We start from the raw sequence: 72,089 nt of genomic DNA, 5'->3' as shown, positions 1-72,089 counted from the left end.
GGCAGCGGAAGACACTCAATGTTGAAGCCGGTTCTTCTTAACTTTCACTATTTCCTACATTGTAGAATAACAGTGACGACGTCAAAACTATGAAATAACACATATGGAATCATGTAGTAACCAAAAAAGTTTTAAACAAATAAAATAATATTATTCAAAGTAGCCACCTTTTGCCTTGATGACAGCTTAGCACACTCTTGGTATTCTCTCAACCAGCTTCATGAGATAGTCACCTGGAATGCATTTCAATTAACAAGTGTGCCTTGATAAAAGTTCATTTGTGGAATTACTTTCCTGTTTAATTTGAGCCAATCAGACATGTTGTGACAAGGTAGGGTTGGTATACAAAAGATAGCCCTATTTGGTAAAAGACAAAGTACATATTATGGCAAGAACAGCTCAAATAAGCGAAGAGAATCGACAGTCCATCATTACTTTAAGACATGAAGGTCAGTCAATACGGAACATTTAAAGAACTTTGAAAGTTTCTTCAAGTGCAGTCGCAAAAACCATTAAGCTCTATGATGAAACTGGCTCTCACGAGGACCGCTACAGGAAAGGAAGACCCAGAGTTACCAATTAAAATACATTTCAATATCAACTATTGACTACACATAATAGTTACAGGAGGAACACGTCGCTCTACCTAAAGCCTGCCTTAGTTAACAGAGAGACAAGGTGCCCCAGTAAACAAAGCTTTCTCTGAGATAGGAAAATCTGACGTCCTCCCAGGTTGCAGTCTCTATTCTCCCTCAGCTCCTCTCCTGGCAAACCTATATAGAGGAAGACACAAAGCAATTAGTGGGCCTAGGTGTTTACTAATTTGCTTTACACCGAGCATCTATCCCCGGAGGAGGGTGCTGTCGTGTCTTCTTCCTACGGCTGGTCACTGAACTCTCACATGCCTTCCCTCCCAAGATCAACACAGAGGGGCGTGCGTCAGACGAGACCTCAGGGTCTCGACGGGATAGCGCGACTGCATTTCTGTGTGCTCTCCCCAATCGGTGAACCACCTAGGAAATTAAAATGGTTGGAGCGACAGGAAACATCTTGTTAATCGTCTGTTCATGTCTCGCCAACCACTGGAGGGGTGCATGATCCGTGACCAGCCAGAATCGCCTCCCAAGGAGGAACTACCTCAAGTATTCTAGGGCCCACTTAATTACCAGTGCCTCCCTCTCTATCGTCACGTACTTCCGCTCCCGGTCGGACAGCTTGCGGCTTACGTATAGGACGGGACGTTCCTCCACCCCGTCCCCTTGGGACAGTACAGCCCCCAAGCCGGTGCTGGAGACGTCGGTGTGAACAGTGAAGGGCTGCTGAAAATCGGGGGCTCTCAACACCGGTTCTGAGCAGTGTGTCTATGAGGTGGAGGAACGCCCCATTGGCTTCAGATGTCCATACCAAACTCACCGGGTTTCTCTTCTTTGTCATGTTGGTCAGTGGGGTGGCAATGGTGTTGTAGTATGGGATGAACCGTCTGTAGTAACCCGTTAGGCCCAGGGAGGAGCAGACTCCCTTCTTGTCCCAGGGCAGCAGCCACTCCCAGATGGCCCGGGTCCTCTCCACTTATGGTTTGATCAGACCACTGCCAATGGTGTAACCAAGGTATTCAGCCTCGTTCAGTCCCAGGTGACAATTCTTTGGGTTAGCGGTCAGGCCGTCCACCTCCAGGCTGGCCAGCACAGAGCGCAGTCGGCGGAGGTGGTCTTCCCAGTCCTCACTGTGTATTACAATGTCATCAGCAGCGAATGCCTGGTGAGCATGTAACTGCGTGTCTAATAAGCCTCTGGAAGTTGGCGGCCGCTCCATGAAAGCCGAAGAGGAGGCGAACGCACTGAAATAGCCCATATGGGGTGGCAAAGGAGGTTTCGTGGCGGTCTTCGGGGACCAGAGGCATCTGCCAGTACCTCTTTGTGAGGTCGAGGGTTGATATATAACGGGCTTTCCCAAGCAGCTCATCGATCCTCTGGAATGGGGTGGCATCGAACCTGGAGATGGAGTTGAGGGCTCGGAAATCGTTGCAGAAGTGAATAGACCCATTGGGTTTCGGCACCAGCCCGATAGGGCTGGACCATTCGCAGGTGGACGGCTTAATGACCTCATCTTCCTCCCTTCTTTCCGTACCAGCTCCCGGCGTGATTCTGGTACCCTGTAGGGTTGGAGATGAACCTTCTTCCCTGGCTCTGTGGCTATGCGGTGGCAGAGCAAGGTCTGCCCCGATGGTTCTAGTGGACAACCCTTCCAAGGTCTTGTGTCTGTTGAGCCAAATGAGTGGGGCCAAAACCTTTTCTGTTGGTCGTTCCTCTCCGTCTGCCTTAAGTTCCATCAGCACCTGCACCTCTCATTCCACATAGGCTTTCAACAGGCTTATGTGGTATATCTGCTGAGGGCGCTGTCATCCTGAACTACTCACCCTGTAGTTTACCAGGGAGACTTGCTCTGTCACCACATATTGGCCATGCCACCGAGCCTGAAGCCGGTGTTCCGGAATGGGGACGAGGACCTTATCTCCAGGGCGGAACTGTCGCAGCTGGGCCGTTTTATTGTACACCCAGGCTTGGGTTTCCTACACTTTGGCCATGTGTTCCCTCACCCCCGGCCATATCGCTGCCATTTTGTCCTTCATGAATGTGATGTGTTCAATGAAGGTACGGTACTGGCAGGGTTGGTTTTCCCAGGCCTTCCTGGCCAAATCAAGGATGCCGTGCCAGGGCCGCGCATAGAGCAGCTCAAAAGGCGAGAAGCCAGTGAACATCTGGAGGACCTCCCAGAGCATGGGACAACATATCCCAATTCTTCCCTTCCTAGTCCACCAACCGGCATAGCATGCTCTTGATGGTTTATTAATCCGTTCACACAGCCTGTCCAACATGAGATACAGTTCCTTTGCTATGGCTTTCGTTTCCATCGACCTCAGAGGAATAGCCTCTGGGAACTTCATCGCATAGTCCACCACCACCAAGATGTACTCATGTCTGCATGCCGAATGCGGAAAGGGTCCCACCAGGTCCATGGCTATGCGCTCTAACGGGGTCTGTATAATTGGGAGAGGGTTACAGTATGTTCGCTTGGGAGCAGGGAGTTGGCAGGTGTCACAAGATTTGCAATACTTAGCGACATCTTGGGTAAACCCATGCCAATAGAAATGCCCCAGCAACCGTTCGTGGTCATCTCCTGGCGTGGTGGCCCCCTAGTGTATGGGCCATGTGTATGAACGGGGCACCAGTAGCAGTTTCTGTTCTACCCCTCTACATTTGGCCACCCTATTCTGCCCTTGAGTTGCGTTCCCATGCAAAACTAGACAGATAGCTAACTACTAAGTATCCAATAAAACTCCCAAGGCGTGACTTTTCTTGAATGACTATATTGAAAACGTTTATGTTGTGAAACTGCAAAATACAGAAAAGAATATACTTTAGTATTCAATTCACACCGACACACTGTAGCTGCACATTATACATTTGAAGTTGCATAAATACAAAGCACGTGCTAAGGTACCATGCATCTGGCATGATGCCAAACCATATAGCTAATTGTTACTCATATGGTAATTGGCTAACTCCTTTCATTACTCTAATAATGTACAACCATCTATGTATAATAACAAAGCATATTACACTAGAAACAGTAACAAAACTACAGCATTGTATATTTTACAATTCGTTTGCATGACGCACGAGCAAAGTAATACAGCTAACGACATACATGAAAGGCATTGCAATTTGTGTGAGTAAATGCAACCAACCAACATTGATATGTAAGCAACTCTATCAATAACAAGACTATCATCATTAGCTAAATGCTTGAATCGAACTTACAAACAAATATTTTCCAAGGCTGAAGCGAGACAAGAAATAACTACACTGAAAGACCTGCACCGTAGCGTTGTTTTTAGCTGCTTCTCTGCGTGCAGAACAAATTCTCTACTTCCTGTTTGCGTAGTCTTTCTAAGTACCAGAAAGCTCCATTAGGGGGCGAATAACACCATGGAACACAATGAAAATACATTTTAACCATTGTAATAAAATAATCTGTTACCTTCTAACAGGATGGCAGCACACACCCAGTACAAGAGACCCCACTTGATGGCGTAATAAGGAGTAGTTAACTCATCTTCCGAGACGATATTCTTCCCATCTATCCTCTTCACCTTCCGCATCGCCTTGTGAAGGTCAGGTTCCTGGTGTTGGGCGGTTCCGACTTGGGCCAATAGCTCTTCCGACAGGGGGAAGTTGTGCGTGTTGGGGTGAGGGAGGGGGTGCTCCTGGTCAGGTTGGATGACTTTGTGCCAAACCCCCTCAGGGTGCTCTCCCTCGATGACTCCTTAAACACCTGGCGTAACTGCTCCCTCTGGAGCTCGTGGACTTGTCGCTCTCAATCCCCCTCCAAGGTGTCTTCCTCCATGGTCTCCCGGAACACGGAGTGCGCCAGTGCCTGGCGATTAGAGTTGTTCAGTCTCTGTGCTCGATCGGGGCCACTCCCTCACCCTGCCTTCCTCCACAGAAGCTTGAACACGGGGCAGTTCCTCCCCAGTAGCACGAGTGCCTTCATTTGGGGAACAACCCCAACGCCCAGGGTGGTCTTACCGGCAGGGGTATGGAAGCTGACTCGGGCTGTGGGGTAGCGTTTGCTGTCCCCGTGGATGCAGGCTACAGAGGTCTCTGCCTCGAGACCGGGCGCGTTGGCCAGGATCTCCTCCCGTACCAGAGAAACCATGCTTCCCGAATCTAGGAAGGCCCATCCTCTGCATGGTGACGGGTAAGTCCCTCAAACACTTGTCTATGACCAGGGTTTCTAACATTTCAGCCGTGGTTTTTGTGGGGCATAACCACCCCCTTACCAGACTGATAAGTTGGTAGTGCTGGCCCTTTGGTGACTTCGGCGTTCTTCCAGTCATGAAATCTTTGAGTCCGGTCTCTGGGATTCAGGCGGGAGGCACAACATGAACAGACCCGAGGCAGTGGTTGAGATTCCTTTTCTTGTGAAAGTTTACTAAACAGGTTTTCTTTCGGCCGACAAAATAACTATTTTATTTTACCTTTATTTTACTAGGCAAGTCAGTTAAGAACAAATTCTTAGTTTCAATGACGGGGCCTAGGAACAGTGGGTTAACTGCCTGTTCAGGGGCAGAACGACAGATTTGTACCTTGTCAGCCCGGGGGTTTGAACTTGCAACCTTCCGGTTATTAGTCCAACGCTCTAACCACTAGGCTACCCTGCCGCCTGCCGCCCTGCCGTGTAACATATAAACATAAACTAAACCTTTGACCAAAAGGCAGTGGCCAAAAAGGGGAAGCAAAAAACAACTACTCCTGCCTTTAGACTGTTGACTACACATAATAGTTCCAGGAGGAACACTTCTCTCTACCTAAAGCCAGCCTTGGTCAACAGAGAGACAAGGTGCCCCAGTAAACAAAGCTTTCTCTGAGATCGGAAAATCTGACGTCCTCCCAGGTCCCCGTCTCTATTCCCCATTCTCCCTCAGCTCCTCTCTTGGCACATCTATATAGAGGAAGACACAAAGCAATTAGTGGGCCCAGGTGTGTACTAATTGGTTTTACACTGAGTACCTATCCCCTGAGGAGGGTGCTGTCGTCTTCCTCCGGCTGGTCACTGAACTCTCACAATACATCTATTCTTTTGTTGTAGCCTGTTTTGCATGGTATGTTGGCATTAATATGTGTCACATATCAGTTTGCAAACAACGTTAAAAAAATATATATATATAGATATTTGAAATAATAAAGTTGCATACAACATGGTCTCTTTTTTGCTCGCTTGAGTAAGGCAGCTTAAAAAGCCAGGAGTTTCGTCGTAGATCAGTGCTTTCTGTGGTCAATAGCTCTTCCGACAGGGGGAAGTTGTGCGTGTTGGGGTGAGGGAGGGGGTGCTCCTGGTCAGGTTGGATGGCAGCCAGCGATTCATTTTACTGAGATGGAAATCCTCTGCACCCCCGTCTCATGCTGTTTGGATTAAATATGTTTTGAATTGTGTAACAGTATAACTTTAGACCGTCCCCTCGCCCATACCCGGGCGCGAAACAGGGACCCTCTGCACACATCAACAACATTCACCCACGAAGCATCGCTTCCCATCGCTCCACAAAAGCCGCGGCCCTTGCAGAGCAAGGGGAACTACTACTTCAAGGTCTCAGAGCAAGTGACGTCACCGATTGAACCGCTATTTAGCGTGCACCACCGCTAACTAAGCTAGCCGTTTCACATCCGTTACATCAGCACCACCGCTAACTAAGCTAGCCGTTTCACATCCGTTACATCAGCACCACCGCTAACTAAGCTAGCCGTTTCACATCCGTTACATCAGCACCACCGCTAACTAGCTAGCCATTTCACATCCGCTACATCAGCACCACCGCTAACTAGCTAGCCGTTTCACATCCGTTACATCAGCACCACCGCTAACTAAGCTAGCCGTTTAACATCCGTTACATCAGCACCACCGCTAACTAGCTAGCCGTTTCACATCCGTTACATCAGCACCACCGCTAACTAGCTAGCCGTTTCACATCCGTTACATCAGCACCACCGCTAACTAAGCTAGCCGTTTCACATCCGTTACATCAGCACCACCGCTAATTAAGCTAGCCGTTTCACATCCGTTACATCAGCACCACCGCTAACTAGCTAGCCGTTTCACATCCGTTACATCAGCACCACCGCTAACTAGCTAGCCGTTTCACATCCGCTACATCAGCACCACCGCTAACTAGCTAGCCGTTTCACATCCGTTACAATTGCATAAAGTTGGAAGAAATGAACACACACACTCAATGGGTCTATAGACAAATTCTGTGCAATGTGGGCTCCCCTTCTTTTCTTATGTTAAATGACTTAAATTTCCCTGCGGTCCCAGAGTGATGTATATTTATAGATTGGTGAAGTAAGAGACCTGATATGCATATTCACAGCATCTCGGATGTTTAGGAGGACTGTAATTATCTGTGCTAGTTGACCTGTAACAAAATATAGATATTTTTTGTCTTTGTTTTTTTTTTGTTATATTTCTGTCTCACTCTTTGTTTTGCTGTATTGTTGTCTTTGATGTGTTTTATGTTACTACCAAATAACTTAGAAGTGCAATTATCTTGTAAATGCTGGCGTTGAAAATCCAATAATCAAATTAAATATATATATATATATATATATATATATATATATATATATATATATATATATATATATATATAAAAAAAAAAAGAAGTGCCCATCCAAGAACGCTCAAGGTCATTGGCCACAGACAAAAATTACATCAAATCACGTTCTATCTACAGTTGCTTTGATTGGACTGATCATGTAAATATCATACTTTCAAATTCTTACTTTCAAAATCAGTCATCATAATGAATCAAGTCAACAATTATTAAACTAGGCAAGTCAGTTATGAACAAATTACAGCCTACCGGGGAACAGTGAACTGCCTTGTTCAGGAGTAAAACAACAGATTTTTCCCTTGTTAGCTAGGGGATTCAATCCAGCAACCTTTCGGTTACTGGCCCAACACTTTAGCCAGTAGGCAACCTGCCGCCATTTCTCTTCATATGAAGAGAAATGTAGAGAAACTACAAGTAAAACGTATCGGTGCTCATCGGCCATTGGACATAAACATTACACAAGTTCGAAATCGCAAATTCAACAACGAGTGGTTTGGTAGGAATCAGTGGCTAACTGCAAGCATTGCCAAGCAACCACTAGCCTGCTATTCAGTGGAGTGGATGTGTGGTCCAAGTCTGGGTTTAAGGGTCTCTTTTCCAAGCTTTAAAGGATAAACATTCAACATTGGCCATGCTGTAAATCCAACATGACTTCTGCACCTTTCAAAACAACTGGAAAATCAGAATTGGGAAATCTCAGACTTTCAGTGAGCTCAAGGCAACTGGGAACTTGGGAAAATACATTTTGGAAGGTCATCTAACTCGGAATTCCAAGTCAGGAACTCGGGCCTCTTTCTAAAGCTCCGACCTGAAGATCACTAACATCATGATTCAACCTTGTTTTTTTTCCTCTCGAGTTTCCAGTTGTCTTGAGAGCACCATAAATCCAGAGAATGCCAGACTTATGACAAAGTATGACAATAAAAGCGTCCCCTTCCTGTTCAATTGAGCAAATTGAATAAATTATGTAAAATGCCGGGGAAAAAGTATACTGTAGATTGCCAAAGCGTATATTGTGTAGTAAGCTGTTAGTGGCCCCTCATCATTTTGCCTACTGTTCTGACTTGGTGGTGCACATGTAGCCTATAGCCCGTTTTAGAGAAATGTCATCATCAAATATTGTACAGGAAGAATAGCCCATGTTCTGAATTCTGTCGCTGTACATTTCAAAAGTGCTGAAAATAGTTACATTGACTACGTCTGTCCTAGCTCGCTCATTAATGTCTTAATCAAAATTACAGATTGCCTCTTATCTGCTTGTCATCCCCTTATGCCATAGATTGTACATCTCAATTGTCAGTAGAAACCACTTTTGGTTAACATAGCATACCAGCTATGCTTTTTTTTTTTTAAAGGCACTAAATTAGACCCAATGAACTGTTTCACATCCAGACAAGGCTCCAGTGATAGCCAGGTGTAGCAGTGGTAAGGTGTTGGGACAGCTTTACGTAGGTCCTAACAGTTTTTGGACACCGTTTGTCACCATTCAAGTTCAGTTAATGTATTGTTTAGTGTTGTGTTGAGTAGTGGCTTTGCTGCCACATATTTATTTTTTGCCCCACCAAGATTTACATGCTAAACTGCACAACAGCAGAATGGGAAGGTCCTAATGGACCTATTCACCTCTGAATTTACACTACATGACCAAAAGTATTATCACAAGTCATCCAATATTATCACAAGTCATCCAATATTATCACAACAATGCTAATCGCGGCACACTACATGTACACTACATGACCAAACAGTGTGGACACCTGCTCGTCAAAAAATCATGGGCATCAATATGGAGTTGGTCCCCCCTTTGCTGCTATAACAGCCTCCCCTCTTCTGGGAAGGCTTTCCACTAGATGTTGGAACATTGCTGCAGGGACTGGCTTCCATTCAGCCACAAGAGCATTAGTGAGGTTGGGCACTGATGTTGGGTGATTAGGCCTGGCTCGCAGTCAGCGTTCCAATTCATCCCAAAAGTGGTCAATGGGGTTGAGGTCAGGGCTCTGTGCAGGCCAGTCAAGTTCTTCCACACCGATCTCGACAAGCCATTTCTGTATGGACATCACTTTGTGCACAGGGGCATTGTCATGCTGTAACAGGAAAGGCCGTTTCCCAAACTGTTGCCACAACGTTGGAAACACAGAATCATCTAGAATATCATTGTATGCTGTAGTGTTCAGATTTCCCTTCACTGTTACTAAGGGGCCTAGCCCGAACCAATGGCGGTGAGCTGTACACTACTCCAACAAACATGTGGCATTGCGCATGGTGATCTTATGCTTGTGTGCTCGGCCATGGAAACCCACTTCACAAAGATCCCAACAAACAGTTATTGTGCGGACGCTGTTTCCAGAGACAGTTTGGAACTCGGTAGTGAGTGTTGCAACCGAGGACAGATGATTTTTACGCACTACGGGCTTCAAATAACGGCGGTCCTGTTCTATGAGCTTGTGTGGACTACCACTTCGTGGCTGAGCCGTTGTTGCGCCTAGACGTTTCCACTTCACTATAACAGCACTTACAGCTGACCCGGGGCAGCTCTAGCAGGACAGAAATTTGATGAACTGACTTGTTGGAAAGGTGCCATCCTGTGACAGTGCCACGTTGAAAGTCACTGAGCTCTTCAGTAAGGTCATTCTATTGCCAATGTTTGTCATTGGAGATTGCATGGCTGTGTGCTCGATTGTATACACCTCTCAGTAATGGGTGTGGCTGAAATAGTCAATCCCCTAATTTGAAGAGGTGTCCACATACGTTTGTATATATAGTGTATTATAGTAAGTTCCAGACCCTTTGCAGGAATAGTGGTTTGAAGTTGAGCTTGGAGGTATTTGATGCATAGCGCAAAAATACCATTAAAATAGCCATTTTAGATATTCATTTTAGGTTTATTTGGGTTGCATGTGACTGACCAATCAGGTGAAAGGTGAAGGTGAGAATAGAGTTAACATGAGGTTCAGAGAGTATTAATACATCACATAGAAATAATGTAAACATGTTGTAAACATGTCCTCTTCTCCATGGTTTTATTCAGGCAGACGTTATAAAACTCTATGAAAATACCAGAATTACATTTATCAGACTCAAAACTGGCATTGCTGCTGAAATGTATCCTGCAGTCAAGATTATTGTGGAAAGGTTCAGGTGTTTACTTTATCTAGCAGGTTTCCTGACCGGCACTGTGAAACTACTTAATGAACATGGGATGTCAGTTGATAACAAATTATATTGATCAACGGCATTGCAATATTACTTCAGTTTCTTCGAGCGGCAAAAAAAAAAAAGACCCACTAAAATAGATAATCTGTTGCATCATTCTTACATACTTTGCTGGAACCAAATTTTGTGTTCCAACTTTGGAGAGAGAGTCCAGGACTAGTCTTAATCTAGAAGTGGGAAACCAGTCCTTAAAGAGGGCTGCCCGAACACAGATTAGGACTAGTACTGGACCAAAATACTATTTTAATTCCAAAGTGATTGTTAGTCCAGGACTAGTCTTAATCAATGTCTGGGAAACCAACCCTTAAGGTTAAATGGCTGCAAATTCACCAGGTACGAGGAGCAAGAACTGAACAAATGAAACCACAGAGAGCGAATGGCAAACTGACCTAATCTGAGGATAAATCTATCAGACAGAGCATAGCAGAAGACTGCTCCCTACTGTACATATTTTCCCCTCTGCAGAGCGGTGGCCATTCAGTCAATGAGCATTACGTGCCTTTGTTGGTGTATTAAAAAGGTGCTGCGCTTCAAAGGCTTACCTCTAAGAAATGGTTCAACAACATGCTTTGGGCATTCTAAGGTTTTGGGATACCCCACCGTGACATCCCAATATGTCCTCACAACTCCGTATACAAAACAAAGCAATATAAATCTGCTCATAAGAGGACCTTGGCCTACGAGGCCTGGGAGGCTAGGAGATGGTGTCTGTCAGGTAAGCAAGTATAATCAATGTGTTTAATGATAAGGATAATAGGTACATATTGTAGTAAAACAATACAGTCTAGCGATGTGGATCCATGCTTAAAATCCAATATGGAATCTGAAGAGATATAATGCTCATCTGTTTCTCATTAAAAGCCCTATAGCGCCCTCTAAAGGACACAGTGGTACATCATATTAAGAAACAAAAGTCTTGCTGTTCAACAATCATTAGACTAACATGGCCCTTTGAGTTTAGTATTACTGTTTAAACCCCATCATGACTGAAGTGTTTAGAATAACTGTTTAACCCTATCATGTTTAAACCCTATCATGACTGAAGAGGAAGATAAAAAAGTAAATAAACAACTTTGTTTAAATATACATTAAAACAAGCATGTCGACGTCATGGACTCTTTGAATTTGAGAGTGGTTGTATTTACCCAACAGCATTTCTAAGAAAATTATGCGTCTTCATGCACTGAGGAACTGTACATTTCCTGTTTCCTGTCCACTATTACTGAGGATGACTCTTGACTCAGAACTAGAGCTGAAGTAACAGTTGAAGTTAACTGTATTTGAGCAGAAGTGTGTCAAGATGGAGAATGATGAAAATACATATGCCAATTCAAGTTCCTTCAGGGCCAGCCCAAGAGAAGGAGCAATATATTTCCAGAGGTGGAAGAGACCCTCCAGAGCTGCTGCAGTGTGTCTGGGGTTGCTGTGTGTTCTCCTACTGGCTGGGATCATTAGCCTGTCTGTCTACCAGAGAAACCAATCGACCAGTTACAACAACCTGACTAAAGAGAGAGACCAGCTACAGAAGGAGAAAGACCAGCTACAGAAGGAGAGAGACCAGCTACAGAAGGAGAAAGAAAACCTGAACAAGAAGATCAAAGGGAGACGCTGTCCAGAAGGCTGGAGGGAGTTTGAATTTAGCTGTTACTACATCACCAATGAGAAAAAAACCTGGACTCAGAGCAGTGAAGAATGCCAAGAGTTTGGAGCAGATCTGGTGATCATAAACAGCAAAGAGGAACAGGTATTTATCAATGGATTATACCAAACAAAAAATAATGTCTGGATTGGTCTTACTGACTCAGTTACTGAAGGGACCTGGAAATGGGTGGATGGTACACCACTGACCACAGCGAATTGGGAGAGAGGGCAGCCCAACAGCAACAATGGAACAGACCAGGACTGTGGGGAGATCTGGAATCGTTCAGGGTTGTGGAATGATGAGAAGTGTTCCATTAAAAATAAAGGGATATGTGAGAAATAGGATCATAGGTCCTCTCTCTGCACTGATGTTGAAAAAGGACTATCTATGGTAAAATAGTACGCTGCATTAGACTAGGGAGAGAAAGGCACACACAAACAGACTCACGCACACAAACACACACACAGTTACCATTTCACACAATGATGTACATATCATTCGATAAATTACTTTAAGTTTTAGTTATCCATGACTGAAATGACTGTAATAGTAATATTGTAAAATGTTATTGTTCATTTTGCTTCCATTAATGCTGTACATAAATAAGGTATACTTTCTGCTAATTCAATAAACTTTACAAAAATATAAACGCAACATGTAAAGTGTTGGTCCCATGTTTCATGAGCTGAAAAAATAAAAAAGATTCCAGAAATTGTCCATATGCACAAAAAGCTTATTTCGCTCAAATTTTGTGCACAAATGTGTTTACATCCCTGTTAGTGAGCATTTCTCCTTTGCCAAGATAATCTATCCAGCATATCAAGAGGCTGCTTTAACAGCACGATCATTACACAGGTGTGCCTTGTGCTTGAGACAATAAAAGGCCATTCTAAAATGTGCAGTTTTGTCACACAACGCCACAGATGTCTCAAGTTGAGGGAGCGTGCAAATTGTATGCTGACTGCAGGAATTTCCAACAGAGCTGTTGCCAGATAATTCAATGTTGATTTCTCTATCATAAGCAGCCTCCAATGTTGTTTTAGAGAATTCGGCAGTACATCCAACCGGGCTTACAACCGCAGTCCACATGTATGGTGTTGTGTGGTCGAGCGGTTTGCTGATGTCAACGTTGGGAACAGAGTGCCCCATGGTGGCGGTGGGGGTATGGTATGGGCAGGCATAAATCAAATTTTATTGGTCACATACAGTGCCTTGCGAAAGTATTCGGCCCCCTTGAACTTTGCGACCTTTTGCCACATTTCAGGCTTCAAACATAAAGATATAAAACCATTTTTTTATGAAGAATCAACAACAAGTGGGACACAATCATGAAGTGGAATGACATTTATTGGATATTTCAAACTTTTTTAACAAATCAAAAACTGAAAAATTGGGCGTGCAAAATTATTCAGCCCCTTTACTTTCAGTGCAGAAAACTCTCTCCAGAAGTTCAGTGAGGATCTCTGAATGATCCAATGTTGACCTAAATGACTAATGATGATAAATACAATCCACCTGTGTGTAATCAAGTCTCCGTATAAATGCACCTGCACTGTGATAGTCTCAGAGGTCCGTTAAAAGCGCAGAGAGCATCATGAAGAACAAGGAACACACCAGACAGGTCCGAGATACTGTTGTGAAGAAGTTTAAAGCCGGATTTGGATACAAAAATATTTCCCAAGCTTTAAACATCCCAAGGAGCACTGTGCAAGCGATAATATTGAAATGGAAGGAGTATCAGACCACTGCAAATCTACCAAGACCTGGCCGTCCCTCTAAACTTTCAGCTCATACAAGGAGAAGACTGATCAGAGATGCAGCCAAGAGGCCCATGATCACTCTGGATGAACTGCAGAGATCTACAGCTGAGGTGGGAGACTCTGTCCATAGGACAACAATCAGTCGTATATTGCACAAATCTGGCCTTTATGGAAGAGTGGCAAGAAGAAAGCCATTTCTTAAAGATATCCATAAAAAGTGTCGTTTAAAGTTTGCCACAAGCCACCTGGGAGACACACCAAACATGTGGAAGAAGGTGCTCTGGTCAGATGAAACCAAAATTGAACTTTTTGGCAACAATACAAAACGTTATGTTTGGCGTAAAAGCAACACAGCTCATCACCCTGAACACGCCATCCCCACTGTCAAACATGGTGGTGGCAGCATCATGGTTTGGGCCTGCTTTTCTTCAGCAGGGACAGGGAAGATGGTTAAAATTGATGGGAAGATGGATGGAGCCAAATACAGGACCATTCTGGAAGAAAACCTGATGGAGTCTGCAAAAGACCTGAGACTGGGACGGAGATTTGTCTTCCAACAAGACAATGATCCAAAACATAAAGCAAAATGTACAATGGAATGGTTCAAAAATAAACATATCCAGGTGTTAGAATGGCCAAGTCAAAGTCCAGACCTGAATCCAATCGAGAATCTGTGCAAAGAACTGAAAACTGCTGTTCACAAATGCTCTCCATCCAACCTCACTGAGCTCGAGCTGTTTTGCAAGGAGGAATGGGAAAAAATGTCAGTCTCTCGATGTGCAAAACTGATAGAGACATACCCCAAGCGACTTACAGCTGTAATCACAGCAAAAGGTGGCGCTACAAATAATTAATTTAAGGGGGCTGAATAATTTTGCACCCCCAATTTTTCAGTTTTTGATTTGTTAAAAAAGTATGAAATATCCAATAAATGTCGTTCCACTTCATGATTGTGTCCCACTTGTTGTTGATTCTTCACAAAAAAATACAGTTTTATATCTTTATGTTTGAAGCCTGAAATGTGGCAAAAGGTCGCAAAGTTCAAGGGGGCCGAATACTTTCGCAAGGCACTGTACATATGGTTAGGAGATGTTAATGCGAGTGTAGCGAAATGCTTTGTGCTTCTAGTTCCGACAGTGCAGTAATATCTAACAAGTAATCTAACAATTCCACAACTACCTAATGCACACAAATCTAAAGGGATGGAATAAGAATATGTTCATATAAATATATGGATGAGCGATGACTGAGCGGCATAGGCAAGATCCAATAGATGGTATAAAATACAGTATATACATGAGATGAGTATGTAAGATACGTTTACATTATTAAAGTGGCATTATTAAAGTGACTAGTGATCCATTTATTAAAGTGGCCAATGATTTCGAGTCTGTGTGTAGGCAGCAGCCTCTCTGTGTCAGTGATGGCTGTGTAACAGTCTTGATGGCCTTGAGATAGAAGCTATTTTTCTGTCTCTCGGTCCCAGCTTTGATGCAACTGTACTGACCTCGCCTTCTGGATGTAGTGGGGTGAACAGGCAGTGGCTCGGGTGGTTGTTGTTCTTGATGATCTTTAAGGCCTTCCTGTCACATCGGGTGCTGTTGGTGTCCTGGCGGGCAGGTAGTTTGCCCCCAGTGATGCATTGTGCAGACCATACCACCCTCTGGAGAGCCTTGCGGTTGAGATTGGTGCAGTTGCCGTACCAGGCGTGGACACAGCCCGACAGTATGCTCTCAATTGTGGATCTGTAAAAGTTTGTGAGGTTTTTAGGTAACAAGCAAATTTCTTCAGCCTCCTGAGGTTGAAGAGGCGCTGTTACACCTTCTTCACCACACTGTCTGTGTGGGTGGACCTTTTCAGTTTGTCAGTGATGTGTACGCCGGGGAACTTAAAACGTTCTACCTTCTCCACTGCTGTCCCGTTGATGTGGATAGGGGGTGCTCCCTCTGCTGTTTCCTGAAGTCCACAATCATCTTCTTTGATTTTTTAACATTGAATGAGAGGTTGTTTTCCTGACACCACACTCCGAGTGCCCTCACCTCCTCCCTGTAGGCTGTCTCGTCATCGTTGGTAATCAAGCCCACTACTGTTGTGTCTTCTGCAAACTTGATGATTGAGTTTTAGGCGTACATGGCCACGCAGTCAAGGGTGAACAGGGAGTACAGGAGGGGGCTGAGCACCCACCCTTGTGGGGCCCCAGTGTTGAGGATCAGCAAAGTGGAGATGTTGTTTCCTACCTTCATCACCTGGGGGCGGCCCGTCAGAAAGTCCAGGACACAATTGCACACGGTGGGGTTGAGACCCAGGGCCTCAAGCTTAATGATAAGCTTGGAGGGTACTATGGTGTTGAATGCTGAGCTGTAGTCAATGAACAGCATTCTTACATAGGTATTCCTAATGTCCAGATGGGATAGGGCAGTGTGATGGCGATTGCATCGTCTGTGGACGTATTGGAGCGGTATGCAAATTGAATTGGGTCTAGGGTGGCAGGTAAGGTGGAGGTGATATGATCCTTGAAGCACTTTATGATGACAGAAGTGAGTGCAACGTCGTCATTTAGTTCAGTTATCTTTGCCTTCTTGGGTACAGGGACAATGGTGGCCATCTTGAAGCATGTGGGGACAGCAGACTGGGATAGGGAGAGATTGAATATGTCCGTAAACACACCAGCCGGCTGGGCTGCGTATGCTCTGAGGACGCGGCTAGGGATGTCGTCTGGGCCGGCAGCCTTGCAAGGGATAACACGTTTAAATGTCTTACTCACGTCGGCCACAGAGAAGGAGAGGGGGAGCCCGCAGTCCTTGGTAGCGGGCCGCGTCTGTGGCACTGTATTATCCTCAAAGCAGGCAAAGAAGGTGTTTAGTTTGTCCGGAAGCAAGACATTGATGTCCGTGACGTGGCTGGTTTTCTTTTTGTAGTCCGTGATTGCCTGTAGACCCCGCCACATACGTCTCGTATCTGAGCCGTTGTATTGTGACTCCACTTTGTCCCGATACCGACATTTTGCTTATTTGATTACCTTGCGGAGGGAATAACTACTGTTTGTATTTGGTCATATTCCCAGTCATATTTCTATGGTTAAATGCGGTGTTTCGCGCAAATGCCGCCATCTATCCATGGTTTCTGGTTAGGGTAGGTTAATAGTCACATTATCGCCAATGCACTTCCTTATAAACTCACTCACCGAATCATTGTATAATTCGATGTTATTCTCCGAGGCTGCCCGGAACATTTCCCAGTCCGCGTGTTCAAAACAATCTTGAAGCCGATTCGTCAAACCAGAGTTGAATTGTTCTTGTCACAGGCACATCCTGTTTGAGTTTCTGCCTAGGACAGTAGTAGCAAAATGGAGTCGTGGTCGGATTTACCGAAGGGAGGGCGGGGGAGGGCCTTGTATGCATCACGGAAGAGTAGCAGTGATTCAGTGTATTGCCAGCACGAGTGCTACAATTAATATGCTGGTAGAATTTAGGTAGCCTTGTTCTCAAATTTCCACAGCAACAATAAATGCAGCCTCAATATATAGCATCCAGTTTGCATTGAGTCCAGTGAAGTTCCTTGAGGGCAGTCGTGGTATTGGCTTGAGTGGGATATACACGGCTGTGATAATCACCAACGAGAATTCTCTTGGGAGATAATACGGTCGTCATTTGATTGTAGGGAATTCTAGGTCAGGTGAACAAAAGGACTTGAGTTCCTGTATGTTGTTACGATTACACCATGGGTCGTTAATCATGAAGCATACACCCCTGTCATTCTTCCCAGAGAGTTGTTTATTTCTGTGGGCGCGACGCATGAAGAATCCCAGTGGCTGTACCGAATCCGACAACATATCCCGAGAGAGCCATGTTTCCGTGAAACAGAGAATTTTACAATCTCTGATGTCTCTGTGGAAAGCAATCCTTGCCCTAATTATGTCTACCTTGTTGTCTAGAGACTGGACATTGGCAAGTAATATAATTGCAAGCGGTGGGTGGTGTGCACGCCTATGAAATCAGACCAGGAGGCTGCTCCATCTACCTCTTCTGCGGCGACGTTGTTTTGGGTCGGCCTCTGGGATTAGATCCATTGTCCTGGAAGGTCGTATTCCTGGTCGAAATGTTGGTAAGTTGATGTCACTCTGATATCTTGGCTGTATGTATTAACATTTTCTGGGCTAACAATGTAAGAAATAATATATAAAAACTACTGCATAGTTCCCTAAGGACAGTTGGCACCATCTTGCTAATGCTACGGAAAACAAACACAATTTCATTTTATCGATGGCAATTTGAATGCACAGAGATACCATGAAGAGATCCTGAGGCCCATTGTCGTGCCATTCATCTGCCTCCATCACTACATGTTTCAGCATGATAATGCATGGCCCAATGTCGCAAGGATCTTTACACAATTCCTGGAAGCTAAAAATTTCCCAGTTCTTCCATGGCCTGCATACTCAAACATGTCACCCATTGAGGATACTCTGGATCGTTGTGTACAACAGCGTGTTCCAGTTCCCTCCAATAACCAGCAACACAATCAGCAACACCGTAACGTAACAAAATGTGGAAAAAGTCAAGGGGTCGGAATACTTTCCGTATGCAAAGGAGATGTCACGCTGCATGAGGCAAATGGTGGTCACACCAGATACTGACTGGTTTTCTGATCCACCTTTTTTTTAAAGGTATTTTTGTTCAGTATAGAACATGGAAAGTAAATGTTTTCTTATGACCGTTTTAATAGAGTAAAAAAAAATGCAATGCAAAGTTAACGTAAAAACATAATAAAAACAAGATAAAAGCTGTATGGTAATTCCTGAACGTGACAGAGGTGTAGACTCCTGAAGGAATTTGGTTTAAGGAAGGTTTCGTTAGAAAGACCAGACATTCTCTCACTTTTAGAATCAATCACATTTTTTTTATTTTTTGGTCGTCAAAACTATGGTTGATTTCAATAGCTATACAGCAAGCTTTTGAAATATTAAGGATATGAAATATATTGATCAAAGGTTATTGTGTGATTGTCATGTTCAACCATTAGTCATCATATGTGGACCATTGTCATTTTCATAGTGCTTCTGAACTTTGACACACCACCACCAAAGCACTGGGTGGCCATAGAAGAATGATACTGTTTCACAACAAGGGTCTTTTCTATGTGAATTATAGTGTTTTAGTGTTAGTAGGGTTTTAGTCAGTGAATACTTCCTTCCAGTACTGCTCCACAGTGAAATTCTTGTTCCTCTCAGCCAAGTGACGCAATGCCCTAGCCTCTTTCTTGGACTGCTCGTAACTGGCCGTCCAAATTCCTCGCAAAGATGTCCGCTTTCTAGGGCCTGAAGCAAAGTCAAATACCCTCGGAAGTGGACACTTTAGGTGGTTTCCCTCTGCTTGCCAGGTTTTAGGAACAAGGCCCTGTTTGGGAAGCAGAAATGTTACTATATTGGCACACTAGAAAAACACAATACTGGTGCAGGTCTATTTCATACTAGCTTGAATAGTATTATTATTAACACAATATTGTGTTACAGTCTTGTAATGTTTATCATTTAAAGCCGAATGTATTTTGTATTGTGTGTATGGACCATGGGATAACTAGCTGTCATGATGGAGTCAGCTAATGGGGATCCAAATTAAGATTCTGTATAATCAACTATTTACAGTCAAACTAATCATATTGTCAAACCATTGACACACCAAGTAAATTGTAGTCCAAAGGAATTGGCAACTTTATCATTAGATGTCACAAATAAAACAGTTCAGTTCTTGTTACCTTTTTCTGTCTGTCGATGTTCTCCCACACCCTGCTGCACACCATGCACTCAAACACATCTATGTAGTTCTCCTGTGTCAGATCCTGGACACCCCATGGGCGTTCCTTCAGCTCCTTTACCAACTCCAGGTTGGAGACTTCACGCTTCAACTTCCACTCCAGATAAGTGGCATACTCCTCGTCGTCCTCATCTAGTCTCTTCAGATACAGAGCCAGTTTTTCAGGGGGCTCGTCTGGGTCGACTACAACCGCACTACTGTTGCTCGGCAGCCATTGCCGAACATTGGGAGCACCGTAATACACAGGAACCACCCCAAGCTTGAGAGGCCTCCATAGTTTCTCGGTGATGTAGTCGTCACAGACGGCGTTCTCAAAGGCCAGAATGAATTTGTACTGGGCCAGGATCTGGTAGAAGGCCTGCTCCTCCATGGCAATCGAGTCCCTCAGATGGGAAGGCAGGTCTTTGTTGTGGAGGCATTGTCCATAGGAATCAACCCTGATGTGCTTCATTAACTCACTCACATAGGCATCCCGGTCCGACGGAGGGTCGCAGTCTGACTGGACGTACACCACCGGGGCTAGTGTTTTCCTCAGCTCGTTCTTCTGGTTGAGGGACACCAGGTAGGTCTGGGAGGTCAGGACCTCCAGGTTCTCCAGGTGCTGGGAGGTGAGGGGCAGCTGCGAGTGCTGGCTGAAGGTGGCCGTGTGGTTAAAGAGAGTGATGACGGGCTCGTGGAAGAGCTTGTAGTTGTTTTTGGGCGACTCCTCGTGAAACAAGGCCCACTGGTGGTGCTCTCTCCTCGGCAGAGGAAGACTCTCGATGTTGAAATCGGTGCCTGGTTTAATTCAAGAAGGTTGGAAAGGGGAGACATTAGTATAGAGTTTATATGTCTTGAATGTGAAAGGTCAGCACATCGAATGCAATGCTGACCATTTTGCTAATTACATAAGTAATACGTAAAGTAGATTAACATAAAATATGTTTTATATTCTTCCTTTTACTCATCTTGTCTGAGATGACAGACATATTACTCTGGGATCTGAACAATGATGAAGTAACAGTTGTATGTCTTTCTGCCTTGCAGTGTTTATAATAGGAGATGCCAGGTATTTTGTTGTCATCAGAAATGTACAAATCAATGTGTCTCGGATATCTTCTTAAATTGGGTGCACTTCTGTCCTCTTCCAGGCTGTCGATATATATAGGAAATCCTCAATGAGAAGGTTATTATCAAATCAAATTATATTCGTCACAGACCTTACCGTGAAATGCTTACTTACAAGCCCTTAACCAATAATACAGTTCACAAAATGGAGTAAGAAAATATTTACTAAATAAAATAAAGTAAAAAATGACATAAGGCTATATACAGGGGGTAGGGGTAAAGTGACTATGAATGTAGGTGGGGGGGGGGGGGTCAATGTAAATAGTCTGGGTGGCCATTTGATGAATTGTTCAGCAGTCTAATGGCTTGGGGGTAGAAGCTGTTAAGGAGCAGCTGTTAATATACTCTAATAAGACATACAGTGGGGCAAAAAAGTATTTAATCAGCCACCAATTGTGGCTGATTAATGAGAGAGGCCTGTAATTTTTGATGAGAGAGGCCTGTAATTTTCATCATAGGTACACTTCAACTATGACAGACAAAATGAGAAAAAAATTCAGAAAATGACATTGTAGGATTTTTAATGAATTTATTTGCAAATGATGGTGGAAAATACAGTGCCTTGCGAAAGTATTTGGCCCCCTTGAACTTTGCGACCTTTTGCCACATTTCAGGCTTCAAACATAAAGATATAAAACTGTATTTTTTTGTGAAAAATCAACAACAAGTGGGACACAATCATGAAGTGGAACGACATTTATTGGATATTTCAAACTTTTTTAACAAATCAAAAACTGAAAAATTGGGTGTGCAAAATTATTCAGCCCCTTTACTTTCAGTGCAGCAAACTCTCTCCAGAAGTTCAGTGAGGATCTCTGAATGATCCAATGTTGACCTAAATGACTAATGATGATAAATACAATCCACCTGTGTGTAATCAAGTCTCCGTATAAATGCACCTGCACTGTGATAGTCTCAGAGGTCCGTTAAAAGCGCAGAGAGCATCATGAAGAACAAGGAACACACCAGGCAGGTCCGAGATACTGTTGTGAAGAAGTTTAAAGCCGGATTTGGATACAAAAAGATTTCCCAAGCTTTAAACATCCCAAGGAGCACTGTGCAAGCGATAATATTGAAATGGAAGGAGTATCAGACCACTGCAAATCTACCAAGACCTGGCCATCCCTCTAAACTTTCAGCTCATACAAGGAGAAGACTGATCAGAGATGCAGCCAAGAGGCCCATGATCACTCTGGATGAACTGCAGAGATCTACAGCTGAGGTGGGAGACTCTGTCCATAGGACAACAATCAGTCGTATATTGCACAAATCTGGCCTTTATGGAAGAGTGGCAAGAAGAAAGCCATTTCTTAAAGATATCCATAAAAAGTGTAGTTTAAAGTTTGCCACAAGCCACCTGGGAGACACACCAAACACGTGGAAGAAAGTGCTCTGGTCAGATGAAACCAAAATTGAACTTTTTGGCAACAATGCAAAACGTTATGTTTGGCGTAAAAGCAACACAGCTGAACACACCATCCCCACTGTCAAACATGGTGGTGGCAGCATCATGGTTTGGGCCTGCTTTTCTTCAGCAGGGACAGGGAAGATGGTTAAAATTGATGGGAAGATGGATGGAGCCAAATACAGGACCATTCTGGAAGAAAACCTGATGGAGTCTGCAAAAGACCTGAGACTGGGACGGAGATTTGTCTTCCAACAAGACAATGATCCAAAACATAAATCAAAATCTACAATGGAATGGTTCAAAAATAAACATATCCAGGTGTTAGAATGGCCAAGTCAAAGTCCAGACCTGAATCCAATCGAGAATCTGTGGAAAGAACTGACAACTGCTGTTCACAAATGCTCTCCATCCAACCTCACTGAGCTCGAGCTGTTTTGCAAGGAGGAATGGGAAAAAATTTCAGTCTCTCGATGTGCAAAACTGATAGAGACATACCCCAAGCGACTTACAGCTGTAATCGCAGCAAAAGGTGGCGCTACAAAGTATTAATTTAAGGGGGCTAAATAATTTTGCACGCCCAATTTTTCCGTTTTTGATTTGTTAAAAAAGTTTGAAATATCCAATAAATGTCGTTCAACTTCATGATTGTGTCCCACTTGTTGTTGATTCTTCACAAAAAAATACAGTTTTATATCTTTATGTTTGAAGCCTGAAATGTGGCAAAAGGTCGCAAAGTTCAAGGGGGCCGAATACTTTCGCAAGGCACTGTAAGTATTTGGTCAATAACAAAAGTTTATCTCAATACTTTGTTATATACCCTTTGTTGGCAATGCCAGAGGGCAAACGTTTTCTGTCGTTTTCAAACGTTTTCTGTCTTCACAAGGTTGTCACACACTGTTGCTGGTATTTTGGCCCATTCCTCCATGCAGATCTCCTCTAGAGCAGTGATGTTTTGGGGCTGTTGCTGGGCAACACGGACTTTCAACTCCCTCCAAAGATTTTCTATGGGTTGAGATCTGGAGACTGGCTAGGCCACTCCAGGACCTTGAAGTGCTTCTTAGTGGCTAGGCCACTCCTTCGTTGCCCGGGCGGTGTGTTTGGGATCATTGTCATGCTGAAAGACCCAGCCACGTTTCATCTTCAATGCCCTTGCTGATGGAAGGAGGTTTTCACTCAAAATCTCACGATACATGGCCCCATTCATTCTTTCCTTTACACGGATCAGTCGTCCTGGTCCCTTTGCAGAAAAACAGCCCCAAAGCATGATGTTTCCACCCCCATGCTTCACAGTAGGTGTTCTTTGGATGCAACTCAGCATTCTTTGTCCTCCAAACATGACGAGTTGAGTTTTTACCAAAAAGTTATATTTTGGTTTCATCTGACCATATGACATTCTCCCAATCTTCTTCTGGATCATTCAAATGCTCTCTAGCAAACTTCAGACGGGCCTGGACATGTACTGGCTTAAGCAGGGGGACACGTCTGGCACTGCAGGATTTGAGTCCCTGGCGGCGTAGTGTGTTACTGATGGTAGGCTTTGTTACTTTGGTCCCAGCTCTCTGCAGGTCATTCACTAGGTCCCCCCGTGTGGTTCTGGGATTTTTACTCACCGTTCTTGTGATCATTTTGACCCCATGGGGTGAGATCTTGCGTGGAGCCCCAGATCGAGGGAGATTATCAGTGGTCTTGTATGTCTTCCATTTCCTAATAATTGCTCCCACAGTTGATTACTTCAAACCAAGCTGCTTACCTGTTGCAGATTCAGTCTTCCCATCCTGGTGCAGGTCTACAATTTTGTTTCTGGTGTCCTTTGACAGCTCTTTGGTCTTGGCCATAGTGGAGTTTGGAGTGTGACTGTTTGAGGTTGTGGACAGGTGTCTTTTATACTGATAACAAGTTCAAACAGGTGCCGTTAATACAGGTAACGAGTGGAAGACAGAGGAGTCTCTTAAAGAAGAAGTTACAGGTCTGTGAGAGCCAGAAATCTTGCTTGTTTGTAGGTGACCAAATACTTATGTCCCACCATAATTTGCAAATAAATTCATTAAAAATCTCATTTTCTCATTTTTCATTTTCTCTTCTCATTTTGTCTGTCATAGTTGAAGTGTACCTTTGATGAAAATTACAGGCCTCTCTCATCTTTTTAAGTGGGAGAACTTGCACAATTGGTGGCTGACTAAATACTTTTTTGCCCCACTGTATATAGGAAATGCTCAACGAGAAGGTGATGTACACTGCTCAAAAAAATAAAAGGAATACTAAAATAACACATCCTAGATCTGAATGAAAGAAATATTCTTATTAAATACTTTTTTCTTTACATAGTTGAATGTGCTGACAACAAAATCACACAAGAATTATCAATGGAAATCAAATTTATCAACCCATGGAGGTCTGGATTTGGAGTCACACTCAAAATTAAAGTGGAAAACCACACTACAGGCTGATCCAACTTTGATGTAATGTCCTTAAAACAAGTCAAAATGAGGCTCAGTAGTGTGTGTGGCCTCCACGTGCCTGTATGACCTCCCTACAATGCCTGGGCATGCTCCTGATGAGGTGGCGGATGGTCTCCTGAGGGAACTCCTCCCAGACCTGGACTAAAGCATCCGCCAACTCCTGGACAGTCTGTGGTGCAATGTGGCGTTGGTGGATGGAGCGAGACATGATGTCCCAGATGTGCTCAATTGGATTCAGGTCTGGGAAACGGGAGGGCCAGTCCATAGCATCAAAGCCTTCCTCTTGCAGGAACTGCTGACACACTCCAGCCACATGAGGTCTAGCATTGTCTTGCATTAGGAGGAACCCAGGGCCAACCGCACCAGCATATGGTCTCACAAGGGGTCTGAGGATCTCATCTCATCTCATCTCTCATCAGGCTACCTCTGGCGAGCACATGGAGGGCTGAACGGCCCCCCAAAGAAATGCCACACCACACCATGACTGACCCACCGCCAAACCGGTCATGCTGGAGGATGTTGCAGGCAGCAGAACATTCTCCACAGCGTCTCCAGACTGTCACATCTGTCACATGTGCTCAGTGTGAACCTGCTTTCATCTGTGAAGAGCACAGGGCGCCAGTGGTGAATTTGCCAATCTTGGTGTTCTCTGGCAAATGCCAAACGTCCTGCACGGTGTTGGGCTGTAAGCACAACCCCCACCTGTGGACGTCGGGCCCTCATACCACCCTCATGGAGTCTGTTTCTGACCGTTTGAGCAGACACATGCACATTTGTGGCCTGCTGGAGGTCATTTTGCAGGGCTCTGGCAGTGCTCCTCCTGCTCCTCCTTGCACAAAGGCGGAGGTAGCAGTCCTGCTGCTGGGTTGTTGCCCTCTTACGGCCTCCTCCACGTCTCCTGATGTACTGGCCAGTCTCCTGCTAGCGCCTCCATGCTCTGGACACTACGCTGACAGACACAGCAAACCTTCTTGCCACAGCTCGCATTGATGTTCCATCCTGGATGAGCAGCACTTCCTGAGCCACTTGTGTGGGTTGTAGACTCCGTCTCATGCTACCACTAGAGTGAAAGCACCGCCAGCATTCAAAAGTGACCAAAACATCAGCCAGGAAGCATAGGAACTGAGAAGTGGTCTGTGGTCCCCACCTGCAGAACCACTCCTTTATTGGGGGTGTCTTGCTAACTGCCTATAATTTCCACCTGTTGTCTATTCCATTTGCACAACAGCATGTAAAATGTATTGTCAATCAGTGTTGCTTCCTAAGTGGACAGTTTGATTTCACAGAAGTGTGATTGACTTGGAGTTACATTGTGTTGTTTAAGTGTTCCCTTTATTTTTTTGAGCAGTGTATATAGGAAATCCTCAATGAGAAGGTTCATATTACAGTAATAATTAGATATATATAGGAAATCCTAAATGGGAAGGTTAATATTACAGTAATAATAAGATATACACAACCATTCAAAAGTTTTGTGTCACTTGTTTTGAAAGAAAATCAACTTTTTTGTCCATTAAAATAACATCAAATTGATCAGAAATACAGTGTAGACATTGTTAATGTTGTAAATGACTATTGCAGCTGGAAACGACTGATTTTATAAATGGAATATCTACATAGGCCCATTATCAGCAACCATCACTCCTGTGTTCCAATGGCACGTTGTGTTAGCTATTCAAAGTTCATCATTTAGCACAGCTGAAAACTGTTGTTCTGATTAAAGAAGCAATAAAACTGGCCTTCTTTAGACTAGTTGAGTTTCTGGAGCATCAGCATTTGTGGGTTCGTTTACAGGCTCAAAATGGCCAGAAACAAAGAACTTTCTTCTGAAACTCGTCAGTCTATTCTTGTTCTGAGAAATGAATGCTATGCCATGCGAGAAATTGCCAAGAAACTGAAGATCTGGTACAACGCTGTGTACCACTCCCTTCACAGAACAGCGCAAACTGGCTCTAACCAGAATAGAAAGAGGAGTGGGAGGCCCCGGTGTCCAACTGAGTAAGAGGACAAGTACATTAGAGTGTCTAGTTTGAGAAACAGGTGCCTCACAAGCCCTCAACTGGCAGCTTTATTAAATAGTGCCCGCAAAACACCAGTCTCAAGGTCAACAGTGAATAAGCGACTCTGGGATGCTGGCCTTCTAGGCAGTGAATGAATGAAGTGTGTGTTTGGTCCTATTTTTATATATATATATATATTTATTTATTTTTTATTATTATTATTTTTTTATCCCAGCCCCTGTCATTGTAAATAAGAATTTTTTCTTAACTGACTTGCCTAGTTAATAAATAAAGGTTAAATATTTTAGTTTTTAAATAAAATTCCCCAGAGACCAAGCCCAAATCTCCGTAATTTGCGTGAAGATGGAAATACAGAGGGTGGAGGTCTGGGTGATCTACGATTAAGACTAAAGGGACATTAAAACTGTAATACCTTGTGTTTCACAGAGACTTGGCTGAACGACGATGCGGATAATACAGAGCTGTCTGGCTTCTCCGTGTTTCGGCAGGACAGAGCAGCTACGTCTGATAAGATGTGTCTATTTGTCAACAACAGCTTGTGCTGTTCTAACATTAAGGAAGTATGTAGCGAACGCCATCCCATCTGGTTTGCGCTTAGTGGGACAATAATTTGTTTTTCAACAGGACAATGACCCAAACCACACCTCCAGGCTGTGTAAAGGTTATTTGACCAAGAAGGAGAGTGATGGAGTACAGCATCAGATGACCTGGCCTCCACAATCACCCGACCGCAAACCCAATTGAGATGGTTTGGGATGAGTTGGACCGCAGAGTGAAGGAAAAGCAGTCAACAAGTCTCTCAAGACTGTTGGAAAAGCATTCGTCATGAAGCTGGTTGAGAGAATGACAAGAGTGTGCAAAGCTGTCATCAAGTCAATGGGTGGCTACTTTAAAGGATCTCAAATATAAAATATATTTCGATTTGTTTAACACTTTTTTGGTTACTACATGATATATATGTGTTATTTCATAGCTTTGATGTCTTCACTATTATTCACCACTGTAGAAAATAGTACAAAAAAGAAAAACCCTTGAATGAGTAGGTGTGTTCAAACTTTTGATTGGTACTGTATATCGGAAATCCTCAATGAGAAGGTTAATATTACTGCAATAATAAGCATATGGATGTACACAATGCAAATGGATACATATAACTCTATAGTTCACTCTAAGAAAATGATGGTTAGAACCAAGGTAAGAACCAAATGTGATTCTGAACATACATTAAACTGCATGGCAATTCCATCAAGAGTTTTTAAAGCTATACACATAAGGCAGGCCTACAGGATATGAAAATATTATCTATCACCAATCACTGTTTCGCAATAAGGTGCTCTAGGGTAAACTATTTACTTGGAAACAGTTGAACCAACAGAGTTACTTAGAGCTGCAATACCAGGGCCTTCTCTTCAGCTTGGACCTACACAACAATGGCTCCCTCTAGTGTACATTTGATTATGTTTACTCAAATCAAAAAACCCGGTTCCATCCTGACTGTCCCGTATGACATCAATTGAAGAATCAGAGGATGCTAATGGTATAACAAACCATCCATGTAGATGATTACACCACAACAAAGATGGCCTAATCAGTTTTCACTTGACTGTAACAATGTACTACATCTTGTCCTCCTTCAAGCCTCTTGTCAACTAGCCTAAGTATCATGAAAACAAACAATTAATCTATATCAAACACCATACCAAGTTAAGATAATGATTTACACATAACTTCAGGAACTATACAGACCCACACATTGTACATTTTCTCATTTTCAGATGTTCCTATAGTTTCAACAAATGAAAAAAAATAAAAGTCTCACCATAGAAAAGGAATGCCTGTGTAGATGGGTGAGAGTAGAGGGTCCTGTTGATGGTGAAGAAGCACTTGTTTGTCCCACACTCTCCTAGTCGGCCAATCTCTCCTGTTAGTGGGGACCACCATACAATGTAAGGGTAATGTCCCTCTGGACCCCCAGGGGAGGTTCTCTCACTGGCCAACAGTCCGCTACCATGTAAACGATGTCTCCAGCCTGACTCGTGTAGGTCGCTTGGAGGGAGGATGTGTACTGTCCTTTCAAACTGACCAAGCTCCACCACCACCTATGCAAAGACAGAAAATATATATAGTATCTTTTGGGAAATGTAGACCACCTTTTTGACACCACACTGTTTAGGAAGTATATGGATTTTGAACGATTCTGGCTGTGGTCATTTTCATGAAGATGTGCAATGCATGCAATAACATGAACCTCAGCATAAACACACACATGCAGCCTGACAGTAAAACCCCACAAAGGTATGATGATAATACATACAATAATGCATGTATAGCTAAATTAATGAGTTCAAAATACCAATAGACATCTAATTCCATGCATTCTGGAATATACCAGTTAATGATATGGGATTGAGATGGTTAACCAGGTGGGAAAAGATAAGGAAATACCAGAGGTGAAAGAGATTCTAGTTTTCATCCCAGTATTAGTCAGATAGACCAAACAGACCTAGGAACAGAGATTGGGGATGGAATATATTGCGTTTCTGCCTGCAAACAAAAGATAGGAATCAACACAACTCTCTATATGCAAATGTGGGCGTGCAAAGCGTTTGTTATTATATATAGTGCCACGTTCTTGAAGACACAATGTAAGCACTCCTAGAGCTCTGGAGAAAAATGGATACATTTCACAACGGTGGAAACCATTGGCGTGAAAAGGTCATTACTGTCGTGTACAACTGACAGTGTTTCTATTCGACCTCGATACTTTTCGTTCATTGTCACTGTAACGATAAATACCTGCAGAGTAATCAGAAGGAAAAGTACAGCTGATAGGCAGAGGAAGAAAACAAAAAGTTTCCTCAAAGAAACTATTGAAAGTCTTGCCATCTTTCGACTATTGAGCATCACGGAGGGAAAAACTACTTGCTAAAACTCATATTCAAATGTCCCCCTGTTCAGTGGCGTTTCTAAAAATTATTTACAATTGTTTAATTGTATTGTTAATAGTGAATAGCTTGTTTTGAAGTAGCGGGGATGCACGCGGCCATTTTCCATATTTGTGTTGACAATGAGGGGATTCGATTATCTGGCCTGGGTTATCAACGGTTTGAAAAATTATAGCATTCGTTTTGGAACCCGGCTGCCTCCTGGGTGTGAGCTAGGTGCCCAGTTCAAAATCCACTCGAGAAATCGGCTCAAAACAAAAGTAATGTAGCCTAGGCTATATTAGGCATGTTGAGTAATGAGTAGGAATCTGTGTTTTCACATTCAAGAATGATTGCTTTTTAAAAAAAAATGCTTTATCTGCCTTCCCAATGAAAACTAGTTTGAACATTCTACCATATATTTCACAGAAAATATATATTGTATGTTTCTGGAAGATGTACCATGCTGCCTTGTTGACAACCTAACCGAGCGGTGCAGATTACTGTTGCATTTGAGAAGGGCGCTCCTCCCTCACCGCTTTTGGCCACTCACATCACGGGCCATATACCGGTGCACCGCGGCTCAGGTTCATAAAGCTCCCTCAGCAGCTTCAGAAACATCAGGGGAGGTCCCAAATCTCATTGGTTATTATACCCTTCCATCAATCAGAGACATCCTAGGAGACTGATGTGCTTGTGCAACAGGCTAAATGAACACATCAACATACATACATGAAGATAGATTTGCGTGAAATAGAACAAATACATTAAATGAGGCTTATAATTGTAAGTCATTTTACATAAAGGTGTCTCTATTGATCGATTTATGCTTTTGGGGGGTGAGGACAAATACATAACTCGGATGTATGATAGGGCCTACTATGAAATGTTGGTAAAAATCCTGAAAAATTACATTTAGTTGTATTACAGTAGTTATATTGCACTACTTTCCGGGTGCAAGCTGTTGTTTTTCAGCCTAAACATTTGCTCCAGTGCCCATGTTAAGGATGCCACAATGCTTGCTTAGCAAGTACCGCTTCCCCCTGATTCAGCTCATACCACGACTCGAAATCAGGACCTCCTAAAGTGTCCCAACCCATCTCACTATGGAAATGGCCTTCTTGAATGGATCAAGGGGCAACACTTCATGCTGATGAGTGATTTTCACAGATCCAATCTGCTACACCAATCTATTTGGAGACCTACCTAGTGTCCACTTTAGATTTAATCAGTCCATGTGTGGGTTGGTTCTTTACAAGACCTTCACCTTCTCTTTCACATTTTTCTCACTTTATGTAGGCCTTTTGTACATGTGAAATTGTTTTCTTTGTCTGCTCCAGATGTCTCCCTCTTAGAGCCAAAGTATCGCGGAAGAGGAGCGTTAACATTTTAACGTTTTAACAGCGTTAACATAACAAGTCATTTCCGATCGAGCCAACATATGCATCGTTGACCTTGAATACGGTCTCCGCGACCACGGGAACGTTGCCTTTAATTGTCAATGGCACTATAAAGCGGATCTTCAGCTTGGCAGATTGAATAGAGCCCTTTCTCTCCTTTCCTCTATTGAAATCTAAATCCCAAATCATTTTTTAATAAAACCTTGATAATACGAAACAGGTCCACCTGAAACGTGAGATGAGAAAAATACTGTCCAGAGATCTAGTCTTTCTTTATACAGTATAGGTATTTGTTCATGTGTATTCTGTCAAATGTTTACCTTTAAGAAGAGACTGTCAGAAAATGAGAGGTGTGAGACCACAGATATAAATAAAGTGAATCAACAAAACAAATGCTGGGAACAGCACAAACCATTTTACACAATCAACAGTTTTCAGCAAATTTTACTCATGGCATGAAATCTGATTGAACTCTAAAATGTGTTTGATGTAATGTCTTCTACTTAACAATAACAGAATGGGAGGGGTAATTGACATCCTTTTTTTCTGTGTCCTAACTGACCTTTTCACCAAAATATTTACATCTTCCCAGTATCCTAACTGACCTCTTCACTTGTTTATTTATATCTGTCCAGTGTCCCAGCTGACCTCTTCACCTCTTAATTTAAACTACATGACCAAAAGTATGTGGACACCTGCTCGTGGAACATCTCATTCCATAATCATGGGCATTAATATGGAGTTGGTCCCCCCTTTAGCTTCCATAACAGCCTCCACTCTTCTGGGAAGGCTTTCCATTGGATGTTGAAACATTGCTGCGTGGACTTGCTTCCATTCAGCCACAGGAGCATTAGTGAGGTCGGGCACTAATGTTGGGCGATTAGTCCTGGCCTGCAATCGAAGATCAAATATCTCCCAAAGATGTTCACTGGGGTTGAGGTCAGGGCTCTGGCCAGTCAAGTTCTTCTGCACTGATCTCGACAAACCATTTCTGTATGGACCTCGCTTTTTGCACGGGTACATTGTCATGCTGAAACAGGAAAGGGCCTTCCCCAAACTGTTGCCACAAAGTTGGAAGCACAGAATCATCGAGAATGTCATTGTATGCTGGAACGTTAAGATTTCCCCTCACTGGATCTAAGGGGCCTAGCCCAAACATGAAAACGGCCCCAATCCCTCCTCCTTTACAGTGGGCACTATGCATTAGGGCAGGTAGCGTTCTCCTGGCATCCGCCAAACCCAGGTTCGTCTGTCGGACTGCCAGATGGTGAAGCGTGATTCATCACTCCAGCAAGTTTTACACCACTCCAGACAACGCTTGGCATTGCGCATGGTGATCTTAGACTTGTGTATGGCTAAACGGCCATGGAAACAGATTTCATGAAGCTCCCGACGAACAGTTATTGTGCTGACATTGCTTCCAGAGGTAGTTTGGAACTCAGTGGTGAGTGTTACAACCTTTACGCGCTACGTAGTTCAGTACTCAGCGGTCCCGTTCTATGAGCTTGTGTGGCCTACAACTTCGCGGCTGAGCCGTTGTTGCTCCACTTAACTTAATTTCCACTTAACAATGACAGCACTTACAGTTGACCGGGGCAGCTCTAGCAGGGCAGAAATGTAACTAACTGACTTGTTGGAAAGGTGGCATCCTATGACGGTGCTACGTTGAAAGTCACTGAGCTCTTCAGTAAGGCCATTCTACTGCCAATGTTTGTCTATAGAAATTGCATGACTGTGTGCTGGATTGTATACACCTATCAGCAACGGGTGTAGCTGAAATAGCCGATCCACTAATTTGAAGGGGTGTCCACATACTTTATATATAGAGTACAGTGCATTTGGAAAGTATTCAGACCCCTTAACTTTTTCCACATTTTGTTACGTTATAGATTTATTTTAAAATGGATTAAATACCCCCCACCCCCTCAATATACACGCAATACCCCATAATGACAAAGGAAAAACTGTTTTTTTAAACAAATTTATAATAGTGAAGACATCAACCTCTTCAATAACACACACGGAATCATGTAGTGACCAAAAATCTGTTAAACAAATCAAAATACATTTTAGATTTTAGATTCTTCAAAGTAGCCACTCTTTACCTTGATGACAGCTTTGCACACTCTTGGCATTCTCTCAACCAGCTTCATGAGGTAGTCACCTGGAATACATTTCAATTAACAGGTGTGCCTTCTTAAAAGTTAATTTGTGGAATTTCTTTCCTTCTTAATACGTTTGAGCCAATCAGTTATGTTGTGACAAGGTAGGGGTGATATACAGACGATGGCCCTATTTGGTTAAATACCATATTATGGCAAGAATAGTCCATATTATGGCAAGAATAGCTCCAATAAGCAAAGAGAAATGACAGTCCATCATTACTTTTAGACGTGAAGGTCAGCCAGTACATAACATTTCCAGAAGTTTGAAAGTTTCTTCAAGTGCAGTCGCAAAAACCATCAAGCACTATGATGAAACTGTCTCTCATGAGGACCGCCACAGGAAAGGAAGACCCAGAGTAAGCTCTGCTGCAGAGGATAAGTTCATTAGAGTTACCAGCCTCAGAAACGGCAGCCTAAATAAATGCTTCACAGAGTTCAAGTAACAGACACATTTCAACATCAACTGTTCAGAGGAGACTATGTGAATCAGGCCTTAATGGTCAAATTGCTGCAGAGAAATCACTACTAAAGGACAGCAATAAGAAGAATCTGTCCTTTGCTCTGATGAGTCCAAATTGGAGATTTTTGGCTCTGACCGCAGTGTCTTTGTGAGAGGCAGAGTAAGTGATTGAATGATCTCTGCATGTGTGGTTCCCACCATGAAGCATGGAGGAGGAATGTGATGGTGTGGGGGTGCTTTGCTGGTGACACCTTCAGTGATTTAGGCATACTTAACCATCATAGCAACTACAGCATTCTTCAGCAAACAGTCTGGTTTGCGCTTAATTTGTTTTTCAACAGGACAATGACCCACACCTCCAGACTGTGTAAGGGCTATTTGACCAAGAAGGAGAGTGATGGAGTGCAGCATCAGATGACTTGGCCTCCAAAATATCCCGACCGTATACCCAATTGAGATGGTTTGGGATGAGTTGGAATGCAGAGTGATGGAAAAGCAACCAACTAGTGCTCAGTATGTGTGGGAACTCCTTCAAGGAAAAGCATTCCTCATGAAGTTGGTTGAGAGAATGCCAAGAGTGTACAAAGCTGTCATCAAGGCAAAGGGTGGCTACTTTGAAAAATCTAAAATATATTTGGATTTGTTTAACACTGTTTTGGTTACTACATGATTCTATATGTGTTATTTCATAGTTTTGATGTCTTCACTCTTATTCTACAATGTAGAAAATTATAAAAAGAAAGAAAACCCGTTTGAATGAGTAGGTGTGTCCAAACATTTGACTGGTACTGTTTATATATATGAACAGTTGAAGTCAGAAGTTTACATACACTTAGGTTGGAGTCATTAAAACTAGTTTCAACCACTCCACACATTTTTTGTTGACAAACTATAGTCTTGGCAAGTCGGTTAGGACATCTACTTTGTGCATGACACAAGTCATTTTTCCAACAATTGCTTACAGACAGATTATTTCACTTAATTCACTGTATCACAATTCCAGTGGGTCAGAATTTTGCATACACTATGTCGACTGTGCCTTTAAACAGCTTGGAAATTACCAGAAAATGATGTCATGGCTTTAGAAGTTTCTGATAGGCTAATTGACATAATTTGAGTCATTTGGAGGTGTACCTGTGGATGTAGTTCAAGGCTTACCTTAAAACACAGTGCCTCTTTGCTTGACATCATGGGAAAATCAAAAGATATCAGCCAAGACTTCAGAAAAAAAATTGTAGACCTCCACAAGTCTGGTTCATCCTTGGGAGCAATTTCCAAACGCCTGAAAGTACCACGTTCATCTGTACAAACAATAGTATGCAAGTTTAAACACCATGGAACCACTCAGCCGTCATACCGCTCAGGAAGGAGACGCGTTCTGCCTCCTAGAGATGAACATACTTTGGTGCGAAAAGTGCAAATCAATCCCAGAACAACAGCAGAGGACCTTGTGAAGATGCTGGAGGAAACAGGTACAAAAGTATCTATATCCACAGTAAAACGAGTCCTATACCGACATAACCTGAAAGGCCGCTCAGCAAGGAAGAAGCCACTGCTCCAAAACCGACATAAAAAAGCAAGACTACGGTTTGCAACTGCACATGGGGACAAAGATCGTAATTTTTGGAGATATGTCCTCTGGTCTGATGAAACAAAAATAGAACTGTTTGGCCATAATGACCATCGTTATGTTAGGAGGGTAAAAGGGGAGGCTTGCAAGTCAAGGAACACCATCCCAACCGTGAAGCACAGGGGTGGCAGCATCATGTTGTGGGAGTGCTTTGTTGCAGGAGGGACTGGTGCACTTCACAAAATAGATGGCATCATGAGGATGGAAAATTATGTTGATATATTGAAGCAACATCTCAAGACATCAGTCAGGAAATTAAAGCTTGGTCTCAAATGGGTCTTCTAAATGAACAATGACCCCAAGCATACTCTCAACGTTGTGGCAAAATGGCTTAAGGACAACAAAGTCAAGGTATTGGAGTGACCATCAATCCTATAGAACATTTGTGGGCAGAACAGAATAACTGTGTGCGATTAAGGACGCATACAAACCTGACTCAGTTACAGCAGCTCTGTCAGGAGGAATGGGCCAAAATTCAGCCAACTTATTGTGGGAAGCTTGTGGAAGGCTACCTGAAACATTTGAACCAAGTTAAACAATTTAAAGGCAATGCTACCAAATACCAATTGAGTGTATGTAAACTTCTGACCCACTGGGAATGTGATGAAAGAAATAAAAGCTGAAATAAATCATTCTCTACAACTATCCTGACATTTCATATTCTTAAAATAAGTGGTGATCCTAACTGACCCAAGACAGGACATTTTTACTGGGATTAAATGTCAGGAATTGTGAAAAACTGAGTTTTAATGTATTTGGCTAAGGTGTATGTGTAAGCTTCCGACTATATACAGTGCCTTGCGAAAGTATTCGGCCCCCTTGAACTTTGCAACCTTTTGCCACATTTCAGGCTTCAAACATAAAGATATAAAACTGTATTTTTTTGAGAAGAATCAACAACAAGTGGGACACAATCATGAAGTGGAACGACATTTATTGGATATTTCAAACTTTTTTAACAAATCAAAAACTGAAAAATTGGGCGTGCAAAATTATTCAGCCCCTTTACTTTCAGTGCAGCAAACTCTCTCCAGAAGTTCAGTGATGATCTCTGAATGATCCAATGTTGACCTAAATGACTAATGATGATAAATACAATCTACCTGTGTGTAATCAAGTCTCTGTATGAATGCACCTGCACTGTGATAGTCTCAGAGGTCCGTTAAAAGCGCAGAGAGCATCATGAAGAACAAGGAACACACCAGGCAGGTCCGAGATACTGTTGTGAAGACGTTTAAAGCCGGATTTGGATACAAAAATATTTCCCAAGCTTTAAACATCCCAAGGAGCACTGTGCAAGCGATAATATTGAAATGGAAGGAGTATCAGACCACTGCAAATCTACCAAGACCTGGCCGTCCCTCTAAACTTTCAGCTCATACAAGGAGAAGACTGATCAGAGATGCAGCCAAGAGGCCCATGATCACTCTGGATGAACTGCAGAGATCTACAGCTGAGGTGGGAGACTCTGTCCATAGGACAACAATCAGTCGTATATTGCACAAATCTGGCCTTTATGGAAGAGTGGCAAGAAGAAAGCCATTTCTTAAAGATATCCATAAAAAGTGTCGTTTAAAGTTTGCCACAAGCCACTTGGGAGACACACCAAACATGTGGAAGAAGGTGCTCTGGTCAGATGAAACCAAAATTGAACTTTTTGGCAACAATGCAAAACGTTATGTTTGGCGTAAAAGCAACACAGCTGAACACACCATCCCCACTGTCAAACATGGTGGTGGCAACATCATGGTTTGGGCCTGCTTTTCTTCAGCAGGGACAGGGAAGATGGTTAAAATTGATGGGAAGATGGATAGAGCCAAATACAGGACCATTCTGGAAGAAAACCTGATGGAGTCTGCAAAAGACCTGAGACTGGGACGGAGATTTGTCTTCCAACAAGACAATGATCCAAAACATAAAGCTAAATCAACAATGGAATGGTTCAAAAATAAACATATCCAGGTGTTAGAATGGCCAAGTCAAAGTCCAGACCTGAATCCAATCGAGAATCTGTGCAAAGAACTGAAAACTGCTGTTCACAAATGCTCTCCATCCAACCTCACTGAGCTCGAGCTGTTTTGCAAGGAGGAATGGGAAAAAATTTCAGTCTCTCGATGTGCAAAACTGATAGAGACATACCCCAAGTGACTTACAGCTGTAATCGCAGCAAAAGGTGGCGCTACAAAGTATTAACTTAAAGGGGCTGAATAATTTTTCACGCCCAATTTCTCAGTTTTCTATTTGTTAAAAATGTTTGAAATATCCAATAAATGTCGTTCCACTTCATGATTGTGTCCCACATGTTGTTGATTCTTCACAAAAAAATACAGTTTTATATCTTTATGTTTGAAGCCTGAAATGTGGCAAAAGGTCGCAAAGTTCAAGGGGGCCGAATACTTTCGCAAGGCACTGTATATATATATATATATATATATATATATATATATATATATATATATGTGTGTGTGTATATATAAAAATCTGAAATCACAATTACATAAGTATTCAGACCCTTTACTCAGTACTTTGTTGAAGCACCTTTTGCAGCAATTACAGCATCAAGTCTTCTTGCATATGACACTACAAGCTTGGCACACCTGTCTTTGGGGAGTTTCTCCCATTCGCGTCTGCAGATCCTCTCAATATCTGTCAGGTTGGATGGGGAGCGTCGCTGCACATCTCTCTCCAGAGATGTTCGATGGGGTTCAAGTCCAGGTTCTGGCTGGACCACTTAAGGAAATTCAGAGACTTGTTCCCTAGCCACTCCTGCATTGTCTTGGCTGTGTGCTTAGGGTCGTTGTCCTGTTGGAAGGTGAACCTTCACCCCCAGTCTGAGGTCCTGAGCACTCTGGAGTAGGTTTTCATCAAGGATCTCTCTGTACTTTGCTCCATTCATCTTTCCCTCGATCCTGACTAGTCTCCCAGTCCCTGCCGCTGAATATCATCCCCACAGCATGATGCTACCGCCACCATACTTCACCGTAGGGATGGTGCCAGGTTTCCTTCAGATGTGATGCTTGGCATTCAGGCCAAAGAGTTCAACTTTGGTTTCATCAGACCAGAGAATCTTGTTGTTGGTTTGAGAGTCTTTAGGTGCCTTTTGGCAAACTCCAAGCGGGCTCTACCATAAAGGCCTGCCCAGTGTCCTAATTGACCTCTCCACCTCTTTAAAAAAAATATCTGAGTGGGTTGAGTCACTGATGTGATCTTCCTGTCTGGGTTGGCGCCCCCCCTTGGGTTGTGCCGTGGCGGAGATATTTGTGGGCTATACTCGGCCTTGTCTCAGGATGGTAAGTTGTTGGTTGAAGATATCCCTCTAGTGGTGTGGGGGCTGTGCTTTGGCAAAGTGGGTGGGGTTATAGCCTTCCTGTTTGGCCCTGTGCGGGGGTGTCCTCGGATGGGGCCACGGTGTCTCCGTGTCGGGGGGCTAGGGTCAGTTTGTTATATCTGGAGTACTTTTCCTGTCCTATTCGGTGTCCTGTGTGAATTTAAGTGTGCTCTCTTTAATTCTCTCTTTCTCTCTCTCGGAGGACCTGAGCCCTAAAACCATGCCTCAGGACCTGAGGTATTTAACCTGACATGATGACTCCTTGCTGTCCCCAGTCCACCTGGCCGTGCTGCTGCTCCAGTTTCAACTGTTCTGCCTTATTATTATTTGACCATGCTGGTCATTCATGAACATTTGAACATCTTGGCCATGTTCTGTTATAATCTCCACCCGGCACAGCCAGAAGAGGACTGGCCACCCCACATAGCCTGGTTCCTCTCTAGGTTTCTTCCTAGGTTTTGGCCTTTCTAGGGAGTTTTTCCTAGCCACCGTGCTTCTATACCTGCACTGCTTGCTGTTTGGGGTTTTAGGCTGGGTTTCTGTACAGCACTTTGAGATATCAGCTGATGTACGAAGGGCTATATAAATACATTTGATTTGATTTGATCTGCCCAGTGTCCTTACTGGCCACTCCACATCTTTTTTAAATATCTGCCCAGTGTCCTTACTGACCTCTCCATCTATTTATTTAGATCTGCACAGTGCCAGACAATGGGGATGAGACCATCCATACAATTAACTTTAGTATATCTGGATCTATATACGTACGAAAGCCATGACCCTGGATATGCAGTCAGAGCAAACAAGAGCATTATTATATAGATTAGTACAGTATATAGTCTACCACGTGTAAATTATATTACATGACAATCTTCCAGCAATAAGATAGTTATCTTTCACTTCACTCTTGTATTCTGAATATGACCATTTTGGTATTGCTGCTGTAGTTGAATTGAATAAAGCATGCCATCTCATACATTTTTTCTTATTCGACCTGACACAGCCTGGTCTCATATACTAGACGTAACATAGTAAAATGTAAATCTTGGACAAATGAGTATGATACTCAACACGGACAACTTTAGCATTTTAGCTAATTATTAACTTTTCAAGTACTTACTACTTTTTATCTACTTTGCAACTACTTAGCATGTTAGCTAACCATTCCTCTAACCCTAACCTTAACTGTTTAACCTGACTCCTAAATTTAACCTTAACCCTAATCCCTAGCCTAACTAACGTTAGCCAGCTAGCTAACATTAGTCACCTAGCTAGAATTCGTAACGTCAGACATTTAGCAAATCTGTAACATATAGTGATTTAGAAAATGTGCAGCATATTGTACATTTTGCAAATTCGTAACATATAATACGAATTGTAATTTGTAACATATCATATAAAATGGGTGATGGCTATGCACAAATGAATACATATCATACGAAATGTAACATCTCATACTAAATGGCGTGTTCTCAGATTCACATACAGAATAATACAAAATGCTCTGAGACCAGGTTGAAGGACAGAAAGACCAAGATGCTTACACCAAATTGGGCGCATTTTTTTAAAGCCTTCAGTCTTTTCAGAGGGAAATAAACTACATCACCCTGATAAGTTAGACTGAGGACAAATGGTTACGAGCTCGAGGCAAAAGTATGAGACAGCCCGCCTATCTGCCAATTTTGAAAAGCATAGTTAAGAGTTATGGAGGCCTGACGCTGCTATGAGAATAAAGTACATTTGAATGGGCCTACATGAACATGTGATGTAAAAGGATTAGCCCAGAGCTCACTCTGATAACTTCAGTAAAACTTGTATAAGGGAACTTTTGGCAAATTGCATTTTAAGTTGTGAACATGTCTTGCTGTTGGCTGACAGTAGCATTTGTGAATGGAATGAAGAGCTGTTCGGAGCCGGTTCTTTTCGGTGAATAAATCCGATAAGCATGAAAAGGCTGAGAGAAAAGACTGAAATGCCCTTCACTGAGTGATATTTAATTCACTCAGGAAATATACTTCTCAGTTGATATCACGTACATTATCAAGCATTTCACACATATTATCCAGATACTGACTGTTAGCACTTGGTGGTCTATAGCAGCCAAGAATGGGCTTTAGGTGAGGCAGATGAACCTGTAGCCATATTACTTCAACAGTATTTGACATTAGATCGTCTCTAAGCTTTACAGGAATGTGGTTCTGAATATAGACCGCAACACCACCCCCGTTGGCATTTCTGTCTTTTCGGTAGATGTTTTAACCATGTATTGCTACCACTGAATCGTCAAAGGTATTATCTAAGTGAGTTTCAGAGATAGTCAGAATATGACTGTCATCTGTTACAAGCAAGTTAGTAACTTCATAGACCTTGTTTCTAAGGCTACATATGTTAATATGGGCTATTTTTAGCACTTTTCTGGGTTGCTTGATTGTTTTTAATGCTTTACTGGGAAGCTTATCAGAAGTAGACCTACTCATTACTCATTTACATTGGAGTTGAGAGTGCAAGGTGAGCTGCAGAAAGTGGTCTTCCTACTAGGACACACCGCCTCAGTGCTAACAGTATAACGGGTTATACACTCTATCGGCAGGATAGAACAGCAGCCTCTGGTAAGACATGGGGCAGGGGCCTATGTATATTTGTAAACAATAGCTGATGCACGATATCTAAAGAAGTCTCAAGGTTTTGCTCGCCTGAGGTAGAGAATCTCATGATAAACTGTAGACCACACTATCTACCAAGATAGTTTTCATCTCTATCTTTCGTAGCTGTCTACATACCACTACAGACCGAGGCTGGCACTAAAACCACACTCAATGAGCTGTATTCCACCATAAGCAAACAGGAAAATGTTCATCCAGAGGTGGCACTCCTAGTGGCCAGGGACTTTAATGCAGGGAAATTTAAATCAGTTTTACCTCATTTATATCAGCATGTTAAATGTGCAACCAGAGGGAAAACATTTATAGACCACCTTTACTCCACACACAGAGATGCGTAAAAAGCTCTCCCTCGTTCTCCATTTTACAAATCTGACCATAACTCTATGCTCCTGATCCCTGCTTAGAAGCAAAAATTAAAGCATGAAGCCCCAGTGACTCGGTCTATAAAAAAGTGGTCAGATGAAGCAGATGCTAAACTACAGGACTGTTTTGCTAGCACAGACTGGAATATGTTCCGGGATTCTTCTGGTGGCATTGAGGAGTACACCACATCAGTCACTGGCTTTATCAATAAGTGGATCAAGGACATTGTCCCCACAGTGACTGTACGTACATACCCGAACCAGAAGCGATGGATTACAGGCAACATTCGCACTGGGCTAAGGGTAGAGCTGGCGCTTTCGGAGATCTGTACTCTAACCCGGAAGCTTATTAGAAATCCTGCTATGTCCTCCGACAAACCATAAAACAGGCAAACGTCAATACAAGACTAAGATCGAATCGTTCTACACCGGCTCCGACGCTCGTCGGATGTGGCATGGCTTGCAAACTATTACGGACTATAAAGGGAAGCACAGGCGAGAACTGCCCAGTGACACGAGCATACCCGACAAGGTAAATAGCTTCTATGCTCGCTTCGAGGTAGGTAACACCGAAGCATGCATGAGAGCATCAGCTGTTCCGGAGGACTGTGTGATCACGCTCTCCGCAGTCAATGTAAGTAAGACCTTTAAACAGGTCAACATTCACAAGGCCACTGGGCCAGACGGATTGCCAGGACGTGTACTCCGAGCATGCGTTGAACAACAGGCAAGTGTCTTCACTGACATTTTCAACCTTTCCCTGTCTGAGTTTGTAATACCAACATGTTTCAAGCATACCAACATGTTTCAAGTAGTCCCTGTGCCCAAAAACACTAAAGTAACCTGCCTAAATGACTACCGACCCGTCGCACTCACGTCTGTAGCCATGAAATGCTTTGAAAGGCTGGTCATGGCTCACATCAACACCGTTATCCCAGAAACCCTAGACCCACACCAATTTGCATACCGCACCAACACATTCACAGATTATGCAATCTCTATTGCACTCCACGCTGACCTTTCTCACCTGGACAAAAGGATTACCTATGTGAGAATGCTATTCATTGACTACAGCTCAGCGTTCAACACCATAGTGCCCTAAAAGCTGATCGCTAAGCTAAGGACCCTGGGACTAAACAACTACCTCAGCTACTGGATCCTGGACTTCCTGACGGGCCGCCCCCAGGTGGTAAGGGTAGGTAACAACACATCCGCCATGCTGGTCCTCAACACTGGACTTCCTGACGGGCCGCCCCCAGGTGGTAAGGGTGGGTTAGAACACATCCGGCATGCTGATCCTCAACACAGGGGCCCCTCAGGGGTGCGTGCTCAGTCTCCTTCTGTACTCCCTGTTCACTCGTGACTGCACGGCCAAGCATGACTCCAACACCATCATTAAGTTTGCTGATGACACAACTGATCACCGACAACAATGAGACAGCCTATAGGGAGGAGGTCAAAGACCTGACCGTGTGGTGCCAGGACAACAACCTCTCTCTCAACGTGGTCAAGACAAAGGAGATGATTGTGGACTACAAGAAAAGAAGGACCGAGCACAGCCCCATTCTCATCGATGGGGCTATAGTGGAGCAGGTTGAGAGCTTCAAGTTCCTTGGCGTCCACATCACCAACAAACTAACATGGTCCAGGCACACAAAGACAGTCATAAAGAGGGCACGACAAAACCTATTCCCCATCAGAAGACTGAAAAGATTTGGCATGGGTCATCAGATGCTGCACAGAAATCCAGCCTAAAACCCCCAACAGCAAGCAATGCAGGTGTAGAAGCACGTAGGCTAACTGTAGTCTAAGTGGAAGTGAGAGCTCATGATCTTTATTCTAGTTTTGTCATATATTCATGATCATGAAAATTTTGCTAGCATTCTGTCACTCAGGGCTCTGCCACACGTGTTTAGCAAAAAATAAATAAAATAAATAAATTGCATGTTTTGCATGTTATTTTGGCATTAATACTTGTCACATATTAGTTATCAAAAAATGTCCCCCCGCAAAAATCTTTGAGTTAATAAATCTGCGTACAAACATCGTCTCGTTTTTTCTTTCTCGGTATGGCAGCCCAAAATGCATGCGTTTCAGCCTAGCTCAGTGCTTTCTGTGGTGGTGGGGCAGCCAGTGGAAAATATGGAGCATAGGGATTGGTAATGTCCTCTAGTTGCGCCGTGATTGACTCATCATTCTGTCACTCATGGGGACACTACATCACCCCAAATTCTATAGTGAGAGCTCGAAAGTTCAAGCCCCTTGGGTGCTGCCATGGAGTTACATTGGACGTGTCCATCCAAGAAGGCTCAAGTTATTTAGTCACAGACAAAATTACGTCAAATCACTCTATATCTACCGTAGCTTTGATTGGACTGATAATGTCAACATCATACATTCAAAATCTTAGCTAGCATGCTAGACAAGCAGTCATCTTCATGAATCATGTCGACAATCTACTGGCAAATCCTTTTCAATCATATGAAGAAAAATTATAGATAAAATGTATTGGTTCACATTGGCCATTGGACATAAACATTACACAACAAGTTGGAAATCGCAAATTCAACAATGAGTCGTTTTGAAGGAATCAGTGGCTAACTGCAAGCGTTGCAAAGCAATCACTAGCCTGCTATTCAGTGGAGTGGATGTGTAGTCCCAGTCTGGGTTTAAGGGTCTCTTTTCCAAGCTTCAAAGGATAAACATTCACATGCCGTGGGCCAGAAAAAGTTGAATATGGATTGCCTCTTATCCACTCATTGTCCGCTTATGCCATGGTGTGAACATCCCAATTATCAGTAAAAAACACATTTTGTTTAAGCAGGTCAGCCATATCAGCTATGATTTTTAAAAAGGCAGTAAATGAGGCCGAATGAACTGTTACGCTGCCAGACAAGGCTCTACTGATAGCCAGGTGTAGCAGTAGTAAGGTGTTGGGGACAGCTTTATGTAGGTCCTAACAGTTTGTGGGGCCACCGTTTGTCACTGTTATAGTGCAATTAATGTATTGTTTAGTGTTGTGGCTTTGCTGGCATGCATCTAAAAAATATTTTTTGTTCGCACCACCAAGATTCACATGCTAAAATTGCCACTGGTATAGCTTAACAAGTGGCTTTTGCTCTTCACTTGCATAGTAGCCTGTTCTTCTACCGACCTAAAGCTTGTGACTTGTCTGATAATCAATGTGATTTTGTTTCACTGAATCTCCAGCTGTCTTGTAACAATGTGCGCTGAGAGTCGGAAAGCAAGTTCAGGGAGTGAGTGTTTTAATAAATAAATTAAACATAATACAAAACAAGACACACGAACAACGCACAGACCAGAAACAGAAACAATGACGCCTGCGGAAGTAACCAAGGGGGAGTGACGTATATAGGGCAGGTAATCAAGGAAGTGATGGAGTCCAGGTGAGTGATGATGTGCAGGTGCATGTAGCGATGGTGACAGGTGTGCGCCATAACAAGCAGCCTGGTGACCTAGGGGCCGGAGAGGGAGAACACGTGACATGTCTATTTGGTAAATTGATCTCTGTCTGGGCAAATAAGTGGAGATGGTATCTTATTTATTAGTTAGCTCATCTTTTGTTGATCAGAAAATGTGTGCGTGCAATAATGTAGCCTAAATCAATTGCATTATTTTGCCTTATATAATCTATCCACCATCCAGCAGTGAGAGCATGTCCTGTTTTATCTGTCTTAACGTAACTTACTTTCTCAATATATACATATATCTCAATCAATCATTCATGTCATTACACAACATAGGAGTCATTCAAAAACATGTATTCATGCCCCCCCCCACCACCATTTTCTTTGAAACTTTGAAGCTTTCAGTAGATTTTGCTGATGCTGAATCAACCTGCTGAAGCAAGACACAGGGAGAGCGGTGAGGTGAGCTGAGTATTCCAGTTGATGTATTTTCATATTACAGTTCTCTCTCAGGGGCTTTTTATTTTTGAATGTTATGTTTAACATTGCAACATTAAACTCTTACACATACACCATTTACTGATTTAAATGGGTCTGTTGCAACTTTAACCTGAGAAGTTAGCTAAAAATGTACTCATACATATTCAGTACCATCTATTTAACAAAAAGGTCTTGAAACACCTGTAGTCGCTGACTCAATAACAACTCCTACCCTGACAAATGGTCTCAAACATTCTTACTGAAAGGAGAAAATGGTAATTCAGCTACTGTGTATTATACTATTGGGGAAAACAATAGAGTATATTACAGTACTATCTAATGTTGACATTGGTAGGTTATTCCATGGAGGAGGATAAATACAAATCTGCTACACAGCATAAAGATGAGACCACCATTTGAATTTAAGATTCCAGAGCATCAGTTAACACCAAGCACAGGGGATATGAAATGATTTGTTGTATATACACTTTGAAATATTAATTAATAGAAAGATGCATATATCCTGCTATCATTTTATAGATATTTTCAACCTGATTGCTGACATATAACATGAAGCAGAGGGCCTCACTGCCCTTATGTACCATCAGCAGTGTGTGTGTGTGTGTGTGTGTGTGTGCGTGCGCGCGTGCGTGCGTGCGCGCGTGTGTGTGTATGTGTCCCTCCCACTCCATGGCCAGTTCTTCACAAAGGAAAACAATGAGTCATACCTGTATACCTCCATAGCAACTGCAAAATACATGGATTGGCCCCTGAGTACATCTATTTTTCTGGGCTTTCAATGAGCAATCATTTACTTACCGAGTCGAATAAAAATAATATGATTCAATGCATATGTAAGCAGAGGAAATGTCAAGCCAAATGACAAACTGCTGCATTCACATCCCCGGACCAAAGATGTAGAGACTTTCTCTCTCTTACTTCTTCTGAATCTTATTAACTGGCATTCATTATCTAACGTGTGTGAAATAGGGGCTTTAAAACTAAACACCAATAATGAAATCAATTGATAAACATTCTTCTGTGACCCTATGACTCCCTAACTTCAGACTTCTGTAGCTTTAAATCAACCACTGTAGGTAGACAAATTGATACATTTGTCCTTGAGACTCTTGCATTTCTGGTAGTCATTTCTCATCCATTTAAACAGCATTCAGCACAGCCAAAACCGAAACTCGATTTGCATTGATATTGAATGTGTAGACCGAAAACAACTCTTGGAATGCGGCCACAAAAAAATATGAATAGCAAATGTATCGCCTGACATACCCTTTTCAATGTGGTATAAACCCTGGTCTCTACACCTGTATTATCCCAACATATAGTACTGATATATAAACCCTGGTCATTACACCTATATTATCCCAACATATAGTACTGATATATAAACCCTGGTCTCTACACCTGTATTATCCCAACATATAGTACTGATATATAAACCCTGGTCTCTACACCTGTATTATCCCAACATATAGTATTGATATATAAACCCTGGTCATTACACCTGTATTATCCCAACATATAGTACTGATATATAAACCCTGGTCTCTACACCTGTATTATCCCAACATATAGTATTGATATATAAACCCTGGTCTCTACACCTGTATTATCCCAACATATAGTATTGATATATAAACCCTGGTCTCTACACCTGTATTATCCCAACATATAGTACTGATATATAAACCCTGGTCTCTACACCTGTATTATCCCAACATATAGTATTGATATATAAACCCTGGTCATTACACCTATATTATCCACAACATATAGTATTGATATATAAACCCTGGTCATTACACCTATATTATCCACAACATATAGTATTGATATATAAACCCTGGTCATTACACCTATATTATCCACAACATATAGTCCTGATATATAAACCCTGGTCTCTACACCTGTATTATCCCAACATATAGTACTGATATATAAACCCTGGTCTCTACACCTGTATTATCCCAACATATAGTACTGATATATAAACCCTGGTCATTACACCTATATTATCCACAACATATAGTCCTGATATATAAACCCTGGTCTCTACACCTGTATTATCCCAACATATAGTACTGATATATAAACCCTGGTCATTACACCTATATTATCCACAACATATAGTATTGATATGTAAACCCTGGTCATTACACCTGTATTATCCACAACATATAGTCCTGATATATAAACCCTGGTCATTACACCTATATTATCCCAACATATAGTACTGATATATAAACCCTGGTCATTACACCTATATTATCCACAACATATAGTATTGATATGTAAACCCTGGTCATTACACCTATATTATTCACAACATATAGTCCTGATATATAAACCCTGGTCATTACACCTATATTATCCACAACATATAGTATTGATATGTAAACCCTGGTCATTACACCTGTATTATCCACAACATATAGTCCTGATATATAAACCCTGGTCATTACACCTATATTATCCCAACATATAGTACTGATATATAAACCCTGGTCATTACACCTATATTATCCACAACATATAGTATTGATATGTAAACCCTGGTCATTACACCTATATTATCCACAACATATAGTCCTGATATATAAACCCTGGTCATTACACCTGTATTATCCACAACATATAGTATTGATATGTAAACCTGGTCATTACACCTATATTATCCACAACATATAGTATTGATATATAAACCCTGGTCATTACACCTATAGTATCCCAACATATAGCACTGAGATATATACTGTAAACCCTGGTCATTACACATGTAGTATCCCAATATATCGTCCTGATATATAAACCCTGGTCATTACACCTATATTATCCACAACAATTAGACCTGATATATAAACCCTGGTCATTACACCTGTATTATCCACAACATATAGTACTGATATATAAACCCTGGTCATTACACCTATATTATCCACAACATATAGTACTGATATATAAACCCTGGTCATTACACCTGTATTATCCACAACACATAATACTGAGATGTATAAACCCTGGTCATTACACCTGTATTATCCACAACACATAATACTGAGATATATAAACCCTGGTCATTACACCTGTATTATCCACAACACATAATACTGAGATATATAAACCCTGGTCATTACACCTGTATTATCCACAACACATAATACTGAGATGTATAAACCCTGGTCATTACACCTAAAGTATCCCAAAATATAGACCTGATGTGTAAACCCTGGTCATTACACCTGTATTATCCACAACATATAGTACTGATATATAAACCCTGGTCATTACACCTGTATTATCCACAACACATAATACTGAGATGTATAAACCCTGGTCATTACACCTAAAGTATCCCAAAATATAGACCTGATGTATAAACCCTGGTCATTATACCTATATTATCCAGAACATATAGTCCTGATATATAAACCCTGGTCATTACACCTGTATTATCCACAACATATAGTCCTGATATATAAACCCTGGTCATTACACCTGTATTATCCACAACACATAATACTGAGATGTATAAACCCTGGTCATTACACCTGTATTATCCTCAACATATAGTACTGATATATAAACCCTGGTCATTACACCTGTATTATCCTCAACATATAGCACTGAGATGTATAAACCCTGGTCATTACACCTGTATTATCCTCAACATATAGCACTGAGATGTATAAACCCTGGTCATTACACTTGTATTATCCTCAACATATAGCACTGAGATGTATAAACCCTGGTCATTACACCTGTATTATCCTCAACATATAGCACTGAGATGTATAAACCCTGGTCAATACACCTGTATTATCCTCAACATATAGCACTGAGATGTATAAACCCTGGTCATTACACTTGTATTATCCTCAACATATAGCACTGAGATATGGAACACAAGTTACATCACCAGTGATTAATCCTAAAGGGTGAAAGGTGGACTCTAACAAGTACAAACCTAGGAGGACATAAGTCTAGCCCTCGGGGAATGATTGCTCTTGAAAATGAATGCCATTGTAGTGTTGTAGAACATCATGCCCTATTACCACCTGCAGACATCATTTTGATGAATCCAGTTGTCAAAAATACAGACCAAAACAACATCACAAAACTAGAAACCACAACTGGGCCTCCTTTCACAATGCAGTGTGATGCTTATTGTAATACTCTGTACATTAATTTCCAATGGAACGCTGTGTTTGTGTCAAACTGTATGCGTAGACGTCTTGACAGAATTCTTACATTTTTAATTTAACCTTTATTTAACTAGGCAAGTCAGTTAAGAACAAATTATTATTTACAATGACAGCCTACACCAGCCAAACCCGGACATTGCTGGGCCAAATGTGCGCCGCACTATGGGACTCCCTATCACGGCCGGTTGTGATACAGCCTGGATTCAAACCAGGGTGTCTGTAGTGACGCGTCTAGCACTGAGATGCAGTGCCTTAGACCGCTGCGCCACTCGGGAGCAAATGGTAGCAGAAGGTGAATGTTGAACTTTTGTTGCACACATATCCAGATGATGCTGATTACCATTTTGCGCAAGGACGCTGTTGGTGTGATCAAGGCGTTAGGCTTACACTATCTGCTGTGGGGAAAAACTATCTTCCAGGGTGAAGTTTCCTCTAGGTACAGGTCTAGGATCAGCTACCCCTCTCCCAATCCTAACCTTAACCATTAGCGGTGAAAATGTTAAACTGTAGGGAAACTTCACTCTACCTCTTTGATTAAAAGATCATGATCATTAGAAAACAAATTCCACCTCCTCTTTAAATCTGCATATTTCTCCAAAGCTCAGTTGTCCTGAGTCTGCACAACACAGCCAGGACCAAGGGAGACACTGAGTCTGCACAACACTCTTCTTGACACATTGATGAAAATAGTCACGGCCTCTATACCTTCAAGCTGCATACTGGACCCTATTCCAACTGAACTACTGAAAGAGCTGCTTCCTGTGCCTGGCCCTCCAATGTTGAACATAATAAATGGCTCCCTATCCACCGGATGTGTACCAAACTCACTAAAAGAGGCAGTATTAAAGCCTCTTGAAAAAGCCAAACCTTGGAAAATATAAAAAACTATCTGCCTATATCAAATCTCCCATTCCTCTCCAAAAATTTTGAAAAAGCTGTTGCGCAGCAACTCACTACCTTCCTGAAGACTAATGTATATGAAACGCTTCAGTCTGGTTTTAGACCCCATCATAGCACTGAGACTGCACTCGTGAAGATGGTAAATTACATTTTAATGGCGTCAGACCAAGGCTCTGCGTTTGTCCTCCTGCTCCTAGGCCTTAGTGCTGCTTTTGATACCATCGATCACCACATTCTTTTGGAGAGATTGGAAACCCAAATTGGTCTACACAGACAAGTTCTGGCCTGGTTTAGATCTTATCAGTCAGAAATATATTAGTTTGTCTCTGTGGATGGCTTGTCCTCTGACAAATCAACTGTACATTTGGGTGTTCTGTTTTAGGACCTCTATTGTTTTCACGATATATTTTATCTCTTGGAGGTGTCATTTGGAAACATAATGTTAACTTTCATTGCTATGTGGACGATACACAGCTGTACATTCCGATTAAACATGGTGAAGCCCCACAATTTCCCTCCTTGGGAGCCTGTGTTTCAGACATAAGGAAGTGGATTGCTGCAATTGTTTTACTTTTAAACTTGGACAAAACAGAGATGCTAGTTCTAGGTTCCAAGGAACAAAGAGATCTTCTGTTGGATCTGACAATTAATCTTGATGGTTGTACAGTCGTCTCAATTAAAACTGTAAAGGACCTCAGCGTTACTCTGGACCCTGATCTCTCTTTTGATGAACATATTAAGACTGTTTCAAGGACAGATTTTTTTTCCATCTACGTAACATTGCAAAAATCAGAAACTTTCTGTCCAAAAACGATGCAGAAAAATGTATCCATGCTTTTGTCACTTCTTTTATTTATCCGTTATTTTACCAGGTAAGTTGACTGAGAACACGTTCTCATTTACAGCAACGACCTGGGGAATGGTTACAGGGGAGAGGAGGGGAATGAATGAGCCAATTGTAAACTGGGGATTATTAGGTGACCGTGATGGTTTGAGGGCCAGATTGGGAATTTAGCCAGGACACCAGGGATAACACCCCTACTCTTACATTAAGTGCCATGGGATCTTTAATGACCTCAGAGAGTCAGGACACCCATTTAACGTCCCATCCGAAAGATGGCACCTACACAGGGCAGTGTCCCCAATCCCTGCCCTGGGGCAATGGGATATTTTTTTAGACCATAGGAAAGAGTGCCTCCTACTGGCCCTCCAACACCACTTCCAGCAGCATCTGGTCTCCCATCCAGGAACTGACCAGGACCAACCCTGCTTAGCTTCAGAAGCAAGCCAGCATATGCTGCTGGCAAAGATTAGATTTGATTTCTGCAATGCTCTACTTTCCGGCTACCCGGATAAAGCACAAAATAAACTAAAGTTAGTGCTACACACGGCTGCTGAAATCTTTTTTTTTTTACCCCTTTTTCTTGGTATCCAGTTGTTAGTAGCTCCTATCTTGTCTCATCGCTACAACTCCCGTACGGGCTCGGGAGAGATGAAGGTTGAAAGTCAAGCGTCCTCCGATACACAACCCAACCGCACTGCTCCTTAACACAGCGCGCATCCAACCCAGAAGCCAGCCGCACCACCGTGCACCTGGCAACCTAACCCAGACAGCGCTAGGCCAATTGTGCGTCGCCCCACGGACCTCCCGGTCACGGCCGGTTACGACAGAGCCTGGGCGCGAACCCAGGGTCTCTGGTGGTACAGCTGGCGCTGCAGTACAGCGCCCTTAACCACTGCACAACCGGGAGGCCCTGCTGCTAAAATCTTGATGAGAACCCCAACATTTGTTCATATTACTCCAGTGCTAGCCTCTCTACACTGGCTTCCTGTTAAGACTACGGCTGATTTCAAGGTTTTACTGCTAATCTGCAAACCATTACATGGACTTGCTCCTATCTATCTTTCAGATTTGGTCCTGCCGCACATACCTACACGTACGCTACGGTCACAAGACGCAGGCCTCCTAATTGTCCCTAGAATTTCTAAGCAAACAGCTGGAGGCTTTCTCCTATAGAGCTCAATTTTTATGGAATGGTCTGCCTATCCATGTGAGAGGCGCAGACTCGGTCTCAACCTTTAAGTCTTTATTGAAGACTCATCTCTTCAGTAGATCATATGATTGAGTGTAGTCTGGCCCAAGGGGTGTGAAGGTGAACAGAAAGGCACTGGAGCGAGGAACCACCCTTGCTGTCTCGACCTGGCCGGTTCCTCTCTCTCCACTGGGATTCTCTGCCTCTAACCTTATTACGGGGGCTGAGTCACTGGCTTACTGGTGCTCTTCCATGCCGTCCCTAGGAGGGGTGCGTCACTTGAGTGGGTTGAGTCTCTGCGTGATCTTCTGTCCGGTTTGGCGCCCCCTCTCGGATTCGTGCCGTGGGGGAGATCTTTGTGGGCTATACCCGGCCTTTTCTCAGGGTAGTAAGTTGGTGGTTGAAGATATCCCTCTAGTGGTGTGGGGGCTGTGCTTTGGCAAAGTAGATGGGGTTATATCCTGCCTGGTTTGCCCTGTTCGGGTGTATAGTCGGAGGGGGCCACAGTGTCTCCTGACACCTTCTGCCTCAGCCTCCAGTAATTATGTTGCAATAGTTTAAGTGTTGGGGGGCTAGGGTCAGTCTGTTATATCTGGAGTATTTCTCCTGTCTTATCCGGTGTCCTGTGTGAATTTAAGTACGCTCCCTCTAATTCTCTCTCTCTCTTTCTCTGAGGACCTGAGCCCTAGGACCATGCCTCGGGACTTCCTGGCCTGATGACTCCTTGCTGTCCCCAGTCCACCTGGCCGTGTTGCTGCTCCAGTTTCAACTGTTCTGCCTAGGGCTACGGAAACCTGACCTGTTCACCGGACGTGCTACCTTATCTTGAACCTGCTGTTTTCGACTCTCTCTCTCTCTACCGCACCTGCTGTCTCTAACTCTCAATGATTGGCTACGAAAAGTCAACTGACATTTACTCCTGAGGTGCTGACCTGTTGCACCCTCTATAACCACTGTGATTATTATTATTTGACCCTGCTGGTCATCTATGTACATTTGAACATCTTGGCCATGTAGTGCTATAATCTCCACCCGGCACAGCCAGAAGAGGACTGGCCAACCCTCAGAGCCTGGTTCCTCTCTAGGTTTCTTCCTAGGTTCCTGCCGTTCCAGGGAGTTTTTCCTAGCCACCATACTTCTAAATTTGCATTGCTTGCTGTTTGGGGTTTTAGGCTGGGTTTCTGTATAGAACTTTGTGACATCGGCTGATTTTAAAATTGCTTTATAAATACATTTGATTGATTGATTGATACTCTGGAAAACTGCAGAGAGAAGTCCTCCATTATAATGACTGAGTTGGCACTATGTGGTTGGTACGTTTCCCCCTCTTCTCCTTGGAGCTGGAGACCGATTGATTGGCATGTCCTAGAGAAGCACCTGTGTGACCTCTGTACCATGTGACAGACACTAAATCAGACAGTAATGTTTTGAGTTTTAATTTTCTAATCAAGTTGAAGTGTCCTTCATTCCCAAGATCATAACCAATTCCTGGAAGAAAATATACGATTCCTTTCGCCTCTACAGGGGCCTCTACAGAGGAAGTGGAACTGTATTTTCAACATGCTTAGTGCTTGTATGCTTAGTGCTTGTATGGACACTGTCCTGCCCCATGTTACTGACACATGGCATGAAAACTAAGAAGAGGAGGTATCAAATAAGCCAGATTCATTAAATAAAGAGACAATATACCATCATAGAGCAGGTAAAAGCATATTTATTGACACATTTTTACTCTAGTTTTCAATGTAGAATACTAATGTCAAAGTCCATTCTCCGTCTGAATACACTTAACTGTACTTTTCAAGAATGGCTGAGAAATTACGTACATTTAAGTCATACAAACTCAATGGCTTCTGAATATGAAAGTGGATCTAATTATGAAAAAATTATAACAAAAAAGTGAATTATTAAAGAAAATACAATGCTCAAAAAAATAAAGGGAACACTTAAACAACACAATGTAACTCCAAGTCAATCACACTTCTGTGAAATCAAACTGTCCACTTAGGAAGCAACACTGATTGACAATACATTTCACATGCTGTTGTGCAAATGGAATAGACAACAAGTGGAAATTATAGACATTTAGCAAGACACCCCCAATAAAGGAGTGGTTCTGCAGGTGGTGACCACAGACCACTTCTCAGTTCCTATGCTTCCTGGCTGATGTTTTGTTCACTTTTGAATGCTGGCGGTGCTTTGACTCTAGTGGTAGCATGAGACGGAGTCTACAACCCACACAAGTTGCTCAGGTAGTGCAGCTCATCCAGGATGGCACATCAATGTGAGATGTGGCAAGAAGGTTTGCTGTGTCTGTCAGCGTAGTGTCCAGAGCATGGAGGCGATACCAGGAGACAGGCCAGTACATCAGGAGACGTGGAGGAGGCCGTAGGAGGGCAACAACCCAGCAGCAGGACCGCTACCTCCGCCTTTGTGCAAGGAGGACCACTGCCAGAGCCCTGCAAAATGACCTCCAGCAGGCCACAAATGTGCATGTGTCTGCTCAAACGGTCAGAAACAGACTCCATGAGGGTGGTATGAGGGCCCGACGTCCACAGGTGGGGGTTGTGCTTACAGGCAAACACCGTGCAGGACGTTTGGCATTTGTCAGAGAACACCAAGATTGGCAAATTCGCCACTGGTGCCCTGTGCTCTTCACAGATGAAAGCAGGTTCACACTGAGCACATGTGACAGACGTGACAGTCTGGAGACGCCATGGTGAACGTTCTGCTGCCTGCAACATCCTCCAGCATGACCGGTGTGGTGGTGGGTCAGTCATGGTGTGGGGTGGCATTTCTTTGGGGGGCCGCACAGCCCTCCATGTGCTTGCCAGAGGTAGCCTGACTGCCATTAGGTACTGAGATGAGATCCTCAGACCCCTTGTGAGACCATATGCTGGTGTGGTTGGCCCTGGGTTCCTCCTACTGCAAGACAATGCTAGACCTCATGTGGCTGGAGTGTGTCAGCAGTTCCTGCAAGAGGAAGGCATTGATGCTATGGACTGGCCCGCCCGTTCCCCAGACCTGAATCCAATTGAGCACACCTGGGACATCATGTCTGGATCCATCCACCCATGCCACGTTGCACCACAGACTGTCCAGGAGTTGGCGGATGCTTTAGTCCAGGTCTGGGAGGAGATCCCTCAGGAGACCATCCGCCACCTCATCAAGAGCATGCCCAGGCATTGTAGGGAGGTCATACAGGCACGTGGAGGCCACATACACTACTGAGCCTCATTTTGACTTGTTTTAAGGACATTACATCAAAGTTGGATCAGCCTGTAGTGTGGTTTTCCACTTTGATTTTGAGTGTGACTCCAAATCCAGACCTCCATGGGTTGATAAATTTGATTTCCATTGATCATTTTTGTGTGATTTTGTTGTCAGCACATTCAACTATGTAAAGAAAAAAGTATTTAATAAGAATGTTTTATTCATTCAGATCTAGGATGTGTTATTTTAGTGTTTTAGCTTTTATAATCAGTCAGATAAGAAAAAGTCCTGAATGAGGTCAAGTACAAGTCAATGGTATTTGAAGTTCATCAAAGAGACATAATCTATGGCAACTAAACCTTCCTATCCTCCAAAATGGAGCATTTGAAGTTGATGGCCCATATCGCCATCGTCCCAGTGAGGAATGTAGAAAACGCCAAGAGAGTAGAAGGTAAAAACTAAAAAGTCTGATTACTTTCACATCTAAAAATGTAGGGAAACTTGAGCCCTGTTCTTTTAAACATTTTCTTTACTGCAGTGATTAAGCCAGTTGTTCATAATGTTGTTGTTTTTTACTGCAGTGATTAAGCCAGTTGTTCATAATGTTGTTGTTTTTACTGCAGTGATTAAGCCAGTTGTTCATAATGTTGTTGTTTTTTACTGCAGTGATTAAGCCAGTTGTTCATAATGTTGTTGTTTTTACTGCAGTGATTAAGCCAGTTGTTCATAATGTTGTTGTTTTTTACTGCAGTGATTAAGCCAGTTGTTCATAATGTTGTTGTTTTTATTGCAGTGATTAAGCCAGTTGTTCATAATGTTGTTGTTTTTACTGCAGTGATTAAGCCAGTTGTTCATAATGTTGTTGTTTTTTACTGCAGTGATTAAGCCAGTTGTTCATAATGTTGTTGTTTTTTACTGCAGTGATTAAGCCAGTTGTTCATAATGTTGTTGTTTTTACTGCAGTGATTAAGCCAGTTGTTCATAATGTTGTTGTTTTTTACTGCAGTGATTAAGCCAGTTGTTCATAATGTTGTTGTTTTTTACTGCAGTGATTAAGCCAGTTGTTCATAATGTTGTTGTTTTTTACTGCAGTGATTAAGCCAGTTGTTCATAATGTTGTTGTTTTTTACTGCAGTGATTAAGCCAGTTGTTCATAATGTTGTTGTTTTTTACTGCAGTGATTAAGCCAGTTGTTCATAATGTTGTTGTTTTTACTGCAGTGATTAAGCCAGTTGTTCATAATGTTGTTGTTTTTTTACTGCAGTGATTAAGCCAGTTGTTCATAATGTTCTTGTTTTTACTGCAGTGATTAAGCCAGTTGTTCATAATGTTGTTTTTTTATTGCAGTGATTAAGCCAGTTGTTCATAATGTTGTTGTTTTTACTGCAGTGATTAAGCCAGTTGTTCATAATGTTGTTGTTTTTACTGTAAGTACAGGGGCCTGCACTGTTCATTGTTTAAAAAACAATATACATAAATAATATCTTTATATTAGTATCCAGAGAGTGTGGTCTCGAAACACAGTAATGGAATCCACTGTCCCGAATGAAGGTGGAGAGTAGATTCTAGACCCCCAGATCCAAGATCTACTGCAGGGGTGCATATCTTCAAGGCTGCAGGCGTGTTGGTTCCTGCCTTACACTTTATTGATCCATAATGCCACTGATTGAAAAAAAGAAGAAGAGGGAAAACAGTCACTTATTAAAAAGACAATAGTTAAAACCAGCCCAAAAAACCTGATTCTGCTATGTAAAACGAGTGATGGTACCATCATAGGGTTTCTTGTTTGACATATCTTTGAGATATTTGATGTAGTGGCTAAAGGTAGTGAAATAAAAGTCTCACAGACAAATCAAATTTGTCACATGCGCCGAATACAACAGGTTGTAGACCTTACAGTGAAATGCTCACTTACAAGCCCTTAACAAACAATGCAGTTTTAAGAACAAACACACAAAGTTTGAAATAAAAGCAACGAATAATTAAAGAGCAGAACTAAAATAACAATAGCAAGGCTATATACAGGGGGTACCGGCACAGAGTCAATGTGGAGGCTATATACAGGGGGTACCGTTACAGAGTCAATGTGGAGGCTATATACAGGGGGTACCGATACAGAGTCAATGTGGAGGCTATATACAGGGGGTACCGGTACAGAGTCAATGTGGAGGCTATATACAGGGGGTACCGATACAGAGTCAATGTGGAGGCTATATACAGGGGGTACCGGTACAGAGTCAATGTGGAGGCTATATACAGGGGGTACCGGTACAGAGTCAATGTGGAGGCTATATACAGGGGGTACTGGTACAGAGTCAATGTAGAGGCTATATACAGGGGGTACCGATACAGAGTCAATGTGGAGGCTATATACAGGGGGTACCGGTACAGAGTCAATGTGGAGGCTATATACAGGGGGTACCGATACAGAGTCAATGTGGAGGCTATATACAGGGGGTACCGATACAGAGTCAATGTGGAGGCTATATACAGGGGGTACCGATACAGAGTTAATGTGGAGGCTATATACAGGGGGTACCGATACAGAGTCAATGTGGAGGCTATATACAGGGGGTACCGGTACAGAGTCAATGTGGAGGCTATATACAGGGGTACCGGTACAGAGTCAATGTGGAGGCTATATACAGGGGGTACCGGTACAGAGTCAATGTGGATGGAGGCTAATACAGGGGGTACCGATAAAGAGTCAATGTGGAGGCTATATACAGGGTGTACCAGTACAGAGTCAATGTGGAGGCTATATACAGGGGTTACCGGTACAGAGTCAATGTGGAGGCTATATACAGGGGGTACCGGTACAGAGTCAATGTATGTGGGCACCGGTTAGTCAAGTGATCCTCATCTTGACTGACTTTCCTAGTTAAATAAAATAAACAGAAAAGACCTTACCTGAAGCTGGAAGCAGACAGGCCTCTCCTCTCCTCTACAGTGTAGAACAAAGGGCCAACTAGGCTGTCACCCTGAGAATGTCCTGTCAGGTGGAATCACGACAATAGAGACAATCCATCAAACCCAGGGTTAACAGTGGGATCCTGATGACTGGGACCAGTCAGGGGTGTCCACTCTTCTCACTTCAAATCTCTCCTCTCTATTGTCTGGTTGTGTGTCACCAAGGCAGTGACAGAACAGAGGGGGGTAGAGAGAAGAGGTCAAAATGACTTCAGTGTGTCACCTTTCTGTCCAAGAAAATGTATTATTTACAATTGTTTCGGTACTGGAATAAAAGAGAACATCTGTATGTTTATTCCAAAGATGATGTTTCAGTAGATGCCACATGTTGGTGGTAATTGTTATTCTTAGGTGTTACTCTATTCCTTAAAAGCCAAGTTTAGACCCAAACTCAGTTGCTATTACTGTACAAGCGTCATGTATTGTACACATAACATGATTTAAAATGCTCCTGTACAAAGGCGTCTACAAGATGAATTTACTGTATCTTATGGTCCACTGCATTTCAAATCAGTTAGCATAATAATTGGTTGCTTCTCTACATGTCACAGACAAATGATTGTGATTAGCACCAACACATTGCACGGTGGAAATTACCTCTCATGAGGTGGTTAACTATTTGGCAACAGTCAGAGTGTACCTTTTCATTAACTTGTGCGCTGTTTTTTCAACCCAATTTACACCACACTGCTTTAAATGTATGGATTCGCTGATTTTCAGTTGCACTCACTTTCTTTCTGACTTGAAAAAGTAAAGCCACTTGAAGTTGGACCTTGTGCACAACCCGGCCTGGCTATTTCAGTTCCTGGAAGCAGACAGGCCTCTCCTCTACAGTGTAGAACAAAGGGCCAACTAGGTAGAACAAAGGGCCAACTAGGCTGTCACCCTGCACTTCCTACTGACAGGGTTTTCACCAACACCGCTTGCCTACCTTTTTACAATTTATTTTACCTTTATTTAACCTTTATTTAACCAGGCAAGTCAGTTAAGAACAAACTCTTATTTTCAATGACGGCCTAGGAACAGTGGGTTATCCGCCTGTTCAGGGGCAGAACGACAGATTTGTACCATGACAGCTCGGGGGTATGAACTTGCAACCTTTCGGTTACTAGTCCAACGCTCTAACCACTAGGCTACCCATCTCATCAACCTATCCTGAAATGGGGGCTCCAAGGTCTTTTGTCACAGCTTCCCAAGGTGCATACGTATACTAGTTGAAATGGTACAGTTGGTGATTTGACGGAGAATCACATCACAGGTGAGAGAAAGAAAACTAGATATATAGTTAGTACATACAGTGCATCAAAGCAGTGGGCATCATTTGAAATGTTTTATTTCACCTTGATTTAACCAGGTAGGCCAGTTGAGAACAAGTTCTCATTTACAACTGCAACCTGGCCAAGATAGAGCAAAGCAGTGCGACACAAACACCACAGAGTTACACATGGGATAAACAAACGTACAGTCAATAACACAATAGAAAAGTCTATATACAGTGTGTGCAAATGTAAGATTAGGGAGGTAAGGCAATAAATAGGCCAATAGTGGCAAAATAATTGCAATTTAGCAATTAAACACTGGAGTGATAGATGTGCAGAAGATGAATGTGCAGGTAGAGATACTGGGGTGCAAAGGAGCAAAAAAATAAACAACAGTATGGGGATGAGGTAGTTGGGTGGGCTATTTACAGATGGGCTATGTACAGGTGCAATGATCGGTAAGCTGTTCTGACAGTTGATGCCTAAATTTAGTGAGGGAGATATGTCTCTAGCTTTAGTGATTTTTGCAATCGTTCCAGTCATTGGCAGCAGAGAACTGGAAGGAAAGGCGGCCAAATGAGGAGTTGGCTTTGGGGGTGACCAGTGAAATATACCTGCTGGAGCACGTGCTATGGGTGGGTGCTTCTAGGGTGACCAGTGAGCTGAGATAAGGCAGGGCTTTACCTAGCAAATACATATAGATGACCTGGAGCCAGGGGTTTGGCTACGAATATGAAGTGAGGGCCAGCAAACGAGAGCATACAGGTAGCAGTGGTGGGTAGTATATGGGGCTTTGGTGACAAAATGGTTGGCCCCGTGATAGACTGCATCCAATTTGCTGAGTAGAGTTTTGGAGGCTATTTTGTAAATGACATCGCCAAAGTCAAGGATTGGTAGGACAGTCAGTTTTAACGAGGGTATGTTTGGCAGCATGAGTGAAGGATGCTTTGTTGCGAAATAGGAAGCCAATTCTAGATTTAATTTTGGATTGGAGATGCTTATCTGAGTCTGGAAGGAGAGTTTACAGTCTAACCAGACACCTAGGTATTTGTAGTGGTCCACATATTCTAAGTCAGAACCGTCCAGAGTAGTGATGCTAGACGGGCAGGCAGCAATCGGTTAATGAGCATGTATTTAGTTTTGCTTGCATTAAAGAGCAGTTGGAGGCCACGGAAGGAGAGTTGCATGGCATTGACGCTCGTCTGGAGGTTTGTTAACACAGTGTCCAAAGAAAGGCCAGAAGGCCAGAAGTATACAGAATGGTGTCATCTGCATAGAGGTGGATCAGAGAATCACCAGCCGCAAGAGCAACATCATTGATGTATACAGAGAAAAGAGTCGGCCCGAGAATTGAATCTTGTGGCACCCCCATAGAGACTGCCAGAGGTCTGGAAAACAGGCCCTCTGATTTGACACACTGAACTCTATCTGAGAAGTAGTTGGTGAACCAGGCGAGGCAGTCATTTGAGAAACAAAGGCTGTTGAGTCTGCCGATAAGAATGCGGTGATTGACAGAGTCGAAAGCCTTGGCCAGGTCAATGAATACGGCTGCACAGTATTGTCTTTTATCGATGGTGGTTATGATATCGTTTAGGACATTGAGCGTGGCTGAGGTGCACCCATGACCAGCTCGGAAACCAGATTGCATAGCGGAGAAGGTGTGGTGGGATTCGAAATGGTCGGTGATCTGTTGTTAACTTGGCTTTCAAAGACTTTAGAAAGGCAGGGCTTTCAAAGACTTTAGAAAGGCAGGGCAGGATGGATATAGGTCTGTAACCTAATGGGTCTAGAGTGTCACCCCCTTTGAAGAGGGGGATGACCGCGGCAGCTTTCCAATCTTTAGGGATCTCAGATGATACGAAAGAGAGGTTAAACAGGCTAGTAATAGGGGTTGCAACAATTGTGTTGGATCATTTTAGAAAGAGAGGGTCCAGATTGTCTAGCCCATCTGATTTGTAGGGGTCCAGATTTTGCAGCTCCTCAGAACAAATATGAGTGGTAATGTAATGGCCGTTGGTGGAAGAAGGTGAGGACCAAGGTGCAGTGTGGTACGTGTTCATAATTTTAATGGTAAAACTGAACACTATCAAACAAGCAACAAAAGACCAACCGAAACAGCTCCGTCAGGTGCAAAACACACTAAACAGAAAATAACTACCCACAAACACAGGTGGGAACAGGCTACCTAAGTATGGTTCTCAATCAGAAACAACGATAGACAGCTGCCTCTGATTGGGAACCATACCAGGCCAAATACAGAAATACAAAACATAGAACAAAAACATAGAATGCCCACCCCAACTCACGCCCTGACCAAACCAAAAATAGAGAAATAAAAAGGTCAGGACGTGGCAGGTGATAATATAACATAAATCATACAGTATATGCCTTATAGCATACACTTTTATCCGAAGCGACTTAAGTTATCCGTGCATACATATTATGTATGGGTGGACCAATTGGGAATCAAACCCACAACCCCTGGCATTGCAAGCGCCATGCTCCACCAACTGAGCTACACAGGACCACATCTCATAGGCGATCTTAGCATCTCAGATGCATTAGTGGGGTATTGTAGGATTACTTTTGAAGCGGTTTGGTAGCTGCAGTTGAAAGCTAAACCTGAGCTGTCATACATTGATTAACAGTAAAAGTGGTGCAAAGCACTTAATAAAAAATACTTTAAAGTACTAGTTAAGTAGTTTTTTGGGGCATCTGTACTTCACCATTTATTTTTTTGACAACTTTTACTTCACTACATTCCTAAAGAAAATAATCTACTTTTTACTCCATACATTTCCCCTAACACCCAAAAGTACTTCTTACATTTTGAATGGTTAGCAGGACAGGAAAATGGTCCAATTCACACACTTATCAAGAGAACATGTGGTCATCCCTACTGCCTCTGATCTGGCGGACTCACTAAACACAAAAGGATCATTTTAAAATTATGTTGGAGTGTGCCCCTGGCTATCTGTACATTTTAAAAACAAAATGGTGCCTTCTGGTTTGCTTAATATAAGGACTTTGAAGTGATTTCTACTTTAAATGTTGATACTTAAGTATATTTTAGCAATTACCTTTTCTTTTGATACTATATAGTATATGTAGAATCAAATACTTTTACTCTAGTATTTTACTGACTAATTTATACTTGAGTAACTTTCTATTAAGGTATCTATACTTTTACTCAAGTATCACAATTGGGTACTTTCTTCACCAGAGTAAAAGTATATATTGATACATTGGTGTATATATATATATATATATATATATATATATATATATATATATATATATATATATATATATGACAGGTTCAAAACACAAAACATGTCATATGGCTCTTCAAGGCCTTTGGTCACAGCTTGAGGTAAGATTGGCACTTGGCACATACTTGTTAAAATGGTAATGAAGGCTTCCAGTGGGTGAGAGGCGTATGGTATATCTAGGCAATACGTACATTAAAGCAGTAGGCATAAACATAGATTCATGCAGAGGTGCTGAAGTTGAGAATGACGTCAGCCAGACCCTTTACTGCCCTTCACCTCCTTGTTCCTTTCTTCATTCTTGGTCTTCATCACATCGAGTATGTCTTGGTTGCCTGGCTTCTATGCTGAAAGATTGTTTGACTGTGATAATGAGAGGAGCAGGCTGCCTCTCCCTCCTACTCAGTCATTTATTTTCAGTGTTCACATTGATTAGGCACCATGGATACCACCAGACTACGAATTAGCCTCCCCTCCTTTGTCCTTTCCATTGTATGGCATCTGCTCTGAGAGATGAACTGAGAGAGGGACATTGCCTGTAATGATATTCTGATACATAACATGAGTATTTCAATTGAAGTGTTTCCACCTCATTTCTGTGGCAGCGACAGCCAATAAACAACGTTATTTAAAAAAATGCAACTTGCTATTAGTGCCGAACGATTAATGCTTTTTTAAGAGGTTGGTTTGGTTTTAGTTCAATTTAGTTCGATTTTTGATGATTTTTTAAACATTAAATGCACTATGCATGATGTGGGTTGAATGCTGTAACAACAATGAATAAAAGTCCCATGATGGTCGGGCAGTGTTTCCCAAACTCGGTCCTCGGGACCCCAAGGAGTGCATGTTGATTTTTGTCCTAGCACTACACAGCTGATTCAAATAATCAACTAATCATCAAGCTTTAATGATTTGAATCAGCTAATGCTTGGGCAAAAACCAAAAGGTGCACCCAGGGGGCCCCAGGACCGGGTTTTGGAAACACTGTGGTAGTCACGGACCATTACTGCTTATCACTTATTACCCATCAGTTCATCATATTGCTTTACTTCAATAAAATATTTCAGTATATTACATTAGTTTTATTTGATTACTTAATTTCAGTCCAAGTCATCATCTCATTTGTATAGAGATGCTGCCTACGCTGTCTGACAAAAATCACAATTTTAGCAGTTCTTCAAAGTAAATCAGGTATACTTTTATGACAGCTGAATACCAAATATCAAATCACTTAAGACCATGTATTTTCAGGAAGAAATACCTTGCAAAGCAACAGCTGCTCTATCTAGTGTCTAGACACCACAAAGTAATGTGTCTAGACAGACTGAGGGAGACGTATCAATAAGAGGCGGGCCTAGACTGAAGGAGACGTATCAATAAGAGGCGGGACTGAGGGAGACGTATCAATAAGAGGCGAGCCTAGACTGAGGGAGACGTATCAATAAGAGGCGGGCCTAGACTGAGGGAGACGTATCAATAAGAGGCGGGACTAGACTGAGGGAGACGTATCAATAAGAGGCGGGACTGAGGGAGACGTATCAATAAGAGGCGGGCCTAGACTGAGGGAGACGTATCAATAAGAGGCGGGCCTAGACTGAGGGAGACGTATCAATAAGAGGCGAGCCTAGACTGAGGGAGACGTATCAATAAGAGGCGGGCCTAGACTGAGGGAGACGTATCAATAAGAGGCGGGACTGAGGGAGACGTATCAATAAGAGGCGGGCCTAGACTGAGGGAGACGTATCAATAAGAGGCGGGCCTAGACTGAGGGAGACGTATCAATAAGAGGCGGGCCTAGACTGAGGGAGACGTATCAATAAGAGGCGGGACTGAGGGAGACGTATCAATAAGAGGCGGGACTGAGGGAGACGTATCAATAAGAGGCGGGACTGAGGGAGACGTATCAATAAGAGGCGGGCCTAGACTGAGGGAGACGTATCAATAAGAGGCGGGCATAGACAGAGGGAGACGTATCAATAAGAGGCGGGCCTAGACTGAGGGAGACGTATCAATAAGAGGCGGGACTGAGGGAGATGTATCAATTAGAGGCAGGCCTAGACTGAGGGAGATGTATCAATAAGAGGCGGGCCTAGACTGAGGGAGATGTATCAATAAGAGGCAGGCGTAGACAGAGGGAGACGTATCAATAAGAGGCAGGCAGACAGAGGGAGACATATCAATCCCTGGATCTCACCCTCTTTGCTCTGAGTTTTAACTTTCTGATTGATAAGCTACTTTACAGGTCCCACTCTCTCTCTCTCATTGGACCTGCCACATGCTTTGTCCCCATCATGAAGCTCCCCCTGTAATGCCAGTTTATATGTCTCTAAAATCTCCCCCACAGGAACACTAGATCCCAACACTTTCTCCACACCCCCGTATTCACCTTCCTGATGGTAACATTCTACAATCTCTGTTTACCCATTAGTCTATTATTCTACCGATCTTTTCTGGCCCATCATGTTGTAATTCTCTCTGTGATTTCAGAGAGAACACCATTTTCTGCTGGAATTAAGTTGAAAGAAGTCACCCAAATAACAGACCAAACAGATTAGCATGTACTCAAGGCAACTTCTAAACTTGGGTAGTGTGTACATTAAGACACAGCTTTCTACACCGTTCTGTTTTGAAAGCAATTTAAACGTCAGAAGGTCAATTTAAATATTTGATCAGATTAAATTGTCATTAATAAAATATATATTTTTCTTGAACCTACTCTGGTACAGAGGATGTTATTGCATGCTGCTCGAAGGCAGAAAACTAAGAACCAGACAGGGGTATTTTTTCCTTATGGAGGTTTACATGAATTTGTGTAATAACAGTTTCCAACTGCCACAGAGTAAGAGTGAGACAGAGAAACATGTGAGTGTCTCAGTTGCCTATTGACTGAGGTGCATGTTGGGCCATAGAAAATCAGGACATTTAACAAGTACTACCTTGCTGTTTTCTGCACGACTGCCTGATTGGGATTTCTTTGGGGGGGGGGGGGGGGGGGGTGTATTCTTTCTTCTGTTATGAGATGCATTAAGACTATATTATACAAACTGAATAACCTGCCAATTGATAAATGCAATAGTGTATTAAAGTAAAGCCCATTAATTGACTGCATTGCCTTGATTATTGCTCTATTAACAAGAAAAAAGGGGTATGTTGTACAATGCATTTAACTGAATTATGTCTTCCGCATTTAACCCAACGCCTCTGAATCAGAGAGGTGAGGGGTGCTGCCTAAATCGACATCCACACCATCAGCGCACGGGGAACAGTTGCCCAAACTACCTTGCTCAGGGGCAGAACTACAGATTTTTACCTTGTCAGCTCGGGGATTCGATCCAGCAACATTCGGTTACTGGCCCAACACTAACTGCTAGGCTACCTACCACCCCAAGTATTATATTGCCCTAGTAAATAAATAGTTTATAAACTTTGCCACCTGAGTTGACCTTTTTTGTCCATTGAGATGATTTTCTTTGAGAAGCAGATCTTTTCTACCAACACAGCACAAGACTGGGGAATAAATCACAAGAAAATGCAACGTTCAATTAAGTAAAGTATTTTATTAATTGAAACCACCTACAGTTGTATTACCACTGACATAGTGTTACCAATCCTGACCTAAGGGCGTAAGACACGCTCTGGGCCAAAGAAGAGATCACTTGAACAACCAAACAATGCAATCCTGGGCCTTTGGGGGAAAAAAAACAACAAAAAAAAACAGGGCAACAGTTATATTTAACAACATTTACAGAGTCAAAGGATTGTACAGGATCACAGCTTTCAGAGATATTTGATGCGTACGTACGTGTAGAGACAAAGAGCCTCATAGGAGACTTAGTTGCATTGTTTGTTACGGTATAGAACAATCAAGAGGCATGGGAACTATAGGGGCACAGAATCTGTCTCTCACGTCTACAGACTAGGTGCAGGATTGAGTCTATTCTAACACAAGTGATACGCCAGTGTACAGAGGCTATGCCAGATATGGTTGAGAGAAGCATTAGAGGTAAGTGCTAAAAATAAGCCCTCCATTGAAGTGATATGGAGAAATGTTGTAAATGTTAAGGGAAAGGTAACAAGATACCTGATAAGGATCACTGCTAGTCTTAAATTGGAAAATGTCACATGTTGACGCATTTACTGTGCAGTCTTCGCTACTCCTTCTCCAGACCATCTACTATCAAATCAGAAATGACATCAGGTGAGATTTGACATGTCAATTGCTTTAGTTGAGTCGTTCCACATGAACACAATCCACTGGTAAGATAGTAGTACATGGTTGTGTTTAAAATGAGTTCACAGATTCCATATATAGACGTAGATTATTTATCATTCCACTCAGAAACACAGATTACGCTAACGTGTCATTACAACAAAAGCTTGTATTTACTTAAAATCCTCTGAAAATGGGCAAATGTAATAAGTGTACCAACTGATAAACAGCAATATGTTAAATCCTACATTTAATGAGTCTGAACAAAGGATTACTGTATCTGCATAAGAAAATACTGGGATTAAGTTTAAACTACGGAGGAATTTTAACTATAGATGTCTTCAAGGGGTCAGCCATCGTCTTACGATAAAATATCAAAAGGTTAAAAGAATAAAAAACATTTAATATTATATTCAAAATGAATTCAAGGGTAGACCTCTTCATATGGACTTCTGTATATAAACAAAAATACTATCCTCACACTTATATAACAGAATCAGCTGTTAAGGTCTCGTGATATTAACTTGAAACCTTTGATAAATGTACCACATGTATTGTCTATATTAAGTGCTTCAATGTCAAAACACTCACTAACATTCACAATAATCGTACAGGTCAAATAGTGCCACTATGTGGTGAGGAGAACATTTCCAAGGAAACGGTTTGCACACTAGCTAGCTAGCACAAACTACTGTAGAACGTTTTTCTAAAAACATGCATTACGGATATAGGTATATTTAGTTGGCTATTACCATCGAGCTCTACTAACACATTCTATTTGGTGTCTTCGTAGAGAATTTAAGAGAAAATAAAAAAGTTATAAACTAAAGTGTAAATAATAAAACATTAAAAGTAAACAATATATTTTTTTGAACTGTAAAGACTCGGTACTAGCCTCATGTCTTCCAAAAACAAGTACATTTTCAAATTGGCTTTGCATCATTACAAATGTTTCTTCATAACATGTTAAAAAGCTAAATTCCTTCCAAAATCTTCAATACATGAAAAAACACAAACCTTTTGGTAAGGACAAAACATATGTTGGTATGCAAAAGTCCATTGTGGAAGTGTAGACATACAATCCAATGTCTAACTAAATGCTTATGTCGTTCAAATGTCAGTAATATTTCTAATGAAAATGTGTAAATTATATTATAAATGTAATATCACCAGCATTGGAAAAAGGCAATAATTGCAAAGTACAGATCTATAAATAGTTCCCTAAAAGGAAACTTTGTCAAATCAACAAATCTACCTAGGACAGCAAAACTACCGAACCACTTAAAACAAACTAAGACGACATTACGAGCTGAGCTGACGGAAACCCACTGAACTGTCGCGCTCAAGTACCTTCAAGAAAAACAAAAAAATAGTTCTGCCTGAAAAACCTGTGACGTCAAAGAAACATAGCAGTCTAACCTTTATAAAGCTCTCTATAATATCCAAAAAGAACTCATTTATAAAGTGCACTATAAATACTAAATTTGATCTTTACAACAATAGTTTTCAACTTAGAATCTAAAACACATACGATTAGAAAAGACAAGGGTCATTGGTCTTTACACTACTCAAAAAAGCAGAAGTATATTTTTTGCAATAAAGGATAAAAAAATAAATGGCTCAGCTGCATAAACTCTGATCTTAAGTCCAACGTCAGTGAAATACTGCAGTCTGAAAAGATACGGATGCAGCTGGGGAATATGTTTAAACATCCCAAATTGTTAATGTGCAAAATTAGGGATTGGAACGCTTTTGAACTGCGTTTTCTAACATGATAGTGCAGCCTTCCACACAACTAAGGACATTACTGTGTTTTATCTGGGGTTGTTATTCCTGTTGTAAATGAGAGGCAAGAGATTGAAGATCCTAACCACATTTTTTAGATCCACAATTAATCCCTTTCCAGGATTTACACCTTGGTGCATCTTCTGTATGAAAAATAAACATTCCCAGGTGAAAGGAACCTTAAAAAGGTCTATGAGGAAAAGCAGGGAGGAAATTGTATGTCCAAATCACCTGCCTATTCTCAATGGAAGCCATATTTGTGTAAAATACTCTCAACTTAACTGGTTCAATATGTCCAACATTTACTTAAACTACATATCAAAATAAAAACTTCTGAGTAAGACTATTCTACATCTAGCTACTATTTATATATCCAAGAGCTAGCGTTGGTAATTCCACTAAACTGGAGACAAGAAAAATCCTCTCTCCTGACTGAAAGGCAAATAAATTGTTTTTATGAGAGGAAGGAACAATACAGCGATATTGAATAAAGCAATCGAGTCAAATGCGTCACAAAAAATGTTACGTTCAATACAAGAATGACAACATCAACATCAAAATAAAAGGACCACAAACATATAATGCAATGTTTCCATACAAAAATGCTACGCCAGTCAATTTAAGGACGAGTATTCATCATTTACATTTTACACAACTGTTTTTGTTACAACAGTGGCCAGATAAATAAATTACATAAAATATATTCACACACTTTTGTTGCGTATTCATGGCTCTTTCACAGGCTCGCGAGGGGGGGTAGCTTCCTATGTGACCTTGGGCGGCGTCTCGGGTCTCCTCTCCGAGGTGTTGCGTTTGACTTTGGCCGCGGCCGGCTGGCCCTCCTGGTTGAGAGAGGGGCTGGACTGGGACTTCTTGAGGCCCGCGTCGCCATCTTTGCCAATGAGCAGCTCCTTCACGCCCTCCCTCAGGAGCTTGACGTACATCTCATAGCGGTTCTCCTACAGCGGAGAGACGACACAGAGAATGGGGTGAAACATGTGTTTGTATTCTATACCGTAAGACTTATATACTGGCGAACAAGAAATGACAGAAAACTACAGCAACTACTTTGGTTTATCACCGGAAATTCTAATAAAGAAATGTAGGTAAACCCAGCATTGAATGATATCGCCACCTCTGGCCTGATCACGTATCCATTGAATGATCCCCTCTCATGCCTCTCTACAAGTCTGCCAAATATCATGACAACCAAACAAGTTAAATAATCATGTGCTGATCATAGCACTAACAATGTCAAAATCGAATTTTATTTGTCACATACATACGGTTAGCAGATGTTAATGCGAGTGTAGCGAAATGCTTGCGCTTCTAGTTCCGACCTTGCAGTAATATCTAACAATTTCACAACATCTACCTTATACACACAAGTGTAAAGCAATGAATAACAATATGTAGATGAAAATATGGCCGAACGGCATAGGCAAGATGCAGTAGATGGAATTGAGTACAGTATATACATATGAGATGAGTAATGTAGGGTATGTAAACATTATATAAAGTGGAAGAGTTTAAAGTGACTAGTGATCCATTTATTACATCCCATTTTTAATTATTAAAGTGGCTAGAGATTGAGTCAGTATGTTGGCAGCAGCCACTCAATGTTAGTGATGGCTGTTTAACAGTCTGATGGCCTTGAGATAGAAGCTGTTTTTCAGTCTCTCGGTCCCTGCTTTGATGTACCTGTACTGATCTCGCCTTCTGGATGATAGAGGGGTGAAAAGGCAGTGGCTCGGGTGGTTGTTGTCCTTGGTCTTTTTGGCATTCCTGTGACACCGGGTGGTGTAGGTGTCCTGGAGAGCAGTTTGCCCCCGGTAATGCGTTGTGCAGACCTCACTACCCTCTGGAGAGCCTTACGGTTGTGGGCGGAGCAGTTGCCATACCAGGCGGTGATACAGCCCGACAGGATGCTCTTGAGTGTTTTTGGTGACAAGCCAAATTTCTTCAGCCTCCTGAGGTTGAAGAGACGCTGTTGTGCCTTCTTCACCACACTGTCTGTGTGGGTGGACCATTTCAGTTTGTCAGTGATGTGTACGCAAAGGAACTTAAAACTTTCCACCTTCTCCACTACTGTTCCGTGGATAGGGGGGTGCTCCCTCTGCTGTTTCCTGAAGTCCTGACAACACACTCCGAGGGCCCTCACTTTTTCCCTGTAGGCCATCTCGTCGTTGTTGGTAATCAAGCCTACCACTGTAGTGTCGCCTGCAAACTTGATTGAGTTGGAGGTGTGCATGGTCACACAGTCATGGGTGAACAGGGAGTACAGGAGAGGGCTGAGAACGCACCCTTGTGGGGTCCCAGTGTTGAGGATCAGCGGGGTGGAGATGTTTCCTACCCTCACCACCTGGTGGCGGCCCGTCAGGAAGTCCAGGACCCAGTTGCACAGGGCGGGATTGAGACCCAGGGTTAATGACAAGTTTGGAGGGTACTATGGTGTTAAATGTCAGGATATATGTTAAGGTAACAACCTTATTCAAGTTCATTGTTTCACGGCAACCCTGTTGCAGTGCTTGGACCCCTACTTACCACAGGATTAAGAGGTGAAATCACAGGTCGATAAGGCAATTCATTACAACAAATGGTGTGCACTGTAAACAACAAGAAAGGGCATCCAGTCCCAGTGTTGTAAGTCTCCACATTTCAAGATGTGTTCCTTGTTTAACCAGTGAAACAGATATATCTGCAATTCGAGGGACTGCAGCATTCTCTCATCATTTCTTTAAGGTTCTATGTGACACATAACAATTCCAGGGAGACAGACTAACACACAGATAG

The 72,089-nt window shown here is 42.5% G+C and overlaps 3 protein-coding genes and 1 pseudogene across 16 annotated transcripts in view; 1 reads left to right on the top strand and 3 right to left on the bottom strand.

Annotated features, from left to right (window-relative positions):
* Positions 1-1,434, bottom strand: part of LOC110524950 (GDP-fucose protein O-fucosyltransferase 3 pseudogene) — a 2,083-nt pseudogene extending 649 nt beyond the window's left edge.
* Positions 1,435-10,061: 8,627 nt separating this feature from the next.
* Positions 10,062-12,474, top strand: LOC110523178 (C-type lectin domain family 4 member M). Its single transcript, XM_090233696.1, has one exon. The coding sequence runs from the start codon at positions 11,688-11,690 to the stop codon at positions 12,369-12,371; it is 684 nt and encodes a 227-aa protein (XP_090089822.1). The 5' UTR covers positions 10,062-11,687; the 3' UTR covers positions 12,372-12,474.
* Positions 12,475-18,666: 6,192 nt separating this feature from the next.
* pofut3 (protein O-fucosyltransferase 3) lies at positions 18,667-29,685 on the bottom strand. Its single transcript, XM_021601644.3, has 4 exons — positions 29,394-29,685; positions 28,417-28,696; positions 19,544-20,379; positions 18,667-19,185 (listed from the first exon to the last, which is right to left on the bottom strand). The coding sequence occupies exons 1-4, from the start codon at positions 29,499-29,501 to the stop codon at positions 18,961-18,963; spliced, it is 1,449 nt and encodes a 482-aa protein (XP_021457319.2). The 5' UTR covers positions 29,502-29,685; the 3' UTR covers positions 18,667-18,960.
* Positions 29,686-66,838: 37,153 nt separating this feature from the next.
* Positions 66,839-72,089, bottom strand: part of psd3l (pleckstrin and Sec7 domain containing 3, like) — a 153,464-nt gene continuing 148,213 nt past the window's right edge. For all 14 annotated transcript variants that reach the window (XM_021601634.3, XM_021601635.3, XM_021601636.3 and 11 more), the window contains one exon: positions 66,839-70,255. In XM_021601634.3, the coding sequence (XP_021457309.3) occupies positions 70,061-70,255 (195 nt within the window). In that variant the 3' untranslated portion in view covers positions 66,839-70,060. The remainder of the gene's footprint in view (positions 70,256-72,089) is intronic.

Source organism: Oncorhynchus mykiss, chromosome 5 (genome assembly GCF_057628025.1).
Source record: "Oncorhynchus mykiss isolate SJ-2025 chromosome 5, ASM5762802v1, whole genome shotgun sequence".
Taxonomy (NCBI): domain Eukaryota; kingdom Metazoa; phylum Chordata; class Actinopteri; order Salmoniformes; family Salmonidae; genus Oncorhynchus; species Oncorhynchus mykiss.
The sequence above is the reverse complement of the archived record's forward strand: the minus strand, read 5'-3'. Positions and strand labels throughout refer to the sequence as shown.

Bases quoted from the DNA above. Each gene is read 5' to 3' on its own strand.
- LOC110523178 (XM_090233696.1), top strand. From the start codon at position 11,688: ATGGAGAATGATGAAAATACATATGCCAATTCAAGTTCCTTCAGGGCC.
- pofut3 (XM_021601644.3), bottom strand. From the start codon at position 29,501: ATGCTCAATAGTCGAAAGATGGCAAGACTTTCAATAGTTTCTTTGAGG. The intron at 28,697-29,393 runs GTATTTATCGTT...GTCTTTGCATAG, and splicing joins TCCTTCTGATTACTCTGCAG to GTGGTGGTGGAGCTTGGTCA. The intron at 19,186-19,543 runs GTAACAAGAACT...CTTCCCAAACAG, and splicing joins ACATCGACAGACAGAAAAAG to GGCCTTGTTCCTAAAACCTG.